The sequence below is a fragment of the Crotalus tigris genome, unplaced genomic scaffold (assembly GCF_016545835.1).
Source record: "Crotalus tigris isolate CLP2741 ecotype Arizona unplaced genomic scaffold, ASM1654583v1 scf7180000019496.3020429, whole genome shotgun sequence".
Classification (NCBI taxonomy): domain Eukaryota; kingdom Metazoa; phylum Chordata; class Lepidosauria; order Squamata; family Viperidae; genus Crotalus; species Crotalus tigris.
Genome location: NW_024097566.1, coordinates 2,952,846 through 3,020,429, shown reverse-complemented (window position 1 = coordinate 3,020,429; position 67,584 = coordinate 2,952,846). Strand labels below are relative to the sequence as shown.

The window sequence follows — 67,584 nt, the reverse complement described above, 5'->3', positions numbered from 1 at the left end:
ATGGGATCACCCCTCTCACCTGTCATTGCCAACCTCTCCATGGAACACTTTGAAACCCAAGCTCTAGAAAAAGCGGATCACAAACCCAAACTCTGGCTCAGATACGTAGACGACACCTTCATAATCTGGCCACATGGGAAAGAAAAACTGGACAACTTCCTCACACACCTCAACAGCCTACACCCCAAACTACAGTTCACCATGGAAACAGAAACTAACACCCAACTTCCCTTCCTGGATGTCTTAGTCTACAAGAAATCCAATGGCTCCCTAGGACACACCATCTACCAGAAGAAAACACACACAAACCGCTATCTGCACGCTCTCTCACACACCACCACCCAGCACAGATCAACTCTGTAGCCAAGACACTCATCTCCAGAACAAAACGCTTAGCTGACGAACAACACCTAAAACCCGAACTACACACTCTCACCAATGTACTAACATCAAATGGATTCCATAGAAATAAGATTACAAAACTAATCCAAAAAGAAACCCCCACTAAAATCCAAGACAAAGAACAAGAAAACGGCAAAGCCATCCTCCCATACATAAAAGGCATCACAGACAGAATCAGTAAGATCCTCCATAAACACAACATCAAAACAGCATTCTGCACAAACAGAAAAATCTCCACCATCCTTAGAAACCCCAAAGATAAAATTGAATTAGAAAATCAAGGAGTATACGAAATCCCATGCACCACTTGTCCCACCACATACATTGGACAAACCAACAGAAGGATAAGTGCACGCATTGAAGAACATAAGAACTCAGTCAAAAAAGAGGAACCAACATCTTCCCTGGTCCAACACCTTAAAGCTACAGGACATGAAATTGACTTTTAAAATACCAGAACCATTGCCAAAAGTGAACATTTTAATAACAGAATAATCAGAGAAGCCATCGAGATAGAAAAACGCCCACACAGCATGAACAAGCGAGATGATACCTCCCGCCTACCAGCCATTTGGAAACCCGGCCTTATTGACAAACGACTCCCTACACAAAAAATGATACCAGACCCACACTCACAAAAACCACACAGGATGTCAACCACCAAACACCACGCAAAAAACAAAACCCAAAGCCACACTGAACTATGGGGCACGACCAAAACCAGAGCCAGACCACAGCTGCATCATTAGCCACTTTAAACCCCCCCCAATCCATACATGAAGCAAACTGACACCCTCAATGAAGAGGAAACACGACCACGAACACGAAGCCAAGGAATGGCAGGGCAGCCCAAAATCTTGAATCCCTCTGCAACTCAGACTAACCTGAGCACAACCAAACAGAACACTCCCCCAGCCAATCAGAGCACAGCCAATCAGAGCACAGCCAACCACACAGCCAATCAGAGCACAGCCAAGCCCTAACCAATCAAAACACACCTCCACCCAATCAGAACACAGCCAAGCTCCCACCCAATCAGTTCATACCTCCACTGGCAGTTAAAAGGAAGAAACAGCCAAGACCACACACTGCAGCTCGAGGCACGAAGCTGAAAGCACCAGCCTGAAGATGACGAATGGGACTTCGTCGAAACGTCGCCCAGACACTTCCAATTTTACGTGGGAGAAAACCCGAACAACCAAAGACCTACATATATATATATATATAATACAAAAAGAAAACTCCCACCCCAAACCAAGACAAAAGAACAAGAAAACGGCAAAGCCCTCCTCCCATACATAAAAGGCACCACAGACAGAATCAGTAAGATCCTCCATAAACACAACATCAAAACAGCATTCTGCACAAACAGAAAAATATCCACATCCTTAGAAACCCCAAAGATAAAATTGAATTAGAAAATCAAGGAGTATACGGAATCCCATGCACCACTTGTCCCACCACATACATCGGACAAACCAACAGAAGAATAAGTGCACGCATTGAAGAACATAAGAACTCAGTCAAAAAGAGGAACCAACATCTTCCCTGGTCCAACACCTTAAAGCCACAGGACATGAAATTGACTTTAAAAATACCAGAACCATTGCCAAAAGTGAACATTTTAATAACAGAATAATCAGAGAAGCCATCGAGATAGAAAAACGCCCACACAGCAGGAACAAGCGAGATGATACCTCCCGCCTACCAGCCATTTGGAAACCTGCCCTTATTGACAAACGACTCCCTAACCCCAAAATCTTAAACCCCTCTGCAACTCAGACTAACCTGAGCACAACCAAACAGAACACTCCCCCAGACAATCAGAGCACAGCCAAGCCCCTAACCATTCAGAACACACCTCCACCCCATCAGAACACAGCCAAGCTCCCATCCAATCAGTTCATACCCTCACCGGCAGTTTAAAAGGAAGAAGAAACACTAAAAACACAATGCTGCTCAAAGCAAGAAGCTAAAAAACCCCAGCCTGAAGAGACGAATGTGACTTCGTTTGTAAACGTTGCAAAGACACTTCCAATTTTGTACGCGGGAGGGAAAACCCGAACAACCAAGAGGACCTATATACAAATTACCCGTGCGAAAAACCTCAGAAACAAATACGAACCTCTACGGAGAGAAATCCACCATGCTGACCAGGACCTATGAAAAAAACTTGAAGTCCAAAGAGCTTCCATTTTATGGACCTCGACATTCCTACGTAAACTGCCGAGACCAAAATCTATCCCCACATGTTTCAACTGAAAATTTCACTCCAACTCTGCAGCCACCAAAACGGATCCTGAAAGAACAGAATTGGGCCTAAATCAGAAATTTGAAACTTCACACAAAAGATTCTCCTAGACCGAATTAACAAAGATCTCTACACTCCACCTCAAACTCAGCAACAAGATCCACCCAGCACTTTGGGACAAATCCAAACAACTCGCCGTCTGGAGAGCCGAAACACAGACCACCCTCAAGACAGATACACACACCAACAAACTCCGAAGACTACAAGAACGCCAGAAACAAACCCCTCCTCCCTCACAGCCACAAATGAAACAAACAGTGCATAACATCTCAGATAGGATCCTCACCAAAGCCGAAACCAATGTCCTTTCCAAAGGATTCAACTTTGCAGTCGCTCCCAAACACATCCCCACTGAACCCATTATATGTGGAGTTGAAACCAGCCTGACCAAAATCAACCCCGATGACGCTAACAAAATCAGACTCAAAATCACCAACATCCTCTGCACCAGCAAGACACCCAAAAGCAACTTACCCAAAGAGGAACAGACAGCACTACGTAACCTGAAAGAAGACACCAGCATAATAATCCTACCAGCAGACAAGGGCAACGCCACAGTGGTTATGAACACATCTGACTACCAAACCAAATTAACCAACCTACTCCAAGACTCCACATACAAACCCTAAATACAGATCCCACCACCTACCTGGAAAAAACCACCAGATCCAAAATAAAAGCCTCCCCCATGAGCGAAGAGATCCAGCAAAGAATCATTCCCAGAGAGAAATCATCCAGATGCCCCAAACTCTATGGTCTCCCCAAGATACACAAGGAAGGAACCCCACTCAGACCTATAGTCAGCTCCATAGGCTCACCTCTACAAAACCTAGCCAAATTTCTCGCCCAACAACTACAGCCCTATGCAGAATCCCTCACCTCACACGTAAAAAACTCATTCCAGTTTATAGAGATCATAAAGAAACAAAGCTTACAGCCCAGCGAGCATACTAGTGAGCTTCGATTGTATATCCTCTTCACCCCCAAGTGCCTAACTATCAAAGAATCCTTGACCAGCTATTCAAAACAAATATAACCCCCCCAAAACATTAGATTTGACCAACCACTGACTATCAACACATATTATCTAAACGGCAAAAAATACAAACAAACAGAAGGAGCACCCATGGGATCACCCCTCTCACCTGTCATTGCCAACCTCTACATGGAACACTTTGAAACCCAAGCTCTAGAAAAATCGGATCAAAAACCCAAACTCTGGCTCAGATACGTAGACGACACTTTCATAATCTGGCCACATGGGAAAGAAAAACTGGACAACTTCCTCACACACCTCAACAGCCTACACCCCAAAATACAGTTCACCATGGAAACAGAAGCTAATAACCAACTTCCCTTCCTGGATGTCTTAGTCTACAAGAAATCCAATGGCTCCCTAGGACACACCATCTACCAGAAGAAAACACACACAAACCGCTATCTGCACGCTCTCTCACACCACCACCCAGCACAGATCAACTCTGTAGCCAAGACACTCATCTCCAGAACAAAACGCTTAGCTGACGAACAACACCTAAAACCCGAACTACACACTCTCACCAATGTACTAACATCCAATGGATTCCATAGAAATAAGATTACAAACCTAATCCAAAAAGAAACCCCCACTAAAATCCAAGACAAAGAACAAGAAAACGGCAAAGCCCTCCTCCCATACATAAAAGGCACCACAGACAGAATCAGTAAGATCCTCCATAAACACAACATCAAAACAGCATTCTGCACAAACAGAAAAATATCCACCATCCTTAGAAACCCCAAAGATAAAATTGAATTAGAAAATCAAGGAGTATACGAAATCCCATGCACCACTTGTCCCACCACATACATCGGACAAACCAACAGAAGAATAAGTGCACGCATTGAAGAACATAAGAACTCAGTCAAAAAAGAGGAACCAACATCTTCCCTGGTCCAACACCTTAAAGCCACAGGACACGAAATTGACTTTAAAAATACCAGAACCATTGCCAAAAGTGAACATTTTAATAACAGAATAATCAGAGAAGCCATCGAGATAGAAAAACGCCCACACAGCATGAACAAGCGAGATGATACCTCCCGCCTACCAGCATTTGGAAACCTGCCCTTATTGAAAACGACTCCCTAACCCCAAAATCTAAACCCCTTCTGCAAACTCAGACTAACCTGAGCACAACCAAACAGAACACTCCCCCAGCCAATCAGAGCACAGCCAAGCCCCTAACCATTCAGAACACACCTCCACCCAATCAGAACACAGCCAAGCTCCCACCCAATCAGTTCATACCCCACTGGCAGTTAAAAGGAAGAAACAGCTAAGACCACACATTGCTGCTCAAAGCACGAAGCTGAAAACACCAGCCTGAAGATGACGAATGGGACTTCGTCGAAACGTCGCCAAGACACTTCCAATTTTACGTGGGAGAAAACCCGAACAACCAAAGACCTACATACAAATACCTCAGAAAACATATATATATATATATATATATATAGGTCTTTGGTTGTTCGGGTTTTCTCCCGCGTAAAATTGGAAGTGTCTTGGCAACGTTTCGACGAAGTCACATTCGTCATCTTCAGGCTGGTGTTTTTAGCTTCTTGCTTTGAGCAGCAATGTGTGGTTTTAGCTGTTTCTTCCTTTTAACTGCCAGTGAGGGTATGAACTGATTGGATGGGAGCTTGGCTGTGTTCTGATTGGGTGGAGGTGTGTTCTGAATGGTTAGGGGCTTGGCTGTGCTCTGATTGGCTGGGGGAGTGTTCTGTTTGGTTGTGCTCAGGTTAGTCTGAGTTGCCACGCAAAAAACAAACCCAAAGCCACACCGATGACGAGGCACGACCACAAACCAGAAGCCAGACCACAGCTGCATCATTCGCCACTTTAAACCCCTCCAATCCATACATGAAGCAAAATGACACCCTCCGTGAAGAGGAGACATGACCACGAACGCGAAGCCAGAAAATAGCAAGGCAGCCCAAAATCTTAAACCCCTCTGCAACTCAGACTAACCTGAGCACAACCAAACAGAACACTCCCCCAGCCAATCAGAGCACAGCCAAGCCCCTAACCATTCAGAACACACCTTCACCCAATCAGAACACAGCCAAGCTCCCACCCAATCAGTTCATACCCCCACTGGCAGTTAAAAGGAATAAACAGCTAAGACCACACATTGCTGCTCGAAGCACGAAGCTGAAAACACCAGCCTGAAGATGACGAATGGGACTTCGTCGAAACGTCGCCAAGACACTTCCAATTTTACGCGGGAGAAAACCCGAACAACCAAAGACCTACATATATATATATATATATATATATATATATATATATATATATATATATATATATACTGGACCTGAGAGAGGAAGATTTGGCCTGATACATTGATTAACTATCTCTCAAAGTCTTCAGAAATAAAAGAAAATTACATACAACTATTGGACTGTCCAGATATCTAGTAAAAGAAAGTAGCAGAATCTACTCAAAAAGTCTTAGAACTTGTGACAAGGTTGTGTTCAAAAAATGCAGCTGCATTGGAGGGGTAATCAGAAGACTCATGTTGGATAAATGAAATTAATTTTCTTCTATATGCACTTCCACCAGGAGAGTTGAATACACACTAGGAGTGAAATCCAGCATCCTTTTTCATTATTTTTAGAGAAATGTAAGAAATTATGAACTCAGTGAATCCTTGCATTGTGGAGTTGTGGAGTCATGAATAGTTGAATTGTGGGATTGGATAGCAAAATGTCTGCAAGAAAACAACCAAGCTCAGAGAGCACAAGAACTCCTCAATTCAAACCTGAGTTACATATATTCTCTTCTATTAAGCCTTGAATCTTCAGGCATTTACAAGGTTTTTCACAGCAGATGGATTCCTTTAGATCTTCCATTTTATCTTTAAATTGCTATTAATGCTTTACATTTTAATCTGCTTAGAAAATGCAAGTTATGCAAGGTCAATACAATACAATAGACTGAATACAAGAAAACAGCTTAATATTCATGAAAATATTCTGTCATCGTATCTATAACCAGGGTTAAGAAATCTCATGGAGCTAGTTTGCTGAAGACGTTTTAGACCACTTTGCCAACAAGTTTCATTTCCTTCAAATGCATAAAAAAGATTTTAGTTTCTCTTAGCTGGTAGGCAGAAGGCAAATGTTAGCATCAATTAATATGTTGCATAAGCTTAATAAGACACATTATGGAGCCATGGACATTAGATGTTAAGTCAACTATAATTCTGTATCCCAGGTTTTTCCTTCAAGCTTTAATCTGTTCCTCATCAGCTAAATGAATCTCTTGTAGTGTTATAGCATCTATCCTATTATCTATGGCCAGTCTGCTTAAGTACTCACATTTATTTCTACTTAAGTCTTCTATGTTTAGTTGTAAAATATGGATCCAGGGCCCAATATCTTTTGTCAGTGAGTTCTTAAAAGAACTGTTGTAGTCTAATTGCTGCCTCTGTAGTTTTTGACCACAAGGAATGCAATATCCAGTTCAGTCGCTGTGCATATAGACTTTTAGACACAATGTTAAGACAGAACATTGCCCAGGGCATTCCATTGTGGAGGTAGTCAAACATAGCTTTTTGTGGGAAAAGGTTAAAATACAACTACCATCCAAAATATGCCATATGCTGAATAAATAAAGCTTAATATGAGGACAAATTGCAAATCAGTTTTTAAAATCAGTCTTTTCCTATTTCCCCAAATAAAACTTATACTTTGATTCTGCTTATGCAAGATATGATTGCAGAGATAAAGAGTAAATTGGATGTTAAATTTCTGTATGTTGCCTTGGGCTGAACATGCTTATAGCTGGTTTCCTAAAAATGCAGAATATGGATCACTTAAAAAAAAATCATCCCAGAATGCAAAGCTAGAAAAGAAGTAGCTTTTTACACACAAACTTCTGTTCACAAAATATATTTCATATCCACTAGATAACTATTCACACATCTGCTCAAAGCTGGCTCTGTTTTGTTGGCCATATTTTCTCCTTCAATGTCAGTTATCTAAGATTTGATACTGATGAGGAGAGAAATCATTCTCCTCTGTCTTTTGCAGCAACAACACTCAGAAGGAGGTCGAGAAGGGAAAAGCAACATGCTTGATTATCTTAGAAGATTCCAGGAGTGCATAACAGCAAAGTAGAATGAGTTGCTATGGAAGCTCAAAATCAAAGGCTCTGAAAAAAATGTCTAAGAAAGAGGAAGGAAGGAAGGAAGGAAGGAAGGAAGGAAGGAAGGAAGGAAGGAAGGAAGGAAGGAAGTTTATTTGTTTATTGGGAGTGAGGATTTTATAATGACACAAAAGAATAGTTCTGGGGAGGAAATGAAGGCAGAAGTAAAAGCAAGGAAGCCTCCTCCTCCACATGCCAAATGACCTATACTCTGAAATGTGTACTGCTCTTTCTTTGACTCTTGTCCACTAAAGCAGAGAAAACCAGATTCCAGCCCATCTCTTTTTAAACAAAGATACACTGAAATCTATGATTCTGATGAAGTTTTATGCTGCAATTATTTTAACCTTTGCTATTATTTATTTGAATTTTGCAAAATTTTCTTTACTAGTACTATAAATGATCTCCTGGATCATGGAATTAGATGCATTTGCTTTAATTTGAAGAATTTTTTTGTGTATGTGTTTCTGGGAGGGGTCTGTGAAATAGGGAAAGTCATACTTATTTGAATCCTAAACTGCAGAATCAAGCAGTACATTTTCATAAGGTTACGAGTCTGTATATATCTTTCCTTAAGCAAATAAATACTTAATATTTCAAGCCATCCAAGCAGTTAGAACTTAGTTTGAAATGTTCTGACTGGAGAATTTCAGCAGCAAATCTCTGGTTGAATGGAAGGATTAGTAAAGCATATCTACTGTATGTGCTCAGCAGAAAGAAACACAAGTTCTTGCAGTTTTGAAGCAGAGAGGTGGGGGGAGAGATCAAGCTATGAAACCTGAAAGCACAATAGTAATTTGCCTTCTCATGAATATAAAAACTGTTTGCTGAAAACTAATGTTTTATTTATATATTTGCAAATACGTTAAAAAGCAAAGGCTTCAGTGACTTCTGCTCCCAAAGGAAATCTGTCTCTGATTAATGGTGCCCAGGAGCCTTTTGTCAATTGAAGAAGAGGGAGACATAGAGACTTTTTTTTCTTATTACATCCACTCTCCCCAACCTCCACTCTACTCCATAAAAAATTAGGTGTTAATTTCTGTAGGATGGACTTCTGTCTCTGCACAGAGATGAACACTGTGCCCTAGAATCAGACATGACTGACAAAGAAACCTTTACCTTTTTACTATGGTTTTATTTTTGAGTTCAATCTTTGCTTTTGTTTGTGAGCTGATAAATAATCATAGCTTGGGTATACTGTACAGTATGTTGCATTCTGGAAAAAAAGAGGGAGAGTTTTTAAGGCTAGGTGAAGCTGGTGGCATGAACCTTCTCAGTTATGGGTTACACACCACTTAGCTCATCAGCCAGAAGTTATAAACATTTTATAACATGTCTTACAAATCTATTAATTGCAAAACCTTGCAATTTCATTGCAGGATACTAAGTGGGGAACATTATACTTTTCTCCACTTACTGCAAATATTGGAAACAGGACAATATCCTTATCCACATTGTGAGGAGATGTAGCCTGGATCTCAATGATACCACAAACTGTATTATGGTATATATTACTCTAATCAAGGCTCCTCCCTCAAATAGTAGAAAATTTTGTGGTTGACTTTTTTGTTTAATGCTGGCTCTGCCCATAATATGTCTAATGAAAAGGAGCAGCAAGTGGGCTCATCAAATCAAGGTATAGTTTGTCACTCCATTGGAATGACACCATCATCACTTTTCATATGATACACAGTAACCTCCACCTATGACAATTACTCCTGATAACAGCATTAAATGGAGAGCCATTATTTGGGTGGAAATGGACTGAACATTTGTCTAGTTACTGAATGAAATATGTCATCACATCAAATGATTCTTGACATATAAAAAATAGTTTTGCATAGCATTCACTTAAAGGTCATTTGTTTGTTTTAAAATATTTCCCTTTATTAAACTGTATCACACATTTCCTTTGTTAAATATATATATTATAGTGGTTATTATTTTATAGATGTTTGTAAAATCCAAAATTTCTACATATTTAGCCAGAAATGCGTAGGATGATGTCAGTGTTTCATCAAAAAAATTATGAAACGTTTAGGGAATTTAGGGAATCAATACACTCACTGCTGTTGTTAGGAATAAAATAACATAGACTAGATTAGGGCTATGTGATTTACACCAGAATCTGATTTCATAAAAATACAGTCATTGTTTCTAAGAGGCTTTAAAATGTAAGTAAGCAGAATGAAGAAGGCTAGAACTATTAGTAATTATCATTTGCACATTCATGTCTAAAAGTGATATATTCAAATATATGCTACTTTTCAGACATGAAAGTGATAGATATAACAGGATTTCACCTCATCTTGTGACTTCTATTGGCATTCAGTTTAGCTGCTAATGGATAAACTGTGTTGTATTAAGTACAACTTTATTTTGATCTAACAAGGCAAATACTGTAATGACAAAGTCTGAATATTTTTTGCTTTAAACTGCTTAATGTAATTTATAAATCTGTGAGTCATAAGGCAGCAATGTAGATCTGCAGCAGATATTTTTCCCCACAGTCTTTTTGTCTTAGTAGGACTGCACTTGATAATGTGACCCTTTAATGAATTAAAACATAAATCTATTAAAGAGCTATGAACAGTTGCAGTGTGGTCCTTTTGTAACTGCTTGAGAAATTCTCTTTTTTGGTCATGTTCCAGTCCTAATTGTTGACGGGGAGTCAATCTCATTTTGTGGTCACACAGCAGAGCTCATAGCCTATCTTTTCCACAGGATCCACAGATGGTCTACTGTACTTTTTTTTTTTTTTTTGAAGTTTGACATTAGAGTGGGCTGCTTATTTGCAACATACTAACAACGAAGAATTAGGGTCACCTCTTTTTACTTCTACCCTCTACACTGAGCCTGGTATTTTAAAAATCAATGAATATATAATATTCTTATGGAATAACTGCAAGTCAAACTCCACTGTACAGCAAAATTTTCATTTTTGATAGTTATGATGACAATGTTACCTATTTTAGAATTCTACTTTGATTTTCTTTTGTAGAGGGAAAACCTGGGTTGAAGATCTATATTTAAAACAATCACAATTCATTGGTTTAAGATTAAAGATAATCAAGATAATCAAGCAATAAATATATTCAAAAAGCTAGGTCAGCGACAAATTGCAGATATATACTGGCTGATTCTGAAGCTAGGACAGCTGTTCTTCAGCCCTGGATTAACGATTAAGAAAAATAGGCACATGCTTAGAGAATCAAGAAAAAAAAGGCATCACATTTCCCACCACCACCAGCTATCATGCCCTTAACTCTTTCATTGGCACACTTATCTTTAGCTGAGCAATTTCTAATTGTTCTTATCTTCCATGTTCGACTTTAATCTGCATTGTTAAAGAAATATTTTATTTAGAATGGCAAGTGACTGAAGTCTAAAAGCTTGGCTTGAAAATGTTTGAAAACAGTTGTTTTCATCTCATGGTATGAGATTTTCACTTCTATTGAGGGACATCATTTTGTTTTCTCATAGGTTATTATTTGGTATTAATTTGGTCTTTGGTATCTTGTCTTTAAATAGAATTATTTTCATGCAAGGTAAAAATTCAATCCATTTTTTTCTGTTCCTGACAAGGACATGGGGTAAATGAGAAAAACATAACCGTTGGATTTACTTATTAGTAAAGTAAAAGCCTTGTAGCAATATATATGTGTGTGTGTGTATGTGTGTGTGTGTCTCTCTCTGTGTGTGTGTGTATATGTATGTATGTATGTATGTATTTTTGCACTCCAATTCCACACTTTTCTTCTCTCTGATCCTTGTCAATCTCCTCCCTCCCAGCAACGTTGCTGACGGTGTGCTCTCTAGTGTGGCATTGGAGTGCAAAAAAGAGAAGGCGGGGCAACCAAGGCAATTACAGTTAATCAGGAAGGATGGCCCTATCACACGGGCAATGAGTAAGCAGTTAGACCAGCAAGGTATATAAAAAGAATCTCCCTACCCCCTGAACCTCACTCTGAGGATGCTGGCAGGGGACCAGCGAAAGCTAAGTTGTTTCTTTTAACATTGTAAATCGTTGTTTTTATTGTTTTTAAATATCTTTTTAGCAATAAACGACTGGTTTATACCTCTCCCGGAGATCGAAGTTTGTGTTATTGAACAAATATGCCCAGGATTCACATTTTTGCAGCTATCAAGGATATATATATATATGTCTTTGGTTATTTGGGTTTTCTCCCACATAAAATTGGAAGTGTCTTGGCGATGTTTCGACAAAATCCCATTTGCCATCTTCAGGCTGTTGTTTTCAGCTTCGTGCTTCTAGGAGCAATGTGTGATCATAGCTGTAACAGCTACAATCACACATTGCTCCTAGAAGCACAAATGGGACTTCATCGAAATGTCGCCAAGACACTTCCAATTTTATGCGGGAGAAAACCCGAATAACCAAAGACCTACATACAAACACCTGGTTGTTCGGGTTTTCTCCCACGTAAAATTGGAAGTGTCTTGGCGACGTTTCGACGAAGTCCCATTCGTCATCTTCAGGCTGGTGTTTTCAGCTTCGTGCTTTGAGCAGCAATGTGTGGTCTTAGCTGTTTCTTCCTGGCAGTTAAAAGGAAGAAACAGCTAAGACCACACATTGCTGCTCAAAGCACAAAGCTGAAAACACCAGCCTGAAGATGACGAATGGGACTTCGTCGAAACGTCGCCAAGACACTTCCAATTTTACGCGGGAGAAAACCCGAACAACCAAAGACCTACATATATATATATATATATATATATATATATATATATATATATATATGTATATATGAAGGATTATGTCCAGCATTAGTTGGGAATATGATGCATTGAAAAGCAGTAGCATTCAAATTTAGCCTACAAGTCCCATGCACTTCAGCATTCCTGCAATGTCTCTATTGGCATTCCAGCTATTTACAGTTTGTCATTCTGAATACTTCTTTAACAATGTAATAAAAACAATTTAATATTGTGTATTTCTAGTTATCTTATTTGCATAATGAATAATTAAGATACAAGGATAAACCATTTTAAATGTCTGGGATTTAAGTTAATTGTGGTTACTTCCATTGATTTCAACAAGCCTACCCTAAACAGAATAGCAGCTGGATTCAACCCACTCCAAGGTAGCCACGGACAATTACTATTTCTCTTCTAACTTAGTACTTTTTGGAAAGTACTTCCCCCTCCAAAAAAGAGAGTTTATTTATAAATTGCTTTGGTCCACTTGACAAGGTCAAATCCATTCTTTTAATGATGAATCTCATCTGTTCTGGTGCAGAAAGAAATGTTTTCTTTCACTTCTACGTGTTGTAAGAGCTCATTCATCTCTTATGTCCTATAAGAAAATCTAGCTACATCAGAGGGAAAAGGAGTAACCAAAAGGGCAACTGATGGCCAGGAAGATATATTAAATTCACTTTCCTGAGACAGACAGTCAAATGGTAACAAGTGATAGAAAACAGGGCTATATTTCAGCATGATGTGTGTTCTCTCCCTTATAATTAACCCCCCCCCCTTGTGGGCCATCTGCATTTAATGAGTCCAAACTACTTTGTAACTGCAGATTTTGTTCTCTTCTTCTCCTTCTTCTTCACAGCCCTTATTTATTTGAGAGGAGGCCCAGTGACACCCTCAAAACATACAGCCCTGCCAAAGGAATTTGAAAGAAAGAGCAAATGAATGAGCCAGTGTTGTTTTAAACATTTAGCAATATAAATAGGAAGTGTGGATAAATACAGAGGTTTAAGTGGCTGTCTGAGTAGCTTTGTTATATCCTTTGCTGACAGTCCAGAAGAGACTTAGGTCAATTAATGTATATAATATTTCATGCTGACTTCCAACCCAAAGACTCAGGGGATATAGAAAATGATTATTTGCAAAACTGATATTCTTTGTTAGAGTAGGTTTTTTAGTTTTTTTCTTCTAATTTGGAGATTCTACCTGCAGTAAATACATACTAATTGATAAATAATAACAGGAGTAGAAAATATGGCTATAAATTGCAATTAAGTTGCAAGATTTAATTCAATAATTTAATAAGATACATGATTGAATTATTAGAATTTGAAAAAACAAGATAGGGACAGTATTGATATTTTTAAACTTTGCTTTTGATGAAGATTCTTGAAATCCCATGGACAGCCAAGAAAACAAACAGATGTATCATTAAACAAATCAACCCAGACACAAATGACCTAGGCTCAAATTATCCTACTTTGGACTAATTATACAAAGACTACCAATCTGAAGAATGCTGTGATGCTGGGAAAGTGGAAGGAAAGAGAAGAAGAGAACAACTAGCAGTAAGATGGACTCAGTACAATGGTGTAGTGAGCATTATTGGAAGACCTGGAAGACCAGGTTGGAGATAGATTGTCATGAAGAAAATCTATCTATGTGGTCACTAAGAGTCATTACCAACTTGATGGCAAATAATCAATCAAAATGATTGAACTATATGAGAAAAAATGAATTATAACTTAATGCTATACTAAAAATGTATTTTATGCTGGCCCTGATTGTTAAATGTGTTATAGCAGGCTTTCATCTAAGCCTTGTCTCTATATTTCATACAATGCTGAACTCTGCTTTGTAAAGTTATTTACCCAGTTCACAGTACATGATTTGTATTGCTTTATTAAAGCTAATGGGAACATATCCTATTCAATAATATCCTTTTTACACCATGAATTGTGTTGAGAATGAGGGGGAAAAAATCAGCATTCAATCGACAAAGATCTTAAGTTTTTACATAGAAGATAACAGTCATATTTCATTACACAGATAGAAAATACAAACGGCAGTACAGTCACTGAAATTACAAGCCTCTGAGCTGACAGATGCTAAAACATTCACATAATTAGTTGCAGAGTAATACTTTCTGTAAATTTTATAACATCATCACCTACAAAAATACCATGATAGTTGGAGAATCAAGGAAATACGGGCCATGTAAAGGTCTGAAGTTTCTAATTAGGTTTTCAATTAACTTTTCACTGTTAGGATACATGCAGTGAACTAGTGAGGCACCAAGAAAATCTAGATTAAAAATACTCAGTAACAAAGCTCAGTCTATGACTTGGTGTTGGTCACTGCCTAGTTGACACAGTGCATCAATCATTTTAGTTTGGTTCAGGTTTCCTATATTGTGTGAATGCAGGATTATCATTTTTAAATGATAGCTGAATGTACTCAATAAATTGTATAATAAACTATCTGCAGTTTTCAACAAAGTACGGTTAACAAAGAATTGTTTATTATGAAACTGAATTCAAATTTCACATATCTCACCAGATTGTAGTACATGCATCCCCTTGAGCTCCTAGAGAAATGCAGGATACAAATACAAGAAGCTTCTTTTTCTATCAGTGGAAAATTCTACAGGAATCTGGAACATCTGGACACAGCAGATATAAAGGACAATGTGGTTCCAAGGAGTAATTAGTTTTATTCTAATAGGCAGAAATAGTTGAACAAAATGTCCTTCATCAAGGCAAAACTTTATGTGTTTCTTTTTTCAAAGTCAAAGGAAAGGATTTCCATTATCATCTCAGCTTTCCTCCCATAAAGTCCATACTCAATTGATGTCTCCTAAAAAGCCAGTGAAAGCAATATAGACATATGCTTTATGTGTGAGCAAATTGGAGGAAAGAAAGGTCAGACTACAAACTGTTTGCAAATCTAGCAGGATTTTGGCATTGCAATTTAATTATTCCTGGCTGCAAGTGATGGTTTTCATGAGAAATATGTGGGCCAAACTGTGATCACATTCTTCACCCGCTTTAATTATCAGAATATTGTATCTTTATAGAAAATAGCATCTTGGATTATGCACTATTAATGATGCATTAAAAGTCAGCCTTATTTGCTTTCTGCTGGAAAATACAAGCCTTAAACTGCTGTGTCTGCCAAAATATATTTAGCTAAATGTTGCAAACCATCCAGAGATTTTACAGGCTATTTTAATTCTATCATTACTAGCATCAAAAAATGGAAGAAAATCATATTTTTACAAGTCAATCATCACTATTTAAATAGATATGTTGGAACAGGACTGCAAAATTAATGAAATTGTGTTATTTATTCTAGTGAAAAATCATGAAATCTTCATTTCTTTGCTGTGTTTAAAAAAAGTCCTCTCTGAAGGACCTCATGGTAGATTTGTGAATATTGCTTACATTATATTCTGATTTAAGGGAAATTTGTTTTTAAGAGTGAAATATTTTCTAAATAAATGTATTTTGTTAAAATGCCACCTTTTTAAAGTCTTTACTAGATGCATCAGCTGTCATTATTTTGAAAGGTAAACATCCACCATTACATTCAAACCAGATGATATTGGTCTCATGGTGAAAAGATATCCCACAGTTCTTGCAGTCAGGCAAGTGTAACGATATTGAGAAAATTGGGTTGTTTTTCAGCCAAATTTTAGGAGAATAATTTTGCTCTGTTTTCTTGGGGTTGATGAAAATTAAAGATGGGAATGAATGCAGTCCATCTTTCATAGGTTTGCAGTCCCATTCCTATTATTTATGTAAAAAAACATGAAAAAATATGCTGCTAAAAATTAGCTATTTGGTTGCTAAATTTTGGCAATCTGTTCTGGAGTGCTTTGAAAACCAAAAATAGGTTTTACAGAGATTTCACAGTGGCTGTGGGAAATACGGTAAGTTGCCTATCTTCATTCACAGAAATGAAAATAATATAAATGTTGTTCCCTCTTTCAGTTTTCTCTCAGCAACTGCCTATGAAGTAGATCAGGATGAGAGATGGTGACTGGCCCAAAGTTATTCTGGAACCATTCCTGGCTAAGCTTGGGCTTGAATCTGAGTCACCTGTTGAATATCTGAAACGTAATACCATACAGGCACCATAATGGGAGAAAAAAAAGACTGAAAGGAAAAAAATCAAGGGTGCAATGATTTCAGTGTTTATCTGGAAGTAAGACCCAATGAAATGGTAGGATTTATATTTGAAACAGGACAAATAAGATTTTATTTCAGACTAAAAATCTATACACACTTATCTAAATAGCTTATCTTTAAGTAGATCTAAACAGGTTTACACAATAATAGTGTGATTTATCATCACCATCATCTTGAAAAAGCAGAAGAGTCCTGTATCAATGGGATACATTATATTAACTGCCAACTTTTGGCAAAACTTTAATTTTTCCAGTGGGCTTTGCTGCAGCTTAAACATTTTTCATATATTCAGTGTCCTGGTAACAAGCACTTTGAAACAGAGACCAGCAGTGCAAATTAGGTCTTGCCATTATAACAAGGATCATTACTGCATTCCTATTTGAGATGACAGGCAGAGTAGCAATTGACAGAAAATGGCATGTAAGCATCTTGTGACCTGATTCACATAAGCAACTGTTCACATGAAATAACCCTTCAGTAACTGCATGGTAAGTGATCACGCTATGATTCTGCATTTAAGAATTGACCATTTTGAGGTTTGGAACATGCTTGAACAGCTAGAAACCTCTGAGCCTCTTTTCTGCAGTCACTGGAGTTCTCTTGGCCATAACTGTTGCAAATCAGTGATATTGTTTCGTAGCGCTTTGAAGCAAGGGAAAAACAAAAATAGGGCTGTAAACCCAAGAATATATCCACGTAGCAGAATAAAACAAAGAACGTCTTCCCCAAGAAAAAAAGAAAAAAGAAGCCCTGTTGTTTTGCACCATTTGCTCACCATGTCCCTCAGAGTCTTCCAAAGTCTTCAACCACATAAAAAATCTCTATTCCTGAATGAGGCTCACTTTCAATATCTAAGTTCCCAGATCAATGAACAAGACACTCAAACACTTATTGTATCAATGATTTGATTAAAAAAATGTGATTCTTGTCTTATGATTCTTTAAGGTCATAAAGACTAATCTAACATAACTCGGCAATGTAATGGCTTGAAACTGACATGGGTTATCTGGTTCCCCATTCATCATGTGCCTCGATAGACTTTCATTCATTGCAGCTATGAAGCTGTGTGCAGAGGCATGACAAGTTTAAAGCTGTGTCTGCATCTCATCATGCTTCTGCTCCAGCAAGATCGTGAATACCTGCTTGTCTAACTGCATCAGAGTATGCCTGCAGTATGTAACCAGAATAATTTCCACCATAAACATAGTGAGGGAAACTTTAATTTAAACACAGTCTTTCCAATTAGTTAGAAATGGCAGGAAATTTGCATCCACACCCTCTTCCCCTCCAGTTGAAGTAGTTTTACACAATGGTTGATTGGATGCAAAATCTCCACAACTGCTGTCTATTGGTAGGAATTTTACTGTTTAGAGCTTATCAAGATTGCTTTGTACTTCATCATCATAATACTAACAATAAATAACATTTTCTGGGAATGACCAGAGGATATTCTGATTTTAAAACACTGGAGACATTGGGAAAGAAATCTTGCTCTCCTGTTAATAGTATTGATAAAAATTATCTGGAAATTTAGTAGGCATGCTATACCTTCAACAAGATTCTGTGGAAATTTTGTAAAAAAAAGAAAAAACATTTTCAAGATGAGACTTTTGCTACTTAATTACAAAATGCTTTCCCTCAATGCAAGAGAAAATTCTCACCAACTAATTCATAGAAATATTTGGATTTATAGCTCAGTAGCATCACTTCATAGTAATCATTTATTCCCTTGAAATATGAAAAGTTCATAATCTTTACTGAATTCTGACATTTTACCTTATTTTTAAAAAAAGAAGTAATTTTCTCTGCTACTAATCTTGAAGGGTTTTTTCATCCCCCACCTTTCCTATTTCTGCAAAGTAACTGTAGACCTGCTTTTGGAAGAAATAAGATTGCAATTAGCAAATGATTTTAAAAAACATGCCAATATTGAGTTTGCAAGTAAGGACAATACATTTTTCCTGATAAATAAGTGATTCTATAAAAACTCATTTAAAGTGCACTATCAATAAGCAAATTTGTATACTGTTTTGAATTGTTAAAAGAAAAAAGAGTTCACGTTTTCTTCATGAAGGAGGTGACTAATTAGTAATTCTTTAGACAGAACATAACTTTCAAGTTCCCAGCTGGAATATCGATTTAAGATGCATATTTCTATGCCCGTGGTAAATATTTATAGCCTCATCTTTGAACAACTTTCAGTACATGAATGGGACCTGAAATATTAAATATTAATCATATAATAATTAAACATGGACATGGTCCCAAAGGTTGAAACACATCATTTAAAAAGTTATTAGAGTCCTTGCTCTTAAAAAAAATCACTATTTGGATATTTTTTTCCAAATCAGTTTTAGGGGTTCAGAAAATGATCCTGACTGCCCACTTGTTCCCTCATTCCTCTAGCCCTAAGTCATCCTAAGCCTTCAACCAATTTTCTTCCTTCCTTTCCCTTCTCTTCCCCTGAATCAGTAGGAATAAAAGTATACATCAAAGAAGATAAGGAAATTCCTTATTCTGATTTCTACATCCATCATTCTGAGGAGAATTCTGTGACTGAAAAGTTCATTGCTAGGTCTTGAAGAAGAAATCTCACAGAGAATTCTAAAGGCAATGTGATCCATAAATTGCAATGAATTAGGATGAACCATTTTGAATACAAATCTACCACCTGAAACAACGGTTCACTACAAACATTGATTCATCAAGGCACTATCCTTATTTTTTATGGTCTTGGGCTGATTGCTTCAAAAACATGAATGAGAATTAATATAACTTAGCCAACTTCTATCCAAGCAAACTATTTTGAGACAGCTGTATAGATTTTGGTCAATTTTAACCAACTATAGGCAAGAAAGAATATTGCAGTGTGTTGAACATGGTAATGATAGTATGCCTTAGAAATGAGCAAATATGCTTCAAGTTTGATTATTTTAATTCAGACAAGAGCTAGACTAAAATTCAAGATCTACACCATGGCCATACAGATTTTCTTTAGATTTGTGGTATAGTGAATTGTATAGTTTATGCTATTTTTAGAAAAACAAATTTCCCTCTAAAGAGTGAGCTTCTCCCCACAAAAATCCTTCAATAAAACAAGTTCCCCATTTCTTTCATCTGTTTTGTGTGTGTGTGTGTGTGTGTGTGTATACATATACATATGTATATACGTATATATGTGTGTGTGTATTGCAACATTCATAAGGCCTTCTTTAAAGTTTAGAATCTCTTTAAATTATTGTGAATGCCATATATTAGCATTTTCTGAAATGTAGTAGCAACTGACAGATAAATATTTAAAGAAAAAAATGAAAATTATAGTCCATTATTTTTAGGTGCAAATGGCTTTTCTGATATTTACTTACCTGGAAATGATTATTTCACTCACTAGAAAATTTTATTATATTGTGAAGTGTGCATGGATGTTGGGTTCTAAATTTCTGCGAATGACCTGTGCTCAGTTATCAGCATACATAAGTCATCATTTTGTTTCATAAGTTTTTACATGTTTACTTACCTGGAAATGATCACAAGAAGAAGACAGAGAAATCTGCCAGTTGCCATTACCAGCTGAAAGGCAACATTCATATCCTTGGATGCTTCAAAGTTCTATGTTATTTAACATTGTTACGAAGTTGTTGGATAAGCTAATAATATGCTGGGATTTGGGATGATGTATCAATGTACATGGCATCCGGCCCTCTCAGTTCCTGGCAAATAGATGGGGAAGAAATGGAAGTAGTGACAGATTTTATTTTTCTGGGCTCCAAGATCACCTCAGATGGGGACTGCAGCCAGGAAATTAAAAGACGCTTGCTCCTGGGGAGGAAAGCTATGGCAAATCTAGACAGAATACTAAAAAGCAGAGACATCACCCTGCCAATAAAAGTGCGTATAGTCCGGGCCATGGTTTTCCCAGTTGCAATGTATGACTGTGAATGTTGGACCATAAGAAAGGCTGAGCGCCAAAGAATTGAGGCCTTTGAACTATGGTGCTGGAGAAGACTCCTGAGAGTCCCTTGAACTGCAAGGTGTTCAAACTGGTCAGTCCTAGAAGAGATCAACCCAGACTGCTCTTTAGAAGGCCAGATCCTGAAGTTGAAACTTTGGCCACCTAATGAGAAGGAAGGACTCACTGGAGAAGGGCCTAATGCTGGGAAAGATTGAGAGCAATAGAAGAAGGGGACGACAGAGAATGAGATGGCTGGATGGAGTCACTGATGCAGTAGGTGTGAACTTAAATGGACTCCAGAAGATGGTAGAGGCAGGAAGACCTGGAGGCATGTTGTCCATGGGGTCGCGATGGGTTGGACACGACTTCGCAATTAACAACAATAACATCAATGTACAATTATACATTCTCATGCCAGGCCAAACTGCAAGTGTTATGGAAAGTCTGAACCAGTATCCAGAATCTGTTAAGGGTTGGAATAAGTTCAGATTAAATCCTACCATAATTACAATTTTGCAATAAACATTATGCTAATACTGACCCTGAGAAATATATTATATGGGGACACATTTCCTTCTAAAAGATTTGGTTCATGACAACTCTTGCTAAAAAGTCTCTGGTTCTTGTGCTTGTTGTGGTTTAGGTTCATTGGCAATGATAATGTATGCTTTGATCACCTTATGATTGGACTACTGCAATGCAGTCTATATGGGGTAGCTTTTGGAGATAATTTGGGAATTGCAGTCTAGAATGCAATACCAGTTAGATGGCAGAGCAATCTCACCAGTTTAGATTAATCCCATGTTGAGGTCACTGTGCTGGTGACCAAGAGTTTCCAGAAGTGACAATAATCAGTTTGAACATGCAGAATCATATCCAACCAAAGGTAGTAAAGGCATCATTATGAGATATGTCATGGCAATTGGGGAAAAATAATATGTGTCCTCATTGGCTGCATTGACTGCATTCAGGAGAACCATCCAAAAGAGTTTTTGAGGGTTGTGTGGAAGATGATTTAGCCTACTATAATTCTAGCCAGACTTTCTTATCACTGGGCTCCACTGCAAACAGTTTAGACAGATATTTGTAGACAAAACATTTTAAGCTCATGTAGACTTTGTATCACTTTGGGCAGTACCATACCTAGTTTTACGCAACACCTCATTTAATAATATTCTTTTGTGTCAGTTTTATTATTTTTCTCCCGAGGAAGTAGATGGCTTTTGGCTTTGTTTGCATCCATATTAGCATATTTGATGCTGTTTTACTGCTTGGCTTACAAGGATCCCTAAGAATTCCTTCCTACCAAAGAATAGAATTCACACACATGCACACATTTTTTTTCCAGACGTTGTTCCCCAGCCTTTAAAAGAAGTTACGCAAAACTGAAAGTTTTGCTTAAAGGGTCAACTTTGAACCCAGTTCATTGAACCTATGTCCTTATTAAGCAATCTGTTAAAGAAGTGATGGATTTGCACTTCCAGAAGTTCTGACATGAAATGGATTGTTTTTATTCTTTCCAATCTTGGTTCATATTTGAATTTGGCAAGGAGATATTGTGAAATACATTATTTATATTGGAGGGAGGAGGGAAAGTGCAATCTTGTTGATAATTTGTTTTCAAAAACCTTCAATAACACAATATTGCAATTCATCTTATGGAATGAATTGTCACTGAAGTTGAAAAAAATCTATTTTTTTTTAAAAAAAAAACCTTTATTATTTTAGCTTTGTGTTTTATACCTGACATGCTTTTAGTGTTATTTTGATGACTGTTTTTACTGTATTTTTGCAAGCCACTCAGAACTAATAAGCGGTGGGTGCCATGTCAACTTTCTAAATAAGCATATAGATAAACTTAAGTCAGTATGCATACAGTAGTGGCCAAAATTGTGGAAACCTCTTGGGAAAAGTGTATATTTGATGTTTGATGGCTAATAACACCACTTTTTTTAGAGTAGTACCATAAAATTATTATCAATGGAAAGATAATTTAATCAAGAATGTAATGCAATAACTTTTATGAAGGATTTGATATTAGAATAGCAGTTATAAAGAAGAAAAGTGAAACACGTAGAAAAAACAAGATATACAAAAATTATCACCATAGAAAAAATGAGATATACAAAAATTATCACCATGTCAGTTAATACTTAGTTGGGTAATCTTTAGCATGAATTACGGCCCTTACAACATCTTCCCATGGAGTGAACCAAGTCCTTTAATTCTGCAGCCATTATAATGTGAAACCAAGATTGAATGATTGCTTCTATTAACTGGGTTTTATTGCTGGGTCGCTTCTGACTAACAAGTTTCTTTAGTCAGCTCTATAGATTTTCAATTGGGTTAAGGTCTGGGCTATTCCCACGCCATTCCAGCAGTGGAATATGATTATCTTGAAACCATTTTTTGCACACAGCAGCAACATGACATGGAGCTGAATCCTGTTGAAATATAAATGCTTCATTGTCTTGGAAAAGATCATATGTGGAAGGCTTCAGTTTGGGTTCAAGTATTTCATTAATGTATTTTTGGCCATTTATATTTCCATTAATCACACAAATTCTGCCCACACCTTTTGATGTCATACAACCCCAGATCATAACACTGACTGGGTGTTTCACGGTACATGTAATGCAATCAGGATGCAAATCTCTGATTCTTCTTACGTATTTTATGCCATCACTACCAAACAGGGAGATCTTGGTCTCATCACTCCAAATAACACTGTCCCATTGTTCCTCTGTCCAAGTAACATGGGTTTTAGCCCAGTTAAGTCTTTTCAACCTTTGTTTGAGAGATAAAAGTGGCTTTTCCCACGGAATTCTAGATTTTAGGCCAAATTCCTGCAGTCTGTGTTGAACAGTCCTTGCACTCAACTTCACATTGCATTGCACCATTTCATCTTATATAGACTCAGGTGATTTTCTTCTGTTACGTAGGCACAGTTTCTTAATTCTTCTATCATCACTTGCTGTTGTGCACCTTTTCCTGCCTTTACCAGTGTGGTTTTGTAGTGACTGAGTCTCCTTATACCTCTTCAAAAACTTAGAAATGCCACCTTTAAATTTCCACCAATTTTTCTTCTAATTTCTTTATAACTGTAGCCTTGTTCACTTAATAATACTATTTTACATTGCTTTCTGGGTGACCAGTCAACTCTTTGCACCATTACTTTAATTTTATTACATTTTACAAGCTCACAAAAAAACCCAACCAACTTCATAGCGATCACATAACACACTGACAAATGTCCTCCTCTCAGCTTCAATACATGACATCAATAACTGAATCCTACTGTGATCTGATTGGCTCATTGTCAAAACAAGATGGCACCTGATTGGCTCTCTAAATACTCATGCTCATTGGCTACAATCAGATGAAAGAAAGCTACCTGATATCAATCTAAGCAAATTGTGCTTCCTTTTTCTGGTTATTTGGCTATAACCTTTCATAGAATACATTGTAATTGCATTACATTCTTGATTAAATTATCTTTCTATTGATATATAATTTTATGGCACTACTCCAAAGCAAGTGGTGTTATTAGCCATCAAACCTCAAATGTATACTTTTCCCAAAAGGTTTCCACAATTTTGGCCACTACTGTATATATGCCTTCTTAGTAGGAAGCATGCAAACGGCAATTTAAAGACCCAATACTTGGTTAACAGTATATTAATAGTAGAAGGAACTACTGTACCATAAAGTGGTAGTCAGCAGTCTTTGATGCAGTATCTCCTCTTGTCCTCTTGTAATTTTATTGCCCAGACTTTCTTTCTGCAAGGAGATTGTCTTCCCTTCCTGTCTGAAGTTCAGGGGTTGTGAGAGGAAAAAAAGCAAGAATGAGCAAAGGCTGGCCTGTATCCTGTTCTACTCAAAGCCCAATCTCAAGTATTCCTTTATTTCAATTATGTTGTATTTGCCTTTCTGAACTTGGGAGAATGTTTCTTTGAAAGAAGTGAATATTTCGTTCATCTGAAGGAGTCTGGAATGTGACAGGGGAAAGGGAGGAGAAGTAAATCAAAGCAGATAGCAATTCACCAGATGTAAAGTATTTTTCTTCAATGCCCCCTCCCTCTTCCATCTTCCCTCCCTTCATCCCAACATACACATGCCTTGTTTTTTTTTCCTCTCCTACCAGAAGTTTCAGAATGTTTGCTGACAATTTAATTCCTTCATATAACAGAGGCACTGACATTCTGTAAAGGAGCAGCAGTTTTGTCTCGGTCCTACTGAAAAGCCAGAGGGAGTTTTGCCTTGAATCATCTGCAACTCAACATACCACACAGAGAAACCTTGACTAAGATGGACTGCAGTCAGTTTGAAAGTTCAACTCAAGTTTGAACCATTGTAGATCTTCTTCCAACTTTGCAAATTCATTTTTCAGCTTAGTAAAAGTCTGGAATTGGCAACATTGCCTGCATTTTCTTACCTTGCCTGCAGAAGAAAAAGGGATTCCTGAGAGTTTTGAGTCACTTCATCAAGATGCCTTTAGAATTGAAGAATGGCTCCCAAGCATGAAATATATAGCCAAAGGGTTAGTAAATAGTGAATGATGAACTGGACTGAGAGAGCCTATTTCATTCCCCCCCTCCATACACATACATATACATACAAACAACAGAGTCTGGACATGGTACAGGAGGCTGCAGGGAATATAAGAGTGGATGAAATTCCTCTGCTCTGTACTGTCTTTCATGGGTTGTGACCCGCAAACCTCTTTGTGATGAGAAGCATACATAAAAAGACTACCTTGAATTTAGATTCAGTGCAGGAAAGAGAAGGAATAGGTCTCTTTAAAATGTGAATGGGGAGAAATCAAAACTTTACTCAGTTACTACTGACTGTATAGCACTACTACTGTATTGTAGATGGAAAAAACACACAATTTCTACAGAGTATTCATGGTGTTTATGTGCACTATTAAATCCAGAAGCTTTAAAAACGAGCAAACCACCAAAATTGAATTAGAAGCATTATAAATATATAAAGGAGAAGAAAGAGTAGGAAATGAGTAACACTTGGTAAAAGTAGGAAAGGTTGAGCAGAAATTTCTGAATCATTTAATCATTTCATTTTTGTCTTTCTCCTAATTTCTTATCTTATTCCAATAACAAGACAGACACAATCCTTGAATACAAAATAAATATCCATGAAATATTTCTTGAAAGTATATTAAAATTTTAAAACCTGCTTATTTTTTGTTTTCAAGATCCCACTGAAAAAGGTATAGGAAATCTTTGTCTTAATTTTCTTAAACAAAAAACAAAAAATGTCCCACAACTGGAGAATAGCTATTAACAGTCATTGTACTTAAGACTAACCCATGTTGCTTAAAGATAAATCCTTCATCAGCGTATTTGTCAGAAAGATATCCTCTTCTATGTTTATTTTCCTATTAATTGTCATATACTTTTACAAAATTAAATAATAAGAATTTCAGAAAAAATACTTATGATAAACTGTCATATTTACAAGCCAATGAATATGCATGGATATCTCATATTTTATTACATAATCATCCACATAATGCAAATAAGAGCTGTCTAGGGAATTCCTTTTTTCTGCTTTTTTTATATTGATCCTATTGGGGCTTTAGTGGAGGTATCCTGCCATAGCTGGAAGAAGTTTTCTTCCCATAAGAAAACTAGAGCAATTTTTCTGTCTACACTGTTAAGAGAACATTTTTCAAAAATCGTTTGTGTCTATTCCCATTTGGACTTTGCATTTTCATACTACCAAAATAATTTATAGGTTTACTTCAAAATGTACTTTTCAGCTGTCATTAACATATTACAAGTGAATGGATTGTTATAATCAAAATATCTGGTTTTAATTGCTATTAAATATTATATTGAAACATAAAATCATTTACTATAGTGTTTTACACAACTGTCCTCAAACATCTTATGAATGTGCAGATCATTTTAGACTATCAATCTCTCCTGATTGTCATTAAATAACTGCAGAAGAACTGTATTTTCATCGGACTGACCATATCTTCCTATAACCATTAAAATTAGCAAAACCTAGATTCAATGGGTATTTTAAAAAAATCCATTGTATCTTTAGATATTGAAGTACATGCTCATTTAGAAGAAAGAAAAAAGAAAAAGAAAAAAACCTGTTGTAGATAAGTTTGCCATAAATACTACCATGTCCTAATTCCTCATTATTCACAAGATACTCAATACAAACATATCAGTGATAATATTTGATGTGTTTGATCAGTAATTTGGATCAACTGGGCAGAATACAATTCCAGTATTAAAAAGCAACTAAATCTTTTTCTTCCTTTCTTTTGCCCAGTCTGCTGTTCACACTTAAATAGCAAAGCCAATAAATATGTAATTTCACTTCTGCTCCTGTTTCTTATGCCTCTCATGCTTCCTTTTTTCCTATGGATGTCTTCCCTTTGTCATTACTGAGATGTTCTCTTTTTTCCCCTGTGTTAATCCTAACTTTGTCTGGGTATATTTTATGTAGCTGAGGTAGAATCATAATTTATTCACAATCTAAAGAAATATTCAAAAATAAAATTTATTGAGAGGATTGCAAGGAGTGGCAGGGGGAATTCAACAGCCAAATAATTTAAGTGTCAAGGCTAAGACAGCTATGTTAAAATGCTATTCATTATTCCTCAGCGGGTAGAAAAAAAGTATGCCAGCATAAAATTTGCCTGAGATGTACATAGCATCAACAGCAGCAGCAGGTACTGCCTTAGAGGTGAAGCAATTGATACATTCATTTGGCTTTGTTTCTCTCCTACTAGGCATTATATGCCAGCAGGAAACCAGGGCCAATTGCTCTTCCTAACTTAACTGGAACAAGTAGAGATAGAGACTTGGAGTAGTTTATTCAGCACCATGCCAATTTGCCCAGAAAAAAGATCAGAGGTATTCTGTGCCTGTGACCTGTCAACTGGTCAATGTCTCAGCACTAGCCTTTTTTTTTAAAAAAAAAAAACAGGCTTGGAAATTCCTCTGAAAGAGCTCTAAATCTGTGTCTAAATATAGCCTGGATGACAGGCTGCAGATGGAGGAGCATTGCAGGATGAAGCAGGAGGCAGTAACTGAATGGTAGCAAATCCTCATGTTTAACAGCTTCTGAAAGGAGCCCCTGAATAATAAACTGGCATAAGTAGTGACCCCCAGAATAATACTAAGAAGAAGTTACAGCCACACAGTACTTGGCAGAAACAGTCAAAACCATTAAACCAATCAATAGTGACAGAACAGCAACACCCACCTGACAGAACCAACCCTCTTTCTAGGTTGTAAATCAGCCTTTTGTGAAGCACAGGATTAGTATTCTGTCAAGAGAAGTAGTCCTGTTTTTTAAGCCCAGGCCTAGGATTCTTTCAAATGTCCACTGAAACCTTATTTTTGAAAACAAACAAACAGAGGTAATACCCTTTCAAAAGTTCACTAAATTTATGTGCCTAAAGCTCCTGATTCGGAAAGGACTTTGGAAAGCCCTGATCCAGCATCATGTGTATAGCTGCCTCTTTGGAAGCCATTTCCCATTTCCTCTCAACCCAGACCAATTGGTCATGGAAGACTGCCTGCAGTAAACAACATGGCTAATAGGAGCTAGGCAGAGTCTGACACTTAAGTGGTTCATCATCAAAATCAAGAAAACTGATTGTAGATCATGTCAAGGCCTCATCTGTTTAGTGGAGATGAAACAAAAGCAGCAGCATGAAGATGAGTCATATAAAAAAAAAAAACAATTTGCAGAGCATAGTTTGTGCCATTGTGGGTCTTTGGTGTTAGATAGAGGAAGCAATCTGAATATCCTAAAAGAAAGCATGACTGTCTGGTAAGGGGACCAAATACTAGATTCCTCTCATTGAAATATTTTATGCATATTTATAAATACACATGTAGTTTGATATATTTCCTTTATATGTAGATATATTTTATGTCAGTGGTTCTCAACCTGTGGGTCGGGACCCCATTTGGGGTCAAACGACCATTTCACGGGGGTCACCAAACAAGGCTGTCCGCCATTTTTCCCCCTTTTTCTTTGGCCATGCCCCTGGCACCCAGTGATGTATAAGTGATTGAAGGTCACCACAACATGGGGAACTGTATTATGGGGTCACGGCATTAGAAAGGTTGAGAACCACTGTTTTATGTGAAGCATTTCATGCAGATCTAGCTTTATTTACCTGTTGTGATACACAAACATTCTTAATATCATGCAGCAAATGTAGACTTTTTATAGCAAATAAGGAATTGACATTATAAGTTGCAGCTGTTCAGGGATGCAGACAATTAGCAAGATGGCAAATTTGAAGAAAAGGTAAGAAATTGCCCCAATGTCGTTTTTGTACTATATGCCAACAACCCTAAAATTTTGTACATTGTAAAGTAGACAGCTTCTAAAGTTCAAGCAAAACTCATCATGTTCACGGGAAATAGTTTTTAAGAAGAATGCATTATCAAATAAATAAACGCTCAACTTCTGTTTGTTAAACAGGAAGGGGAAAACATTTCATTCAGCATACCACTTGTTAAAAGGTTTCCTTTAGAGCCTTGTCATAACAAATGCATTCTTCTCAGTCAGCCCTACTTATGGGTAAGCAACCTACCTTGATATTGCACTGACATTAAACAATATGTAACACCCATACTTGTTTAATAGGTTTATTATTTTTGAAGATTTTACAATTACATTTCATCAACTGATACAACAAAACATATCTGGCTATTTTAAGAGGGCTTTTAGAGATTGGCACATGGTGGTTCCATTTAGTCCTTATATACATTGATGCTTAAATACTAAATAGCATATTGGGTATTTACTCAAGCAGGCTTCTTTGTACATCCTGATCACTAGCAAGTCTTCACACAGCAGCTTATTGACAAGTCCTTTAATTATAGAAATAAGAATGGTGGTAGAGAAGAAGAGCTTTTTTATGTCTGACCTTGAAATGGAAAGAGATTCTGTTATATTACATAGCCCAAGAAATATTAGCAGTATGTTCTTTGGCTTTCATTCGTAAAACTGCAATACTGGAAGACCTCCGTTCAAATTCTGGCTTGGTTTCAAATGCATGTCCATTAGTTCCAGAAAGTAAAGAGTCAGTAAAGAAGTTATTAAGGGGAACATGGCTGAACTGGCTCTGATGATTTGAAAAGCCAGAGTACCCAGAATCTGTCCGAGGAGAATGGGAATAAGGGGTCATACAAGAGGAAGTATCCCGTGGAAGCATGCAGGAAGTCACCGAACTGCTAGCTGCATTTCCTGCCCACAAATTATTCTGAATCTGGAACATATAAACAAGACAAGATTAAATGTATATTTTAAACATCTTTTTTTCCTCTAGTTTCATTTTTCATTGAACCTATTGTCAATACAGCTGGCAATAGGATAATATTAAGTTTATGCAAATGCAAAATAGAAATTCAAATGAGAAGTTTAATTTTCTGAAGCAGTTGACAAAGTAACAAAGCTGATCTTAGGTATTCTCCCTTTAGCTAGAGAACTGGGTATCATTTGCTGACTTGCCTCAGACTAGAAAATACCTTTGGCCACATTTGGTCACAACCATCTTCCCCAAAGTAAAATTCAACAGTGATGAAATACTTGGTAGCCATTCATGGAATGTAGAAGCACTTGTTTTAGTACACATAAGATCAGGGCCTGTATTTTCTGAGGAAATCATTATTTTGCTTATAGTCCCTTCACAATAGATTGAGGTATAGTTTTAACAGAAACTCTCAGTCAATGTCATGAATAACTTGGTGCTACATTTTTGCAGGAAGACTGAGATATCAACAGTGTGATTCTCCTGTAGCAATACATGCATATAATGAAATGTTTTCTGGGCAACTCTGGTTTATAAATCTGACATATATTAGTAATGAAAAAAAATGAAAAAGAAGGAAACCTAGAACTAAATTTCATAACCTCTGCATTTCATTTTAACCTTGAAAATAAAGTTGTATCTAGTATATTTAGAATATTTTATTTATTTTGGTAACTGTTCAGAAAGATTGATATATTTATTTCCTACGGATAGGACAGCTCAATGATGTCTTCTGAAAATTTTCATCAGCCACAGGAAGATAGCATAAATTTGAGAGAGTCGCCCCCCCCCCCCATGTGGCTGCCACATACTCCAAACAGATCTGGATCGATATAATGGCCTGAAAGCCAACAGTTATTGTTGTAGTGCCTTTGGGTAAGATAAGTGTCATTCTCAAAAATCTTTTGGAAAATTTCTTTTCTCCCTGGAGAAATACAGTCAATGATCACTTAATTCTTCTGTTCATGGAAAGTGGAAAAAATTTGTAGGAGATGTTTGTTCCTTAGTTTGAAATTAGCTATGTATACAGCAGCAACATGTACAGCTACTCTGAAAAATCACTGCAGAAATGGAAGCAAGCTATAAAACTAAACATCAGTATATAGGAAGAGTTTAACCCTGTCCTCTAACCTTGGATCTGGACCAAAGAAAGAATCAGAATATCAACTACTATTGTTTGGGGGGGGGGAAGGATACATTCATTTCAGCTGCAGTGGGAAAATAGTGCCTTGCCTTGAGACATTTATTTATGGAGATATTGTCAAACAGTTGCAAGCTGAAGCCAAAGTAACTGAGGAACAGCCAATTTTTTGTCATCCTTATCTTCGCTATCAAATTCTCAGGTGACTAAATCAAAAAAATGGAAATAGAATTGTATTCTGTTTGAGAATGTCATTTACACAAATAAAACTATATGCACAAGAGCTGTAGGAATAAATAGAAAAGCTCAGCAAGTGATTGTACATATACATGTGGTTGTACATTTGCTGATGTCTGAGGTATATTTCTATTCTCTTTTCTGATTGATTCACAGCATCATTTGAAAGGCAAGAATGAGAATACAAAGTGCTCCTTACTCACATGGTTCTTAGCATCCTTCCCTTTTTCCATATATTCCATTCCTCAAAAATCCTCTTGTACAGATGTTCCAACATCCAATGGAGCACTTCTGGAATGTCAGAGAAGTCATACTGGCATTCCTTATGTCTAGCAAGGACCAATTTTATGGTTGCTAAGAAGTCACCATATCATCTCACGAAAACAACTTACTAACCCATGGGTGGGCCACATTTAGGATTATATTAATGTGGCAGAAGGTATGCTGCCCCATTTGCCCCATGGATGTCACACAAACCAAGCATTCCCATCCCAGACCCACTCATATCTGTCCATACATCCCCAAAGGTCAAATACTGCCAACTGTGGTGCTTATTTGCTGGACATATTGAAATCAAAGCAGAACCACAAACTCTTTTGCTGTTAATATATTTTAGGACATTAATAATATTTACAGTAATTAAATTCATAAAGTTATGGTTCCAAATAGCACAAAAATTCTAGAAAAGCCTAAACCTTCATCCTTTTAAGGGGGGAAAAGACATAACATTCGGCCACTACTAGGTTTCAATTAATATTGTTCGAAATAAATACATAACAATCCACATGGCAACTGTTATGTCAATAATTATCTTAGACTTTCAATAAACAAATAATTAATATCAGTATATTGTATATAAACAATCAAAATTGGGTTAGCCTTTTCAAAACTGAGCCGAGGTGGCGCAGCAGTTAGAGTGCAGTACTGCAGGCCACTTTAGCTGACTGTGTTCAGCAGGTCAGCGGTTCAAATCTCACCGGCTCAAGGTTGACTCAGCCTTGCATCCTTCCGGGGTAGGTAAAATGAGGACCCAGATTGTTGGGGGCAATGTAAATATATATATACATTGCTTACTGGTGTACACCGCTTAGAGAGTGCTTGTGCTTAAAGCAGTATATAAGTCTCATAAATAAATAAATAAAATACTGGCACAGAAAAAAAAAAACCACAAGAACCTTGTTTGCAACACCCAGTTTTAATTAAACCATGCAAACCAATTTCCATGCATGTGGCTAACAAATTCTAAATAACTAAGTTCCTTTTTGCTTTAGATAGCTAGTAAATTTCAGCTTAGTATGCCATCCAAACTTTCTTAACATCTAATGGATTTGGGTTTTACCATTTGCCATTTGATCTCACATTTTATCAAGGTGGGTATCTGAACTCCCGAAGATTAAAAAGATGTTAAAAACACATGGAAACAGACAAAAACTGAATTCATGGTTGATTTATATGACAAAAACAGAGTCTGTCTTATTCAAATCAAAGAAGTCAATGTATTCATTTCAGTAAAATGTATCAACTTCACCAACCATAGCGAATACTATTGTATCTTTCCATCTCTGTGCATACAATAATCTAACCACAATAATTATATATTGAAATAATCTTCCATGACTTCTCTTAACTGGTTATCCATTAACACCAAAAGAAAACATTCTGGCTTCAACTGAATATTGACTCCCTATTTATCATTAAAATATTTTGTATCAAAATATGTATTTGAATCTATTTTTATATGTCTATCAAGTAAGATAAAATGTCCTTTCATGTTGTTCACATTTCCAACATACATTTGAATTGCATTTCATATAATCTCCGGTGTCATGTACCAACAATACTTTTTTACATAAAAAATGTCTTTCAGATGATAACACAATGTAAATTTCAACCCTTTTAACCACAGTTAGAAAAAAACCATGGAAGAGTATCTCTATATATTATTACTTTTGCAAGATTATTATATGCAGAGATAGAAAGATTTGGCACTTCCCATTATGGAGGAATGGTTGGTGAAACTGACAGATTTTGCTGAATTCCTTTGATTAGAGAAAAGACACTATATTTATTGATGATTAACTCTTATGGACTTTTACATAAAAATGAAAAATGTGAAATTATGGTTTATGGTTTTGATGATTACATAGGACTATAGAAAGAAGAATAATATGATGTAACTTTAGAGATAGAGGCAAAAACATATTTGTATTTATAGCTACCATGAAAAATATCTGTTGCTACTTCTTCATCACTTTTTTATTTATTTTTATTTTTCTTCAACTTTTTCCTTTTTTTTGTACTTTTTGTTTTTTCTTTGATTTCTTTTTCTTTATTCCTCCTTACATTATATTAATGTATCATAGTTTTTATCTTCTTGTTTAAAGTTTATGTATACAGAGCCTGTAATCCTTCTAGCAACACATGATTTCAGAGCAAATGGCAAATGTTTTCCATGTTTTATTGCAAAATGATTGTATGTTATCATTTTAATTTGCTGTGAAAGTTGAAAATTTAACCACAAACTTTATGTCAGACAAATACATTAAGAATTTATAAAGCTGGCAAGCAACTGTGAAAAGTTTTCTTAGTAGAGAGAATATAAAGTGGATAATATGAACACAACACTTACTGCTTGGCTCATGAATTTAGTTGAACTTTAAAAGTTATGGTACTGTGAATTTTATTTCTTCCACTTTTTTAAGTAAAAGAGTACATGTTGAAGACTCATTACTTAGCAAGCTATATAGTGTAAGTATCATAAAACAAAATCCTAAACCTAAAATTTATACTGGAATTCAGAATAAATAAAACTACTAGTTTACAATAAGTAGAAAACCCTGGTACATGGGAGGGAAAGAAAACAGTGCTTGAATATAATTATTCTTGTTTAAATTTTCTGTGATCTGTGCAGTATATAAAAGGTAATTCAGGGAGTTTCTGAATAAGCCTACACATAGATCTCACCTCTGGTTTCTGTTATATCACAAACATTTTAAGTTTTTCTCTTGTGGTTAACATGAAATCACCGAAGTATTATTTAGTGTGTTTGTGCATGTATGTGTTTATATCTGAGTATGTTACATAGGGTCTGTAAGATTCAAACAGTACATAAGGTCTGTAAGATTCAAACTCATCTGTACATCAACTACAATTTTAGCCAATTAATAGGTAAAGATAACTTTAATCTATGGGGCTTGGCAGACAATATATAATTTAAAGTTATTTTAGCTTTAGCATGTTACCCTGCTACAAAAAATTAAACTAAAGAGTATGTCCTTTACAGTCTTAAAGAGATACCCTTAAATATGCATTTCTCATTTGTATTTATAACTACTGCAAATGCAGTTTATTAATCAATTTCAAATATTCTTTAATTTAACTAGTAGCCCACTGTACGTGGAGATTCTCAGTCCTCCAGGTCATAGTTGTCTCAAAGGTGCTTTTTCAAAAGGTATCTGGACTGGGTTTTGTTTTTCCATTAGGAAATGTTTCACTTCTCATCCAAGAAGCTCAAGTGATGAAACTTCTTGGATGAGAAGTCAAATGTTTTCTTCTTACTCTTCAAGGAAAAAAGCACCTTTGAGATAGCAGCCCCACTGTTTGCTAGATAGAAATACCAAGCCCTGGCCTCCAAGTCATTTCTGCATTCTTAAGCGATGACTCATAGTACCAGCAATGGAAGATGGAAGAACAAGTAATAGGAAAGTGAAATATATACTGTAACTACAAGTAATAGAAGTCCTACAAACTAAGAGATTCTAGACATATTCCAAGAACTTCAAAGTAAATAGCAGAGGGGAGAAAAAGTTATATCATGCCAGCTGATATCAAAATCTATATAAAAAGAACAATAACCATCTTGAGTCTTAATGTTATAGAAAATAAACAGCTATGTGCAATATTGTGTGGCCCAATATACATTAAATTGGGATGATATCTAATGTAATGTTCTGATGGTTAGTTGTCAACTGTACATTGAACTAGTAGATTCACTTTATTTTTTACAATTTTACAGTTTTATGTTTGATGTCCGTTAGCTAGATTATAAAAATTGTAAAATAATTATAAACAACCTAGCCATAAAAATGAACCTCAGTAATTTATCACTGAATATCAATATATGTTGCTTAGTCAAATTACCATTCCCATGTTATACTGATAATGAAAAAAGTTAGAAGGGTATCAGCTTAAAATATCATAGCTTGGAACTTAAAGCCAAAACCTCAGGATGATGACATTTAAAGCTGTGTGTTAGTCAGATAATTCCATCAAATAGGCAATATCAGCACAGGCAGTTACTGTATACCAAGTTCAATGCAGTTTTCCAGAACAAATTTAATTAGGCCAATGGGGGCTAGCATTTCCAGGCAGTATCAAAAAAGGCCAATTGATCCAGGCAGCTAACCCAAAAGTTAGTTAGTCCTCAAAGACCCAGTCCTGTTGGAGTTGTATTAACTTCACCCAGTCACCTAAATCCCCCATGCTATACATGAAAATTAAATATCACTTCTGCATACACACGGCAAACAATCCTCCAGGTCTTCTGTAACATTAGTGCTAAAGTTATTAGTAATTCCAAGGGGTGTGAAGTGATGGCCTCCTGGCTTCCTTCACATTAGGTGAGAGGATCAAAGCATGAGAGAAAGGCTATAGTGAAAAGTTATTCTACCACTTACTTCCCTGATTGAGTGCCCACCAGAAGAGTTGGGCAGGATGACTTGAATTTCTGGGAGATGCAGTAACACACATCTAAAAGACAGGCAAGGCAACTCTACTGCACAAACAAAAGCAATATTTAGATAAGGGACAGGAGGTAGTCCTCTTTTTCTTTATTCTCATTATGATTATGATTCTGGCTTTCTTCTACATGTGAGTTAGATTGCACTGAAAGATAGTAACTGACCTGATGAGCATTCCATGGTCATGGCTACTTTGTTTTGTTAAACATAATTATTATATGTCACAGTACATTCATTCTGTCGTCTCTATCTCTCTCTTGCCATGTAAATAAATCTAAGAAATGGGACTCTCCTACCATCATATATTGAACCATTTCAGGAATCAGGAGAGTAAACCATGGCACCCTAGAATACATGATATTAAACTTGAAGTGCTGGTTTATAGAAACATAAGTGTGTTCTTATTGTCCATATGAATCCTTTATTCCATGCCATACATAGCCAACCTGTATTGTATACAGGTTTGAGTATTTTTTTTAAAAAAAGAAAGGAGGATTCTAGCAGTTTTCTTTTTCAGAAAGAGCAGTTATTTAAGTCTCTCTTTTGGAGGAAAAAGTGCAAAAAAAAGAGAGGACATACATTATTTTCACAAAGTGAACAATTTTTTCTCAATATAAATTAGCCCATCTTTACCCTTGGTTTTTGCAAAATGCTACAAAAAGGGACTATCTTTCAGAGCAAGAACCTAATAATTTGGAATTGTGTGCCTTGCTATATTATATTGTTTGTCTGACACCATTACCAGGGAGAGATCTTTGTATCACCCCAATTACCCCATATCCACAACTGGCTCCACTTTAATCATTGTGTCTATGTCTTCCTGTCTTTCTCATCCACCCCCACCATATCTGTTTTCTGGACAACAACCCTGCTCATTATTATATTTAATTTCACTTTCCTTGACTTCTGGCCTGCAATTTTATAGGAACTGGGAACCAAGGTTTAAAACACAAATTTAGTAACCTAAGCAGCAAGGGAATCCAAGTTATTTTTAAAAATAATTTAGCAACTGATATCAGTTATTTTTAAGTTTCTGTTTTTGATTTATTCATAATAATAAACTTGGGTGTGATGAAATTAAATCATAGTTTTTCTTTTTCCTTCTTGATGTGCCAGAAGAACAGAGAGGAAAAAAGAGAACTAAAGTTTGGCTTAGCCATATAATAGCTTGTGCCTGTGACTCAGGCATAGGAATGATTATTTAATTAAGCAGTGAGATTTACCCTGATCCACTTAGTAATATTATCTTTGTCTATTGCTTCCATCATTTACCAATATGGACTAGCAAAATAAGTCCATTTTATATTCATTTTATATGATTTTACAATATGGGAGTATTCAGAATGGGTAGAACACAGTCATGTATGCTACATTTCCCCCATAAAATGCTCTCATCCCATTTTTTAGAATCTGAGCAGGAAAATCAACAAGGAATTTATTTTTATTTGCATTTGTTGAATATGAATAGTAAGTAGTAATGTGATATGTAATCATTACTTTACAGGATAAATAGCATTAGCACTTAGACTTATATACCGCTTCACAGAGCTTTAAAGCCCTCTCTAACCAATTTACAGGGTCAGCATATTGCCCCCAACAATCTGGGTCCTCATTTTACCAACCTCAGAAGGATGGAAGCCTGAGTCAACCTTGAGCCCATAAGACAAACTGCCAAACTGCTGGCAGCCAGGAGTCAGCAGAAGCAGAAGTAGCCTGCAATATTGCATTCTAACCACTGCGCCACCAAATTACTAGATTTGAAAGTGCATTCAACCAGAAGTTAGTAGAAACATTTTTTTTTCTCTTGCTGTAGTAAATCCTGAAAGTGTGGAAGTAAAATAAGGGCCCATATACCTTTCAGAGAGCTTGTGAAATGAGATACCTTTCAGGCATTATTACTAAGTCATTCTACATTTATTTAAAAAGAATATTATGATATATTATTTCTTGATGCTCTTTTAGACTGCCCAACAATTCCTATGGAGCACCCTGACCCAAAGATTATTCAGGAATATGATAGCTCAATTTTATCATCCAATAATAAGATGGTAAATTTGAGAGGTCACCTCTACTAAGGAGAAAAACAGAATAACAGAGTTGTAAGGGACCTTGGAGGTCTTCTAGTCCAACCCTCCGCTCAGGCAGGACATTTCAAACAAATGGTTGTCCAGTTTCTTTTTAAAAACTTCCATTATTGGAGCACCCACAACTTCTGGAGGCAAGTTGTTACACTGATTGTTCTAACTGTCAGGAAATTTCTCCTTAGTTCTAAGTTGTTTCTCTCCTTGATTAGTTTCCATCCATTGTTTCTTGTCCTGCCTTCAGGTGTCCTGCCTTCAGGAGAATAGGTTGACCCCCTCTTCCTTATGGCAGCCTCTTAGTTATTGAAATACTGCTATCATGTCACTCCTAGTCCTAAGGACCCCTAGTCCTAAAGCTTATCTAAGCCTTAAATAAATTTTTGCTTCCCAAATTTCCAAGAGTATCTTCCTAATAAGACTGCAGTGAAAATTTGGGCATTTCAACATAGTAACCAATTTCCCATATATCAAAATTATCCAAATGGACTTATCCTGCCAGGTTCCAAACTGACCAGCATTTCCTCTAACTAACAAATAGAGAACCACAGAAATTTGCAGCTTCCCACCATTTGTTTTTCTGGCAAAGGAGAAAAAAAAAATAGGTCTGACAATAACAATAACAAAAAAACCCCTACAAACTGATGTATAAACATTAGAGAATTCTACAAATTTTGCATCTGCCAGGGCAGCCAAGTGCCATGTAGTCAGGAAGACAAAGCAGGTGGGAATTCTAGTAGGAAACTGAGCTGTCCCATCAAGCTCCTGCATCTCAAAATAAAAGTTTCGCAGTTTGAACTATGCCAAAGAAGATGATATGGGAAAGCTGGGGCATGGTACAGATAAAGTATCAGTGCCAAACTCTTTGTGGAAGGATCTTCTAATGATCCAAAGACAACTTTATGGATTATATAAATAATTGGAAATTACAATTAACGCACTCATAATTGCCATTCCCACTTACTAAGTTAAGTATAATGCCAAATAAATATTCTTTAAGGGGAATATCATGCATTCCACTAAGGGTAAAAAGCTGTGGTCAATTAATGTGAATTACTGACTTTTAGAAGGACTGGGAGCTTTTGTAATTACATACAACAAAACAACATTTAGTCAAATACCATAATATTGACCATGTTGTTGTTGTTAATTGTGAAGTCATGTCCGACCCATTGCGACCCCATGGACAATGTTCCTCCAGGTCTTCCTGTCCTCTACCATCTTCTGGAGTCCATTTAAGTTCACGCCTACTGCTTCAGTGACTCCATCCAGCCACCTCATTCTCTGTCGTTCCCTTCTTCTATTGTCCTCAATCTTTCCCAGCATATGCAGTATTTAACTGGAATATAGGATATAACCCTGATTGTTGCTAATGGAAGTTATCTATGTATGCTCATAAAGGGTTCTGATGAGAAATTAAAATGCACATTTAACAAAGAGCATGTGTATATTTATAAATTTCCTCACATCCTCACAGTAGAATCATATACTTTTATGTATTCTCATTATGAGGAAAATTGCAATAGATGGAACACATTTCCTCCAATAGACTATCTCACCATTTTAAGGCCAACTAAACTGCTAATAGCAGTGAGTTCTCTATTTATGTTGGTTCTTGTTATTTTGATTGGAAAATAGAAGACTAATCATTTGCTACTTTCATAGGTTTCATACATCTCAGTACTGCCTGTTTGAAGGAGAATAAGAGAACAATAATTTCTGAAAATAATTTCTCCCCACTGAGATCTAGTTTTCAGCAAATATTACAATGTAATATAATGCACTGATTAAATGTATCCCATTTTTTTCTCACAAAAGCTTGAGGTGGTCCACACATACAGTTGAAGAAGCTTCTTGAATGAGAAATGAACCATCTTCAAAGAAAAATAAGAAAGTCCAGTTGCCTCTTGAGAAAGCAACTTTGGGACACACATACAGTAGTTCTCTCTTCAACTATCACTATCGTTTTACCCAATGTAGCAAATTGGTTATGGTAAGGAATAATGGCTGGCTAGAAACCATTCAGGATCTACTTGAGGAAGTATGAATCTGACCCCAGTTCTGTGATACTGTACTCCGATGGATGGACCATTTGAAGACCTGAAAGACCAGGTGGGAGACAGATCATCATGAAAAAAAATATACCTATGGGGTCACTAAGAATCAGAATGGATTTGATAGCACATATTCTATCCACCAATCTATCTATCTGGGAGCTATTAAAAGAAACAATATAAAATGTCAGAGTCCTCATTCTTAGAAATTCCTAATAGTAAACTGGAATTATTATCATCATCTCATTCAATATCCAAGTCTTTCAGGGAAATTAATTACATGAAACATAAAAATCAGTACAAACAATAAAAAATAGGTGATCAGGAAAAAAGACAAAATAGTTAATGCAGTCAGTTAAAATAATACTTTAAAAAAAACAACAGCAAGAAAATGGCTAAGATAAAGACAAGTAACTTCACCTAATATCCAAGATATCCACTAAGTTCCATTGTAAAGCTCTTCTTTGCAACCACTAAGACCAGATTATTTCAGAAAGCCTTTAGGGATTCCCCCTCCATCATTAAATGATTGCAGGAGCATCTGTGGGGGTGCACAATCTAACCCCTCTCCTTTTAAACATATGTCAATCACAGAGTACCATCTTGACTTTTTTCTTTCATTCAAATTGCAGATGCTCCTTTATAATTGTAATGTTAACAAGAATGATATATAATAAGATGGAAGTGAACATTATTGTTAGTTGTTTGCTTTTATACTGTATTATTTATTGCTTTAACATTTCTACTCCATTGGAATGTACACTGTTTACAGTTATTTATGAATGAAGTAGATTATTAGCCAAAATAAATAAAATACTGAAATACATGACTCATAAATAGTCTTTACTCTATGTGACCATAGGAGATTTCACTCTATATGTTTATTGAAATCATAGGAAGGAAAGAGTTACACATGCATGAATTATCTATATAGTCACTCAGATTTTCCAATTCTCCTTTCTAATTCAGAATAGGCAAGCATTGATTTCATGCTACAACTTTCACATGCTCCAGTCAGCATAACCAGTGATGAGAGATGATACAATCTAGAGAATTGGTAGGCAACATTGTGAGAAAGACTGGAGCAAACAGACATAAGATATTACAAAATCAATCAATTCTATCTGTAACCATACCTAATCAAGAAGTAAATCTTTGATATCATAAAAACAATATGGGCAATTGTTTTACCTTTTTGCATTGGAATCTCCATTCTAAATAGTTTTACTTGGAAGTTCATCCCATGCTTTTCCTACTTTCAGAGAAATGGAGATACTAAAGCACCTATGTTAGTTTTATTAGGACATAACATTGACCAAGAAAAGCTGTTGTATTAGCATAATTACAGCTGGTTTTATAATATGTGAGAAGATTCTAAATCATCTACAAGACTCCACCAGATTGTCAAAACAGGAAAAAATAGTAGAATTCCCAGACAAAAGGTTAATGCCTGACATTTTGCTAGGAAGCCAGCTTTGGGATTTGGAAAGAGTTGAAAGAAGTTTTTTTCTGAATATTTCATGCAATATTCCAACGGTTAATTATTTATCTTTTTAAACACTTCAGTTGTTCTGATTACAATGCTTCCTGACATTTATGGAAGGCAAAGGGGAGAAAAAAACTCTCCAAAATATATCTGAAGGAAAATAAAATTATACAATTAACAATTCACAGAATGAAATAAAAAGAAAGCAGATGGTTGGCTGCATTACTATTTTTATAAAATTCTTGTTGAAGCTGGTTATAGATTGCCAAAAAAACCTCTCGAAGCATTATCTTATCATGCTACACAAGGGCAGATTTCTTTTAATAATTAACAACTGCATTAAATTGAAAGAGCAAAATCTACAGTAATTTGGTCAAAACTTTTTATGATTTTATAAGCCTATGGGTTTCATCTTGACTTCTACTTAAAATGTCTTGAAATGCATCATAGCTAAACCACATCTACTGGGAAGCAGATAGCCTGGTGCTGAAACATCTCACAACTGAAGGAACTGCCATCTTTCCCCTGATTAAGGCTTCCCTGGTTAACTCTGCTGCCTGCATCTCTGTTCCAGAAAAGGTTTTCTTGTACTGAGAGTTCTAATTCTTCACTCAGAATGAAATACTTCCAGACAAGTGTTCCACGTGGCACATAAAATCCCCAATTTAGATGCAAATAATGTATGAAATAATGAATTTATTGTATAGCAATTATACAGTAATTTTGCTACTTGATGTGTCTGTGTGTGTGTGTGAGAAACAAATATGATTTATATGATTTTGTCTTGCAGTGAAAAGAAACAAAACAATAAATATTCAATATTTAATACCTGGGGGTAGCTATCAGTCCGTGGTAAAACAGATATATCATATGTGGCAGCAAAATGACTTTTTGCTTGTTGGATTTGTCCATAACGTTCTCTCTTTCTCCATTTTGCTCTTCGGTTTTGGAACCAGACCTATGTCAAATAAGAAAATTATTAGACCATTTTTGCTGCCCTCCCTCTTAATTGTTTTGCCAGCCCATAGATCAGTGATAAATTGCTTAAGTCCCAGGATTGCAGCTGACCCCTGAAACTCCTGAATACATCCCAAAGGCACCTTGAAAAATTATGTCCACATCATAAATATTTCTTTGCTCTGCTACACATCTCCATCATTTAATTCATTCAACCAAATACAGCCCTTGGTCCAAAGCACTGAGGAGAAACATGGCCAAAGGTCACTTCTTGACTTATGATTTAATAGGTCATCTTTAAATGTACAGCACTTTGCGGATAAGAAATTATCCTTTACTCTGTTTTGGATTTTAATGAAATCCTAGAACCTAACAGTGTTCTGATCTCGATATGTACAGTCATAAGCTGTTCCTAAGACATGCAGTGAAAGATGTTTCTGGCAGACAGAGGAAGGACTTCTTAATGGAGATTTTTTACGAAGACAGAATAAAAAAGCACAAGGATGGCTGAACTGTGGTCCAAGTCTAAATACATAAAACTCCTTTTTATAGACTAATGCAGTTTGATAACCAATAACTTTTAGGTTCCATGTAGCTTTTAGTTTAATATCATGCTACTTTCAGGATAATTTCAAAAGTCCTTTTCAAATAATCATGCTGGAGTTCAGACAGGAGGGGTTTCCATTACAAACATCATCTTTTTGAATATTTGATAAAATGTGGGCAAATTGAAGGTTTGTGAAAACACTGCATCGAACAAGTCTATTGGCACCATTTTTCTAATAGCATTTGCTCAATTTGTGTCTCTGTGTCACATTTTTGTAATGCACTGATATGATGTTAGTTTGGTAATGAAACATCTGCAAGAAAACCGCCAGCCTCAGGGAGCAACCAAAGGGCTCACATTTTCATAATTCTCACAATATGTCATACTTTTTCAGCATTATTAATCAAATGATGATTAGCATTTTTAGCAATACAATGTTTTAATTAAAGTCTGCACATTGATTTTTTTAGATATGATACTATTACACACTTGATAGACTACAATATAGTACATACTTTTGACTTTTTCTTCTTCTTTACTTCTTTTACCACTTTAAGTGTCAAAGGAGCATATACTGTATATACTACATATAACTTTCATATTCAATGGGAAAGCAAACTATTGTTTGACTCACTTTATTTTCAATATTCACTTCATTGTGGTGATCTTGAATCAAATCCATAATATTTTCAAGGTATGCCTATATTTTTAGTAGGCTTTTTGTTGATCTCTGATAACCCATTGCATTACAGCAACAGCCATGCATCAGATGAGCCTAGAAAAATTACTTCCCTAAGGCATTTTGGTGAATTCTGCAATATAATTCCATGATGTATTCTGAATATCTAAAATAAACAATGTTTCCTAACTTTAAGTCATCATATGTTGTTGCCTACACCTTTCACCATCCCAGACATCAAGCCAACGTAAAGAGATTTTGTCATGTAAAAGACCTCATGATTAAGTTCCCATAATATGTTCTCTGGAAAAATGGAGTAGGGAATTTTCAAAGCCTTCAGCAAAATAGAATTACAAATATACCCATAAGAATATGATAGACTTCCAATATCTGAGAATATTTGTTCTGCACAATCATTTGTAACTGGATCTCTACCATTTTCAAGCATTTTTATTTTAAATATGCTAAATATGGCAAGCAAAATAAAAAATGCAGGATCCAATCTGGGTCAATCACCGGGACCAGAGGTTTAGTCTTCTGAACTTTCAGACTCATACTGGAGCTCCTATCCTCGGGGAACTTCTCTCTACTGGAATGTGTGCTTTGGACTATTCTATGTATAGTATTTATGTATACATACTAGTAAAGCCCTAGTAAGACCATAACTGGAGTACTGCAGCCAATTTTGGTCGCCATATCACAAAAAAGATGTTGAGAGTTTGGAAAAAAATCAGAGAAGAGCAACTAAGATGATTAAAGGCCTGAAGACTAAAACATATGAAGAATGGCTACGGGACTTGGGTTTGGCTAGTCTAAAGAAGAGAAGAAAGAGGGGAGACATGATAGCAGTATTTGAGGGGCTGTCACAAAGAAGAGTGGGTCACGTTATTCCCCAAAGCACCAGAGGGCAGGACAAAAAACAATGGTTGGAAACTGATCAAACCTGGAACTGAGGAGAAACTTCTTAATAGTGAGGACAATCAACCAGTGGGAACAGCTTGCCTCCAGAAATCGTGAGCGCTCCATCACTGGAGGTTTTTAAGAAGAGACTAGACAGTCACTTATCTGAAATGTTATAGGGTCTCCTGCTTGAGTGGGGGGGGGGCTGAATTAAAGGCCTCCAAGGTCCCTTCCAGCTCTATTCTATTCTATTCTAGTATTTAGAAGGATTTGGCAGCACAAGGAAACAACAGCCAACAACTTAATAGCTGGCCATCAGCATACCAATTAACCAATAAGAAGCCACACCTAACCAGGGACCACATAAATACTGAGAATAGAATAGTCCAAAGCACACATTCCGGTAGAGAAGAGTTCCCTGAAGATGGGCTTCAGCACAAATCTGAAAGCTTGGAAGACTAAACCTCTGGTCCTGGTGACCAACCCATATTGGATCCTGCAACATTATCCCGGGACACATATATTTGCCTTCATTCATGAAAATCAAAAATACCAATTACCATTTAAACCAATGTTTTTCAGATGTGACCATTTTAAGATATGTGAAGAAGTCCACAAAACCTAAAATTGTCAAGTTTGAGAAGCACTGATTAAACTAAGGACACAGAGGATATATTTTTGGTCAAGTGGTCTGTTATAAAATAACAGAGGCAAACTAGTGAGGTTGTTCCCTGTCACTCTTTCTGACTCCAAAGGTAAAAGGAGGACATATTTCCAAACAGATCTGATGGTTGTCTTCATCCATCATCTTTAAGAATCCTTGTGGATAGGATTAGGGTTTCAGAAGCAGTCTTGAAAATAAAGATGATTTTACTATTTTACTATTTTACACTATCCAGCTTCAATTTTTAAAATAATTGAATTTTTTTAAAAAATAAATAAATAAAGTCAGGCAAGGCAAGGAGCCCAGTGGCACTAGGAAGTCTCCATAAACACACTAGTGAAGAAGGCCCTACATCACCTGCTCGTGGTCTAAAATATTAGCCCAATCAAAACATTGTGCTTGGGAATATATCATTTAAAATATTGTTCCTTAAGTAAAAGGCATTTGTAAAAGCAAACTTTACAACAAAACTCTATGTGTACCAAAAGGCAGCCAGAAATGGAGTTACATGACAGAAAAATCTATCCCTTGAAAGGAAAAGGCAAAGAAAGAGAGCATGGGAACAGGTCAAGACACCTCAAATGGAGTAAAGATGAAAGCCACTTAATCCCTTCTCTCTCTCTCTCTCTCTCTCTCTCTCTCTCTCTCTCTCTCTCTCTCTCTGCTGACCCTAGCACAGGGGTGTCAAACTCGCAATGTCACATGATGTGTCACAACATATCACAACTTTTTTGCCATTGCTAGCAATGGAGTGGGCACAGTTTCACTATATCACTGCCCTAGCATCTTCTTTATTTATGCAATCTCATCTGAAGCAATAATAGCAGGCTGTGGTACAAAATAGCAATGGCAGAGAACATCCAAAAAAACTATAGGAAGTTTTAAGGAAATGAAAAATCTTTGCCCATGCCCAAGACATATCTATTTTCCTTCATGGAGATGTACATTTTTTTACTATGTTTATAAATTTGACTTGGAGGTCATGTAAGCAATGTGAGGTGCTTTCCTTCTTTTTATTGGCTATATTTTGATTGCATATCAGTTTTAATATGGGATACTTTTCTATGCATTTTTGAATATATGTGTTTCTCTATTTTCCACATTTTACTTACTGTGACATGGGTGTTCTGATGTTCTTTGGAGGTGGGGGACAAACTGCAATTTTGCATCTGGGATATAATATCCACTCTTATTTAGTACCATGGACAAATTCTTGTCTCTGGTTTGAATTAGTTAGCTTTCTGGAATTAGGTACTGGCTTCCAAAGAATGGTGTTGTGTTTTGCAATTCAGTCCTCACCTTGGTCATTTTCATACAATTCTGTTTTGTTTTGTTTCTTAAAAAAAAAAAAAGCCCAATGATTACTAAGAATATCAACAGCTACAGGAGTAGAGAAAAGTTGGGAAACAAAAGTAGAAAACTTAAATAAAAAACCCACCTTGAAGAAAAATAATTGGCAAAAACTCTGGACAGAACACAATGTTTTTGCTATGTTTTATGCAATCCCAATTTTTACCTTCTTCCATGCTGATTCTAAAACCTCGCTGATCCAGTCAATAATTCAGCTACACTAAATAAAAGAAGTACAGTATTTTTTGAACCAACTGAAGTTTTCAAAGGCAGTCTACTCAGTCAAGCATATTGTAACTAGCTGATATGAAGCAGATGGAATTTATGTTCTTAAGGTTTGCTACTTTTGTGTTTTCCAGTATCCAGTACAAAGGCTTATCTGCAGCTCTCAAAGAAATATAAGCTGGAATATTTGCTTATTGGAGCTGCTAGACCCAAGTCATAACAGGACTGGAATTTCATGAAAGCTAGTAGCTGTATGTGACTTTCCAAAGTTATTGTTGCAAGATGCATGTTAGCATGGCAAACTACACAAATAATTTATTTCATATTTGTTCCTTTTCAACTGAATGACTGAATATATTCTAGGGTTACCAATACTCCATCACATTCATAGTTAGCATTACATAATAAATCTGCTGCAAATAGAACACTCCTTCAGGGTAGTTAAAGATTAGCCAATTAAGAAACAATTAAACCACTTGAAATTATTTTCACCTAATAGCAGAACAAGGTAACCACCATGCTGAAACACCAGCATGAGAATTAATCTTCCACTCTTGCAAATTTAATAGAACAATTTTGGAAAATGCACCCAAACCATCAAAAGAAGAAACATAGCTAATAAATATATCATGATCATGTATAACAATCACTAGTCAATAAAATTTACTCAACTGCATAATCAATTGCAAGGAAAAAAAAATTTTTGTTCATAACTGTACTGTACTGTATGAGGGATCTAGGAAACATTTTTTGCCTCCTCATTGTGTCTACAGTAGGAGCAAATAACTCATAATATTTAATATTTAGGTCCCTGTCACTGTAAAGGACTTGACCCTCTCCTTAGGCTGGGTGCCAGCTACTCCACTGACATGTAACAGAAAAAGAAAACCACTTCAATAAATTTGATTCAGGCAGACTCTTTCAGCATGGAAGCAGGATGAAACTTAAATTAGATCTTGATGAAATACTGACCAAATGAGAAGTGCAGTACATATATTCAGCCAACCATTTGGTTAATTTAATTCAAACAATTTGCTTGAATTTTAGGAAGGAACTCATGGGGGAAGAAACCCACATTTTTTAACCCTGACACTCCCCCAAAATGTTTCTGTTTACATCGATTTACTCAAAACTGACTCTTGGCAAAGATAAAGTAACCATTGCCTGTACAAAATGAAGCAACAATCTGCTGCTTGTTATCCCTGCCTAACCAGATGCCGGTCTCTAATGATGTAAGGCCTTTGAAAATTGCTTAGTATCATGATGGAATATTGTTGTCGCTCAGTGGAATTATGATCCCCATTCTCTTACACTGGCCTTTTTCAATAGACTGATCAGAGATGCAAAAATCTAGGGCATTTACTTCAATAGCACGAAAATCTCTATGTACACAAAGAATAGAATAAACAATCTCAGAAAAAAAAATGAAACCAGTAATTTTGTTCCAAGGAAAGAATATAATATATACAAGCCATAACATCACTCCCTCTCTGGTTCTGCCACTCTTTTATCTGTCCATAATGACTTAGGAAGCCTTAGCAAAATCTAAGCAGCTGCCTTCTGAATTAGACCAAATCTCGCTATTCCTTCAAATAGTAAAATATGGCAATGCATGAACAGTACAGCAGTTTCTTCAAATGCAAAAGCAAAATCATAATCTGTAATTCTGAAAATTGTGGCCAGCAAATGTTGACTTAGATACATAATTTTCAAAAATATTTGTTATTGACACTATTCTTTTTTTTAATTTGAGAAATAAGATGCTTTTGGTGTTAAATAACTACTAAATATTCTGGATTTAGTAGGATTAAGAAAGTATAGTTTTAGCTTGCTTAAATAAGACAGTATTTAATTATACAACCAGGAGACTGTGACTTTTAGGCCTGCGTGAGGAATAAAAGCCATCTGAGTGACTTTGTGCAAGTCACCCTCTCTCAGTCCAACCCACCTCACAGGGCTGTTGATGTAGGGAAAATAGGAGGGGGCAGGAGTATTATGTATATTCACTCCCTTGAATTATTTATATAATTAATAAAGGCAGGATAAAAATAAATAAATTAAATAGGAAGAGGCATTCTGTAAAAGACATAGACCCATCCCTTTCCAACCACTGAAGAAGATATAGTCTTAATCATATTTAAAACAGATTAATTCATATTAGTGCAATTACTCCAATATTCCAGATTTAAGTGAACTTTCAGTTAGTCTTATTGAAACCAAAAGAATTAAACTCAGTAGTTTTTTTTAAAGGGTGATAAAGTCTGGATCCAAGGTATCATTATATTTCTTTATAGCAGTTCTCTACAGTTTAAGGTATATTTTTGGATCTGTTGATTAATCCATTATCAGCTATTTTTCAGTGTACTAACTACTTCACCATTTTAAACCTATTGGGTTCAATGGAATTGCTTCACTTAGCAGGATTTTTTATGAGTTTGTCCCAGAGGCATTTAATTCATAAGAAAATACATTTAGGATTGCAATATAGGTACTACTTGACTTACGACCACAATTGAGCTCAAAATTTCTGTTCCTAAGTGAGACAGTTGTTAAGTGAGCTTTTTTCCATTTTCCATCCCTTCTTGTCACAGTTGTTAAGTGAATCACTGCAGTTATTAAGATAGGGACATGGTTGTTAAGTGAATGAGGATTCCCCATTGACTTTGCTGATCATAAAGTCACAAAAGGGGATCATATGACCCCAGGACACTGCAACCGTCATAAACAGGAGTCAGTTGCCAAGTGTCTGAATTTTGATCATGTAACCATGAAGATGCTGCAATGGTCATAAGTGCGAAATACGGTCATAATCACTTTTTTCAATGCTGTGATAATTATGAACAATCACTAAACAAACTGTTGTAAGTCAAGGACTACCTGTATTAATACCTGCATCCAACAAGCCTCCATTAGTACCCCTTAAGTGTTACATGATTTTACCGAACATATGAATTAATGCAGTCTCACCTAATGCAACAACCCTTTCAGATGTATTAGACTATAAATCCCATAATCTCTAGTCTGGTGGATGGCAATAATAACTGTAGTCTGAAACATATGGAAGATATCGACTGAAGAACAATAAAGTTCTGTTTGGGACAGAATAGATATAATGAAATAACTCCAAAATACACCCTAATTTCTTCTATGCCATCACAACATGTAGGAAGTTTTCAGGCTTCTAGGGGCCCAAGTATTACTGTGCCTCCGCTAATTTCAGTGGGAATAGATGCCAGGAATGGGAACTGAATGTGATATTTTTAACTATTGCAGCTGTTTTACCAACTACAGATTATCAATATAATATATTGTAAACTATATAATGTTCAGTCTGCCAGTTTTGCAGGGATATGAGTTCCCAATCTAGTTGCATTAGTAGTTCTAGGTGAATACCTGAACTTACAATACAAGCACGCCATACATTTGTTGTTCACCATATATATGTTTAAGTATATGCTTAATACATCATAAAAATCATGCTTGTAATAATGAAGAGGAGGATATGTACAGGTATATACATTAATCTGAAACAGCCTTAAATGATAGTTTACACTTGCATTTGAAGAAGCACAAGAATACTGATTAGCAGAACACTGTTATTTAACCATTTACTATATTAATCTTGACAGTTTAACGCAGGGGTAGGCAACCTTGGCTCTTTTATGACTCATGGACTTCAACTCACAGAATTCTGAGCCAGCCAGTTGACGTCCACGAGTCATAAAAGAGCCAAGGTTGCCTACCCCTGGTTTAGCGCAACAAATCCTAGTTCCAGAACTCTGTACTTTTCAAAATCATTCACTGATGATACTGTCGACTCATAGAGCATGCAATAAAATGTTGGCATCACACATCAATAGAAAGCCAGATAATGTTCCTGGAATTATATAGATTTTCAAATGGTAGAAGAGTCATGTGTGAACTTCAGTGCCAAAGTCCAAGATTTCTCAGCTCAGGAAGAGCCAGTTGGGTGATAATAGTGGTATTCAAAAGACCTCAACTGCTAGGAATACGCCAGTGGATAAAATGCTTGACACTGTTCAATATAACATGTTCTTTCTTTATTCTTCTCTTTAAAAACATTTCAGAATCAACAGGTGTTTCAATTCACTACAGAGAGTCATTTTATTATTATTTTATATTTATTATTGCTTAAGTAAGTTATCATTTTCCTGAACAAAAGATGGTTATTTCTAACTTCAGAATGCAGATGCATTCCTTTATCTACTTGCATAATTTGGCATTCCTTAATCATTACATTAAAGTAATTTTACCATATTTACATCAGCTTTATATTTCCAGAGTCCCTAATGTGAATGAATTACATAGAATTGGACTACGTAATTATTTTTATTGAAAACATGGCTTCTTCTGTTCTATGTCCCTCATTAACAAAATTTAGGTCTAAAATGCAGATCATGCAAAGGAGGTACAAAGCATCTTAATGAAGCATAGTTAAAGCTGTCCAACAGAACTATTTGCTGCCATAGACAGGGATCCAGGGAAAGCAGAGCATATGACAAAATGCAAGCCTCATGACTTACAACACTGAGATGCAAGCACAGACAAGAAGGATTGACTTGTGATATCATAACATATTTTTCCTCATCTTTTCATGATTGCTGTTAGCAGCAGGGCTTTATGCTATCACAGCTCTAGTTGAACTCCAACAGTCCTCAGTCCATAATTTAGCATGATATCAGATGTCCTACAGGAAGATACTATGTCTTTGGCATTTCTGGCTGAAGGGAATATAAAACTATCTTCTCTTACCTTACAAGAGTATTGGGCGAACTCTTGAGATCATGAAGTGAAGAATTGGGGGGAGGGGGGCAGCTAGGGCAGTTGTTCAGTGTTACTACTGCTAGCAAATAGTAAAGGCTCTAAGTAACCAATTTTATTTTGTCTGACTGATAATTTATATCTTTTGGTTTCGTTTTTTGCAGGACCCTACTGCTTCAGGTGTTTCTTTTAGCCTCTAATTCAGTGTTTCTCAAACTTGGCAACTTTAAGATCTGTGGACTACAACTCCCAGAATTCCCTAGGGAGCCTGAAGCCACATGTTTTAAAGTTGCCAAGTTTAAGAAACACTGAGTAGATTATGTTGTTGGATGGAACTGAGGCACTGACCTGAACTCGAGCTTCGGTAAGTTCCGTTCTCAGAGCCAACTGCTCTCTGACATAAACATCGGGGTAATGTGTCTTCTGGAACACTTTCTCCAGTTCTTCCAGCTGTAAACTGGTAAAAGTGGTCCTGTGTCTTCTCTTCTTGCTGCTGGAAACATTGCTGTCACACTTATCACCAAGTTCATCCAATTCTCTTTTCTCCGGAATCCCTTTCACAGGAGACATTCGGAGGTTGCTGCAAGAGTCCAGCGGTCTGCCCATCTCAGTGTGCAGTGGTTGACTCTCAACTTTCGTAATCCCAAAATTCACTGCAGAAGAAAATAAATGAAGTTGGACTGCATTCATGTTAAGTTTAGAATCATTTTAAAAATATGTGAAAAACCATAGATTGCTTATAAGAAGTGTGTGAAATGTTTATAGGAACATGGTCTACTCATGGGTAAGACTTGTTAGGCTCAGACTTCCTGTTATGTGAGTATCTAGAAATTAGTGAATGAATAAGGATATTATTCTGGATTTTGAATTTAGCTTCATCAAGACTGAAATCTGATTTTCTTCAAAGTAAAATGCACTTTTCCGCCAGTGCTATTTCTTTTTCTAGGTAGATAGATTCATATCGAATGAAAAATTAGATCAATATACAAACATATGGCATGGCACAGAACATATCTTCTTAGCAATACATCTTGTTGTATTCATGGGAGTTAATTTTGTGTTAAGTCTATTCATTTAGAACAAGTCTTACCCTCTTCAATAGAGCTTATTCTCCATATAATATCTCTAAAGAGTCACTATACTGTGAAGCCTATGCTTGTCTATTTTTCATTTATAAAGTAGTCAAATGAATTTATTTGCAGGTAGACAAGCAATATTATCATATATAATCAGAACCAAATTTAGTTAGGAGTAAGATCAGTTGGGGATAATGAAACTTATTGCTGAACAAAGAATATGCAGAGGAACAATCTGAACATATTCCATTTGGGGGCGGAAATCAATTAAAGTTTTAAAATACTTTCCTTTGAATGGATTATGTCCAGTTATTTTATTTTACAAATTATTTAATAATGAAAATTATTACAAGGATTTGTTAAGGAATAGAGCATGCTGAGTCACGTTTAGTAAGAAATGAAAATATTTCATCAAAAAATAATGATCTTGAATCTTAGTGGAGTGGCTTTGTTCCCAATTAGTTTCTTTGTTACTGTAAACTGGGAAAATCATAACTCAAGTCAAAAGGGTTATTTCCTATATTTTGCACTGGTCTTACAAGAACTATTTGCCTTCTCAGAAACACTCACTGTCCAAGATAAAGCTTAAAGTATTCCATCACCCCCACTTAGGTTCTGAACAAATTCCCATGATTCCCCTCCCCCTTAAAAATGTCATATTTCCAAGATAATTGATGTTACATATTGGGATAGATTCACAAGTTTAGGGAAAAAAAAGGTCATTCCATCTATCCATAACAGGAAGCATTACAATGAAAAGAACTTAACTTGCTATTTTGAACTTGTTTTTAGTGTTCTCTGTCACTCCCACTAATTTCACTACACTGGTCTGCTCATTGGGTATGATTTTAGCTAGGCATGGTTTACAATTTATACTAGTGCCCTTATCTCTAGATGAGATTCCAAGCAAATTCAATGGAAAGTCCTACTGAGCAAATACATTTATGTTTTTACTTATAAATTAGTATTATCACAGAGAGAGAGAGAGAGAGAGAGAGAGAGAGAGTGTCATACACCTATATACATAAAATAAAATTATATATAAAAATTAAAAATTAAATAATTTAAAGAATGTGAGCAACAATGATTTAAATTCTGTCAACAATATACTCTCTGGTTGCTTTCCTGGTAAAAGTTTGGTGCCATCTTCTATAGATATTCATGAATACTAGCCAAATATTAGGCATTAGCAAAAGAGCAAACTAATTAATGCTTTTATGAAATTGGTAGATTTGTTAGATATTTACTGCATTTCTCCATATGTATATGGGGATGTGTGAGTGTGTGCTGAGAAATAATTCTTTCTGAAATCAATTGATTTGTATTTTCTTAGGCAAACTGAACACTGAGAATGTTACAAATATTTAATTCTAATAATAAGGGAAGTTATATTATGATTCAAAATTAAACTTACCAAAACACAAAAATTATTGAACATAGTTGCTTTATTTGACATATAGTGTTTGGTATGTAAAGATCTTCCAATATAATGTATTAAATACCTTCCATTGCTGTTTTAATTGCAAAATTTCTAAGAAGCCTTCCACAGATTCAAAGTCTTTATAAATAACTTTGCACAGAATAAATTAATTATCCATTAGAAATTTGATATTTGTATCTGTTCAGCTATGAAAAAAATCATATTTTTCATTCTATATTCTTTTTAAAAAATTACAAATACAATGCCTTCAAGTCAAAACTGTAACCAGTTGGCTGAGTCTAAAATTGGAGAACAAGTCATATTTCTGTTGTGAATTATGTAGCACATAATTGCACATATTGCAAATCAGAAAATAAATGTAGCATTTAAAGAACAGAAATGCTAACTAATCCCAGAAAGCAGGGATTTTTTACTAGACGTTTTAGACCAGCCTTGCATTGTTTATTTTGTTAAGTGATGAGTTTTTGCATTAATTACATGACTAAAGAGAACTCCAATCCCCTTAAACTAAAGGACTAGTAACCAAGCATTTCTTCTTGGTTTGGTTTGTCAGGTTTAAAGAATGGGGTGGATAAGAGGTGAAAGTGGGAGAGCAACAGAAAAAGCTTCCAGGTTTAGCAGGCAAATCTGCCTCCTAAAGAGCAAGAGATGTTTTGCTGATGTTTTTGTTATGGATTTTTGGATGACCCTGAAGCTACTGTGAAATAGTTGGATTTAGTGGAAGATGTGTTCCCTATAAATCTTCGAAACAAGCTAATTCCAACATACCCTTATCAGTTAGAAGTGGTGAAGTGTGTGGCTGTGCATTGTAAGAACAAAACTTCTCAAAGGCAAAAGGAGTCGACTTTCCAGACTGGAAAAGTGTTAATAGGTGTGCAGGGCTGCACAGTTGCTTTGGGAGTCCATTGAAGTCCATTGAATTCTTACTTTTCAATTGGTAAGTATAAACATCTAATTGCAAACCAAGGACTTCATTTCTGCAAGAGTCTGCCCCGCTGCTGCCACTACTACTATTACTACTGTATTACTAATCACTTCTGCCACCATTTCTTTGCTGTGTTGGGATGAAAGAGAGAGAATAGACTAAGAAGGACCTGATCCTTTTGATAATTTTAAGTCCTGACAGCATTTCATTTTGATGGACTGTGAGAGTTTCTTCAATCTCCAGCAAGTAGGCAGAGGGGTGAAGCTATGCAGCACTTCCAGGCAACACAAAATTAACAAAGGGCAGCTGCAGGTTTGGGAGAGAGAGAAAGGAAGTAGCAGGACCGCTACTTGGCTGCGTGATCCTTTATTTTACTCTTAATTTATCTTAGGGAGCACACGAAATAAAATATTAAAAAAAATTTGCTAAAGAAAGAAAGTAGAGGAGAAATATAGGAATGAAGCTATCTGTGAAGCAGCAAAGATTTTTTAAATTATTTTTTAAATTAAAATAATTCAATGAAATCGTGTTGACCAATGCCTGTATAAATGGAGAGAGTTGGTCCGAGTGATGCCTTTTGTGCCTTAGCTAAAAAGGAGGAAGAAAGCTATTAGAAAATAGATTCAGAGCGACTGAGCAGTTGACCATATGCAAAAAGAAACTCAATGGCAGAACAATGTTCCCCCAACCATAATTAAGTTACATGGTCCTTCCGTCGTGGCTTTGTTTTGTTCTGTTCTGCCTAATAAGTTGTCCATTGAGTGGTCTTGTTCTCTCTCCATATAAACAAACAAATTTTGTGCTGTTATAATGGGCTGGGATCTCCAGTCAGATATTCAGTCGTAAAAGTCGAGCTTATATACGATTCAGATCACTGCCGCATGGCAGTGAGGTGAAGTAGCGGATGAAAATGAAAATGAAAAATTGCTGCTGCACCCGTGTCAAGAGTAAAATGAAGTTTCGGGGTGCCAGTTGCCCCAAACAACTGCTGCTTTCTGCCATTCCTTCCCACCACCACCATCACCCCCCCCTCCGCCCTCGCCCGGTCAATAATTTTAAGTTTAGCATCCCGGACTCTGCCTGCCGAAGCCTTTCTGGATTCACTTTCGTTTTGCTCAGAAGGAGGAAGATGCGGCGTTGATGTTTACAAAATAAAAGCGGACTGGTGTTTCCTCGTGTAAGATCGACGAGTAGATGAATCCAGAAAACATACAAGATCAGCCCCCACGTTTTCCAAGGATTTCCTATAGTACGTCCTTCCCAGAGGATCCTAAAGAAAGTGCATCTGGAGGAATTCGTCTGGGGACAACTGGGAAGTTCAAATATTCCCGGGTGCTTTCCAAACCAAGCTTCTGCCTGAGGGAAGACTGTGTGCGGGGTGTGTGTGTGTGTGTGTAAACCAGTGTGCCCAGAACTTTACAAGCATTGGTCAGAAATTGTCAACTATTTTAAAACGAAACGGCAGACGGAGAGGAATACGCGGAGCGTTTTCTCGATGTTTAAAGCGTGCAGCCGGTCTTAAATATTTTTTTCCCTTTTACCCGAAGTCACGCCGGTTGATTTCAAGGATTTTTGAGGTTCTCCCCCCACCACCACATCCCGCCGCCCATAAATAATGCGAATCTATCGAAAGGCCTCTGCCAGACATCCGCCTCCCCACCTTCTTCCCTGCGGTTCCTAACGCGAATCCAAAGATGCCGGGAAAGATCTCGGTGGATCGAGCCCCCAAAATGCCAATTACAGCATCAACCAGAAACTAGCCAGCCGCGTTTGTGCCTGGCCTGTTGTGCTCTCTCAACTCTCCTGATAATTTACGGTTCAAGTGTATTGTGCAAACCCCAGTGTGTAAACCGGACTTGTGCATTTAGAGGAGGGAGAAGAATTGCCAAAGATGCCCCCCCCCCATTCAACCGCTTCCCGGCTCCCTGTTCTCAGAGGCCAGGTCAACTGACGCGGCGTTGCTTCAGCAAACGGCCCCGGGCCAGGTTTCGTGACAGCCACCCGCCCCCGTCCTCCCCCCCCCCCACCACCACCACACACAAGCAGTTGCCTCACTTACCCGAGCCATCCCTAGCCGGGGAAGTCCTCTCCAGCCGGCCGTGAGGAGCGTAGGCAGCCTGGCCCACGCATTTGCTGCCGCCTTTGGCGTAGAAGGCTTCGCCGCCCTCCAGCGCTTCCATGACGTGCTCCAAAGGGGCTCCGGAGGCCAGGTAGAAATCGCTGCTTTTGCCCGCCGCCGCCGGGGGGCTCTTGAGGCCGAATTTGTCGCTCAGGAATTCCATAATCCTCGACGGAGCCGCGCTCGCCCCAGCTGCTGCCCGCCCGGCTGCCGTCCTGCTGCCTGGCTGCCGCGACGGAGGCGCCCCGACGACGCTTTTTATATCTGGAAGCGCAGCAGGGGCTTCTTGCACAACCCTCCCCGCGCGCAACCTCCGCTGACTCCACCCAGCCTGCTGGCCCCTTCCCTCCCCCCCCCGCCGCCTCCTCCAAGCCTCGGCCCACAGTGGAGGGGACGCCGGCCAAGGGGAGGGGGAGCGGCTAGGAAGAGCCCCGCGTCGACCGCAACCGACTCACATTTCGGCCCGGCTCCTTCCCAGCCCAGAGGAGTCCTGCCCCCTCCCCGCCTCCCCGTCCCCCCCCCTGCCCCAGCGACGCCGTCTCGACCCAAAGATTTAGCTTCGGCTCCGGTAAACCGGAGGAGGAAGATCAAGGGACCAATGAGCTGGAGAGGCAACGAGGGTGGCGGCGGCGGCGGCTGAGCTTGTCTCACGAGCTTCAAAGCCCTGGCTGAGCCGGCAAGAGAGCGCGACCCCGAAATCGCCCGGGAAACTTCTCGGGCCGCCTTCGGAGGAAGTGCCTTGGGGAAGCCAGCAAAAATGAGAGCGCTGCCAGGCCGGCGTGGAAAACAGCTGCTCCTGCTGCTATTAGAAATTTCAAAGGACTGGGGGGGGGGACATGATAGCAGTATTCCAGTATTTGAGGGGCTGCCATAAAGAAGAAGAGGGGGTCAAATTATTCTCCAAAGCACCAGAAGGGCAGGACAAGAAACAATGGATGGAAGCTAATCAAGGAGCAATCTGGAATTGGGGAGAAACTTCCTAACAGTGAGGAACAGCTTGCCTTCGGAAGCTGTGGGTGTTTAATCACTGGGTTTTTTTAAAGAAGTGACTGGACAGCCACCTGTCTGAAACGGTATAGTGTTTTCTGCTTGAGCAAGGGGTTGGACTAGAAGACCTCCAAGGTTCCTTCCAGCTCTATTCTGATTGAAATTCTCTGGAAGTATGCGGTCCTCTTAGTGGCTTCTGGCTCTGAATTCCTCACTCCAGATCCGAAACAAACTCAAGACTGTTACTGGCTGGGTAGGATTCTAGAGCGTCTCCAGTTTGGAAGGATAGCCGCCTTGTCCCTGCGTTTATTTTCGAGGAACCTTTTTACCGTCAGGAGCAGCTTCGTCTCACTTAAATAGAATGGCAGACCAAAGAACTCGCCTCCTCGGATCTCGCCTCTGCTGCGGGAGCTCTGGGGATCTGGAGAAGCGCTCCTCACTCGAGGAAGGCGCAATTATCGTCAAGTAAGCCGTAAGATGGCGATTTCCGAGGAGAACACCCCCTCACACACACACACATACACCGAAAGACATAGAGAGATGTCTGATATCAATCAAAATATTAGGCGGCTTAATATTTCAAGCAGAAGGATGGATCTATGTGGATCTGTAGCAAGGACTTATATATATTGTGAACCCTTTTGGAAAGGAGATGGTGGTGATGATGATGATGATGATACAATTTTAGTGTGATTAACTGAAAAATCAAACTCTTTAGCATCTTGAAGGCTAATGAGCTGTTTATGAATAGGTGAATTGTAACCTTGGAATTAGGAAGCCCTTCTTTTTTCCTCTCTCCCCACCCCCACGCCTTTAATCTTTAAGGCGCTACAAGTCTCGTACTGTTTATTTTAAGCAAACCTGCCTCGTGCATAAGTGTGGCGATTGTGCTGTTTATTGTTAAGAAAACAATACCCTCGAATCTGGATCTTTATCTGCTGTTAATTCTTTCATTCCAGAAAAAAAAAATACATGGGGAATGATGCCGCCATTCTCCTCTTTATTCCTTCTTGCATCTCCTACGGCGCTCGAGCAGATTTCCAGGTCCCCTACAATCTCTTACGTTCTTAGATTTCCCCCTCCGTTTCTCAGGACCGTAGGAATAGTGTGCAGAATAGACACGTTTCGCTTTGGCGTGGCCTTTGGCCCGAAACATTTCTTGTGCTGAAATTGCAGGATACCCTTCCCCTCCTCGTCGCATTCTTCCCTCGGCTGTGAACTTTGCAACTCTAGGGTTAAGAGAAACGGGGATGGAGGAGGAAGAGTCATGAAGCCTCCCTCCCCTCCTTTGAAAGCAGGGGGGGGGCTCGCTTGCTTTTTATTACACGAATTAACAGAAACTCGTAAAACGTCGGTGCTATTTTCCCCTATCAGAACCTCCTTTCTTTACAAGGAGAGTTTTGCGGCACAGCCGCCGGGTGCGTGCCCCGAGGAGTGAGATCTTGAGAGGAAAGGTATAAGGCGGTTCAGTAGGCCAGTTTTCTCCCACGGCTTCGAAACCATTGAGCATTTTGCTAGGCGTTTTACAGCACTCCGGATGCTCCTGGCGCTTCTTGATTAAGTATTGGAGGCCGCGAAAAGAAGAAGAGCTTTTGCTTTTCTAAACCTAAAGTAGGAAAGAACATGCATCTTCAAAACCTCACAACTACGGTCACTTGGGGATATTATTGGTGTTGAATAAATAAACGTGAGATGGGAGCCAGATTCGTTCGGAGAGAAATGTGCGCTAGGCGAACTTGAGTCCAAGCCACCCCTCTGCCGGTGGATTCCTCTGCGTTAAGCCACGGTTTGCCCACTCCTGGCGGGGCTTTGAGTGAAAGAGCTTCTGAATAGGTGATGCTTCTCTCTCTACTGTAGAATCCCAAACAATACGAGCATTTCTGTCACTGACGACCCTCTAAACTGCTCATCAATGCATAGGCATTTCCCGGAGTTGACTACCAACTTTCGAGGTCAATTCCGAACTATTTCAATCTGGAGAGCCGGATTTTTGCAGGAGCCAGTCAAAATCCCCTAAGGTCAGTCACAAAAGTCCTATACTCGTTTGGAAGAGCCTATCTTATCTTACCTGACAAGAATTTGGATTGGATTATTGGTGCAAAAGGTTCTGTCACAAAATAATGCGTGCGTCATCGGCAAAGTTTGATGGCTTTGTGGCCTCTCCAGAAAAGCAACCGTGCCTCACCTTTGTCTCGGGCATAAAACCCCGGCTGCGGCCAGAAATAGCTGTGACTGAGAATCAGTTTCTATTGCTCTTGGGATGAAATTCAGGGGTGACACGGTAGCTTCCCGATGCACACGGTGGAGAGAACCAGTCCCAAATTTTGACACCGGAGGAAGGGAAGGAGGTTTTCAGGCAAGAAGCAACTTACTATGTTAACAACTGGGATGGGATTGCAGTTTTGTGCAGTTACACAAAAGAAAAAGGTGCCTAAAGGGCTGTAGCTTTGCAAATCGTCACAGGACCTTAGGTTAACCTCTTGAGTTCGGAATTCCCTCACCTTCCCTTCCTCCCCTCCCCCCCCCCCAGCCTTCATCAGCCGGAGAAGTGAGGCTTTCTGTGCCTTTGAAATGAAAGTGATGTGCGCCCTCCTGTCAAAGGCAGCCGACGCGAGGAAAGAACGAAGGGGGGAAGAGGAAGAAGGATCCCCCGATTCGCCCTTCCTCCCTTTCCCCGGGAGGGTTGGGCAGGCCAAGCACCCTGTTCCTCCCCGCCTCTTTCTTTGGAAGCCGCCTGGAATTTGGAGGATCCCCTCGTCTTCTTCCGCTGTGCTCGTGCACAGTCTCCAGCGGCTTTGCCCTGGATTTAGGGAGGCTGTGACCTCTCGCCAGAAAAGCCCCCGTGATTTATAAGCCTTGGCTGTGATAAGATCGAGCCCAGGGAGGGGCGAGGGAGGCGGACCAGCAGAACGCTTCCCTAAAGAGGCGGAAAGGAAAGGAAGGGAAGGGAAGGAAGGAGAAAGAGTCTACTCTCCGGGCTCGCTGAATCGGGAGACCAGAAACCCCGCTGGAGTCTCCCTTCGCAACTGTTTCTGAGTTGCCTTCGGTGCGCAGCTTTGCCTCTTGCCTCTTGCCTCTGCTCGCAGGCCCTGCGCATCTCCAAAGCCGGAGAAGCGCAAAACAGATCCCGCCAGAAGATCTTGGAAAAGAAGCCTGGGAGGAAAGGAAGGGACCGGGTTGCTTTCTCTGTCCTGTTCTACTCTGCCGCGTCTTCTCCCACCTCAGTCCGCCCGCTCCAACGAGTCAGAGGCGCAATCGCTCCGAAGAGCGTCCTCTGAAGGGCGCCTTCTCAGGCTGCAAAAGCCAGACGGTCAGGCTTCTCCCAGCGGCCGGGTGGCAGATGTGGGGCAGTGTTCCAGAAATGCAGCCTTCCCGGGACCGGCTGCAGAAGGGTGTCGGTTGGATGGAGAGACGGTTCTTGGCGGGAGGGGTGCGTGCAAGAGGAGGGAAACAGTTCCTGAGATAACCTCGGGAGCCACCCCGGGAAAACTGCCTCCCCGCAGCCCGGGCAGGCGGCGAGGAGCCCGCCTGTTGACGGACGGCGCTGAAAAGTGCAGCTGACGAATTGCGTCAGCCTTCAGCAACGGGTCTGCCCCGACTGTTCGCCCTTCAGAGGGTGAGGTTGAGGGAAGCTAATGAGCTCCAGGAACAGAGGACACCTCGCGACTCGCTTCCGAAGGAGATGGGGGGGGAGCGCGCCGCTGGCAAGTTGTTGGAAGAAAAGGTGGGGGTGCGGTGGGGGGGAAGGAAGGAAGGAAATAAATGAAAGGGAGAGCAGCACTGTGCATTCTTCCAGCGCTGGTGTGTGTGAGTGAGTGTGTGTGTGTGTGTGTGTTCATCATCTGCCTCTGCTAAAAACCTAAGTTACCCGAAAGGAAAACCGTTAAACATTTAAGATAGCTATTCTCCACATTAAAAAAAAAAAAACCGAAAAGGGAGTGGGAGAAAGATTATAGGTAAAAAAAGAAAAACAAAACAAAACACAACTCTTTTAGTATATTCTCAGTTTTAAAAGTTTTAAAAGGCCCTTACAATTAAGAATTAGATACTTGATTTAAAAGCGTCAGTTCAAATGTTATCATGTTCCTAGTGCTAATAAGTAAGCCTTTTAATATGTGCTCCCCTGTGGCTCAACTGTGGGAAAGAAAGCGGGGAACCCTCTCTCTGAAACCCCCGCTTTTCCATAAGCGTCGCCGCTCAGCTCACGGTTTCCTTTTCACCCAGCCTAGTTTCACAGACTCTGGCGGGCAATCTTCGACGTAAGTAATAGACTCCCTTCAGGCTTGCGCGAGTTCTTCTCCCTCAAGCGGAGGGAGTTACGAAGAAAATGTGCTTTCCAACATGCTGACACTCTTCAAATAAGAGAAAAATCACTAGGCTTCTCTACTGTTGTATTAAGTGGTCAGCTCCCCTTTCCCATTATTGTAACTCTACTATTTGGCTATACTGCCCACTTTCTTCTTGGTTCTCTTTCCTTTTCCTTAAACCACCCCCCCCCCTTCCCTCAGCACCAATTCCTGACAAACTGGGAGCTTTTCCCTCCCCCAAATTCTCGCTCTTCAAAGAATCGCCTTTTGAAATCGCCCACGAGGAACGCCTCACAATTGCGCTTAGCTACGTCAGTTTCAAAGTCCGCGTTTATTTCAAGAAGGGTCTCCCAGCCCTCCAGTTTCAATGGAGTTTGTTCCCCAGGTCCGCTCTCCCACTCCTATCTCTCTCCCACCCTCCCACACCCAACATTCAGAAAAACACCTTAGGTAAAGTTTAGAGCTGGCCTCCCTATTGCGCTCTGTCTTGCTGAAAAGGCATCGATTTTATTGCCCGCCTTGCAAAGAGGCGCCTGTTTCTGAAAGAAAAACGGGCACCACGTCCAGGTTTTCCAGCTTTCTTCAAAATAAGCGGCAGGGGAAAGCACAACATCGCTCAAAAAGACATTTCTCTCCCGGATCCCTTTCCCGGATTTTTTGCAATGTAAACTCAGGATTATTCGCTAAGGAGTCGAACGAGAATGAGGAATATTTTTAAATGTTCCAAATCTAGACAGGCGGGGCAGGAAGAAGCGAAGCAACCTATTCGAACCTAGTTCGTATTCTGTAAATAAGAATAAAATGTTCCTATCTCAATTTTCCATACGTTGCTTACTATATGGTCTTCGGAGTCAGGTAGGTTATATATAATGTCTCTGTGTGTGTGTGTGTGTGTGTGTGTGTGTGTGTGTGTGTGTGTGTGTGTGTGTGTGTGTTCTGCCTTATCCAGATTTCATTGCAAGAGTCTCTTATACTTATGGCATTAACAATTATAAATAATTAAAAATGTGTTGTTCAGCTTGAGTGGTATTACAACCGAACACTTCTAAGGTACAGATAAACCTGGGCAGATGCTAAACTACTAGAAAATGTACACACAGAATGATTTAAGATGCAGAACTCCGCAGTTCGAGGGGGGGGGAAATGCTCCCTTCTTCTCACTGATAAGGATAGTTGTGCTTTCTGAAATACTCAGTGCCATTAAGATGTAGGCTATTGCATTCTAAGGATGGAGCAAACTTCTGGGTAATATGTGAGAAATGTGCTTGCATCTGCCGCTCTACTTTATCACCAGATCCGATTTCACAACCTCTTAAACTCCTACCCAGTAAAGATCCCGAAGTTGCTCTAAAATGCCTGCAAATAACCTGGAACTAGGGAACTTCAAGCTTTGCGGGCTCGTTCGTTGCCTCCGCGCAGTTTATATTGAATATGGATAAGATTTCCTTATCTTCTAGAGCTGAAGGAGTCTGACTCTCGATAAGTGAATACTTACGTGCCACCCAATTCTACAATTTACCGCTCAGGTAAACCCCAAGGAGTTCAATATAGTCACACTTAGTGGTGTAGCTGTACACGAATGCACAGTTGCACACACTAATTGCCCACACTCCACTGTTCCAAAATGGATGCCATAGGCCGAGTTTAAATAAAAGGAATTCTCCTGAAAATAGGTGTTATGTCTGCTAGCATCCCAACAGAGAAAGAAAGCACAGCAAGCACGTGGTTTAATTTCCGATTGATTGGTAGGGTGTAAGTCGTCCCGTTGGAAAAAGGATTATTCAAAGCCTTCGGGGTCTTAGCACCCCCTTAAATGTGGCGTGTGTCTCCCCAGAGCGCCTTCGAAAGTTCCTCTGCTAATCTTAAATTTTAAAACGACACAGCAACTGATATTCATGTAACTTCTAGGCCCGCCTACGCTTTAGACTGAAAGGACCCGGCTCAGCCCTGAGGGCGCCCCGAGCGCTGATCCCCACCTTGGTCTTGGAAGGGAAAGAAAATTGGCTTTCATCGCCAAGGCTACACTTAGAGTCCTCAGATGCCCAGTGTGAAGTAGATACCGAGAAATGGGGACCCAAAGTCTCGCCTTGACGGGGATGCTCGTCGGCCTCTTCCTCTCCGAAGCAGGACTCCTGCCGCGTTGAAAGCGCGGGGACGCGGGCAGGGAAGGAGCAAGACGGAGCCCTCAACGCACAAGAAACGACTTGGAGCCGGCCGTCGAGGCTTGGCCACTTGCCTAAGCCGTCTAAAAGACTCCAGCACTTTCTTGCCTCTCCTGGCTCAGAAGAGACTGCAAGAAAACTCTTCATAACTGGTTTTCTTGACGTATCATCTTTCATAAAGTCGAAATGCACCTCTCGGGCTTATGGTCTTCGGTTCCTTCTCGAATTAGAGGGGGACGCCGGGGAGCGGTTTGGTCTCTGTCTCAACGGGCAGGTATCCTTCACGGAAACGGCGAAGGTGAGCTTTACTTTAATCCCTTAAGCAACCCTGCTGGGCTCAGGAGAGGGACCAAAGAAATACAATCGCCCTCTGGATCCAGACCAAAGTCTGTCCAATGATCGTTTTGTCGGAAAATCCCACGACGGAGTTGAACAGGACTGAATGCCAAGTTAGCTTGAGGAAAGTTGGAGGCCCCACCCCACCCCGTTCTATATTTTCTCCCCAACAGCAGTTCTCCAGATGCGCTGAAAAGTTCACATGCAGGGCATGAACCTCATCTCCCTTCCGCCCCTGTCAGTGCTTGTTTCAAGAGTCTGAGGATATACTATTGCTGTTTACTGAGGATCTGTCGGTGGACCTGCCATCTATTTATTTGCCTGGACGGACCCGTCGATAGACCTCCCCACCCATTTATTTGCCTAGTCCCATTTGCCCTGTTCTCAACATATTTACTCCAAAATCCCAGCGAGATCAAATGGGATCTTCTCTAGCAAGTGGGCATTAAACTGCAACTTGCTTTGACACAGGTTTACTCCAAATTAAGTTCTAGTTAGTTCTGTGAGATTGGCTCCTGGGGAAGTGGTACAAGGACAGGATTTTTAAACCTTGATGGTTCTATGGCAATGAATCTATTTTTAAAAATACCAGTGTTTTCCCCAACCTAATGCCCTCCAGATGTTCTGTGCTAGAACACCTATCATCATTGCTCCTTGTAGTGGAGGATAATGGAAGTCTACTCCAACATAGCCCAAAGGTGTCCAGATGGAATCTATACTGTTCAGATACAATATAAGTTGTATCCATGAAGCTTATTTGTGAGTAGTGAAAGTGGTCTCTGTCCTGAAAGGCGTGTGCTCATGTTGGAAGAGAGAGATGTAATTCGAAATAACAATGAGAAAGTCACAGTACAGATTTGGAGCAGGAATCAGTCCAAGTTCAGAAATGCACTTTCCTGTCTTGTTTGCACAGAGTGAATAAACAACTCTCTTGGATTAAAACTGGAAATGTTCACCTTAACACAAAACCCTCTTTAGTCTTTTTGGGAGGGTACCAGAAGAAACTGTCCCATGTCCCACATTAGGAGAAACCACCATGCAAGGTATAGATCAGTCTTTAAAGGAGCCCATGAATCGGTCTTTTTTATTCAAAATGGTCAAAGTAATAAAATAAAATCACCAAGCCCACCCACTGATCTTGTCCTATAAATAATTGTGTTGATTTGGGATATAAAGAGAAGAAAATATGTAAATATGAGATTCAACAGATAATTCAGGATCTTAAACGTCCTTTGCTCTCTTAATTTAATGTAGTTTACTTCTAGTTGTACTTGCATGGGAAAGGAAGGGAAATAAATCTATGTTCAAGATAATAACTACCCTCTCAATTTTTGGTTGGAGAGGGAGCCTCAAACAAAGCAAGTCAGCAGCAGCAACAGGATCTTTTCACCATTTGGGGAAACTCAGGTGCAGAATCTTCCATTGGATATGTCCACACACACAACATCTATGCAAAGCTTTCATCTCACTCTTAGTCCATGCCTATACAAATGTTTTGTGTCAGTTGAAAACAAAGGCCAATAACTCATTTGGTATGCAGAAAACTAAAATAACTGAAATAATTTAGCCAATTAGTTTTACCACCTCAGCTAAAAAACTCATAGCTATTCAGTGTTTCCCAAACTTGACAATTTTAAGGCATGAGGACTTCAACTCCCAGAATTCCACAACCAGCGTTGCTGGCTGTGGAATTCTGGGAGTTGAAGTCCACATGCCTTAAAATTGTCAAGTTTGGGAAACACTGCGACAGCAGATACTGAACCACATTTGGGAGGTCTACATATAGTATGGGAGCTTCACTGCCCTGGTACCTGCCCAGTTAAATCCAATTAAAACAGCTTGTCAGCTGAAGCAGCCCAGCATTTTGGTGGCATGTGCCTTTGGGGAAAAACTGAAGCTAGAAAAAAAGACTTGGTGAAGGTTCCCCCCCCACACACACTATTAGAAAATGGTATAGCTGTTTCTACCATTGATAGAGGGGATCTTAGAATACCTGGAAAACTCTTCTTGTCCTGCTCCAACAGCAATAAATGCAAAGGAAGCTCAAGATGGGACCTTGCGTGCAACTTCCCTTTCTACTGTTTTAGGTGAAAAAAGTGACTCATTTAAAATCAGGTTTGTATCTAGATGACACAGTTCCCCACCCCTGATATTTCTCAAAGGCATTGAAAGCTAATTCTATAAATATAAGACGAAATGAGGTTCCAGATAGGGCTCACTTTGGACTGGCATCCTCCTCTTAACTCAAACAGCATCAGGCTCTGGGTATCCTTTCTCTTGGAACAGGGCATCCTGAATGGAGACTATAGGG

General features: G+C 38.3%; 1 protein-coding gene across 1 annotated transcript; it reads right to left on the bottom strand.

Annotated features, from left to right (window-relative positions):
• Nucleotides 1-29,428: 29,428 nt before the first annotated feature.
• On the bottom strand, nucleotides 29,429-57,725 carry ALX1 (ALX homeobox 1). The gene is made up of 4 exons (XM_039362974.1): nucleotides 57,422-57,725; nucleotides 52,269-52,573; nucleotides 42,646-42,774; nucleotides 29,429-30,039 (listed from the first exon to the last, which is right to left on the bottom strand). Exons 1-4 carry the CDS (start codon nucleotides 57,642-57,644, stop codon nucleotides 29,725-29,727), a joined length of 972 nt encoding a protein of 323 aa, XP_039218908.1. The 5' UTR covers nucleotides 57,645-57,725; the 3' UTR covers nucleotides 29,429-29,724.
• Nucleotides 57,726-67,584: the final 9,859 nt, after the last annotated feature.

What these genes read in the sequence shown, in the direction of transcription:
- ALX1 (XM_039362974.1), bottom strand. Translation starts at nt 57,644, where the DNA reads ATGGAATTCCTGAGCGACAAATTCGGCCTCAAGAGCCCCCCGGCGGCG. An exon ending in CCCGGCTAGGGATGGCTCGG is followed by an intron (nt 52,574 to 57,421) that starts GTAAGTGAGGCA and finishes TTTCTTCTGCAG; the next exon opens with TGAATTTTGGGATTACGAAA. An exon ending in TTACCGAAGCTCGAGTTCAG is followed by an intron (nt 42,775 to 52,268) that starts GTCAGTGCCTCA and finishes TATTTGACATAG; the next exon opens with GTCTGGTTCCAAAACCGAAG.